At 42.9% G+C, this 72,089-nt stretch overlaps 4 protein-coding genes across 6 annotated transcripts in view; 2 read left to right on the forward strand and 2 right to left on the reverse strand.

Moving 5' to 3' along the window:
- inpp4aa (inositol polyphosphate-4-phosphatase type I Aa) overlaps positions 1 to 3,391 on the reverse strand; it is an 18,747-nt gene extending 15,356 nt beyond the window's left edge. For all 3 annotated transcript variants that reach the window (XM_080785333.1, XM_080785331.1, XM_080785332.1), the window contains exons 1-5: positions 3,253 to 3,391; positions 2,907 to 2,951; positions 2,017 to 2,135; positions 1,724 to 1,840; positions 455 to 534 (exon numbers count right to left, since the gene is read on the reverse strand). In XM_080785333.1, the coding sequence (XP_080641459.1) occupies positions 455 to 534; positions 1,724 to 1,840; positions 2,017 to 2,135; positions 2,907 to 2,951; positions 3,253 to 3,352 (461 nt within the window). In that variant the 5' untranslated portion in view covers positions 3,353 to 3,391. The remainder of the gene's footprint in view (positions 1 to 454; positions 535 to 1,723; positions 1,841 to 2,016; positions 2,136 to 2,906; positions 2,952 to 3,252) is intronic.
- Positions 3,392 to 10,184: 6,793 nt separating this feature from the next.
- On the forward strand, positions 10,185 to 30,086 carry slc9a2 (solute carrier family 9 member 2). The gene is made up of 13 exons (XM_080786693.1): positions 10,185 to 10,773; positions 11,820 to 12,034; positions 13,093 to 13,341; positions 18,215 to 18,465; positions 19,420 to 19,637; positions 20,345 to 20,544; positions 20,786 to 20,875; positions 20,981 to 21,051; positions 23,590 to 23,757; positions 23,888 to 23,990; positions 26,130 to 26,246; positions 27,829 to 27,919; positions 28,717 to 30,086. The coding sequence occupies exons 1-13, from the start codon at positions 10,416 to 10,418 to the stop codon at positions 29,157 to 29,159; spliced, it is 2,574 nt and encodes an 857-aa protein (XP_080642819.1). The 5' UTR covers positions 10,185 to 10,415; the 3' UTR covers positions 29,160 to 30,086.
- Positions 30,087 to 30,972: 886 nt separating this feature from the next.
- Positions 30,973 to 42,517, reverse strand: mfsd9 (major facilitator superfamily domain containing 9). Its single transcript, XM_080785601.1, has 6 exons — positions 42,263 to 42,517; positions 41,154 to 41,241; positions 40,543 to 40,586; positions 36,759 to 36,888; positions 34,203 to 34,412; positions 30,973 to 32,862 (listed from the first exon to the last, which is right to left on the reverse strand). The coding sequence occupies exons 1-6, from the start codon at positions 42,371 to 42,373 to the stop codon at positions 31,961 to 31,963; spliced, it is 1,485 nt and encodes a 494-aa protein (XP_080641727.1). The 5' UTR covers positions 42,374 to 42,517; the 3' UTR covers positions 30,973 to 31,960.
- A 6,605-nt stretch (positions 42,518 to 49,122) lies between these two features.
- Positions 49,123 to 53,915, forward strand: tmem182a (transmembrane protein 182a). Its single transcript, XM_080785707.1, has 5 exons — positions 49,123 to 49,690; positions 51,117 to 51,246; positions 52,432 to 52,530; positions 52,677 to 52,814; positions 53,057 to 53,915. Exons 1-5 carry the CDS (start codon positions 49,526 to 49,528, stop codon positions 53,278 to 53,280), a joined length of 756 nt encoding a protein of 251 aa, XP_080641833.1. The 5' UTR covers positions 49,123 to 49,525; the 3' UTR covers positions 53,281 to 53,915.
- The last annotated feature ends 18,174 nt before the right edge of the window (positions 53,916 to 72,089 follow it).

Consider the following 72,089-nt stretch of genomic DNA (forward strand, 5'->3'; position numbering starts at 1 on the left):
CCTTACAAACACTCACTGTCAGAACATTTGTCTTCGTCCCTGAGCTGTACCCCTACTGTATGTTCCTGGTTCTGTTTCTCCTTGAAAGGTTTGCGTTTTGCACTTTATATTTTTACTGCCTTGTTCTCTACAGTTTTGCCTTTTGGACTTCCTAGTGTATCTTTGGAATGTTTTGAAATTGAGTTTGAGTTTTCTTGAGCTTACAGCTACTTTTGTTTGTTACCCCTTACTGCCTTGGGCTTAAATACATCGTTGGATTTTGAATCTTGTTTGTGGCTCTGCATTTTTGGGTTCAGTCATCCTGATATCATAACAGCTAGGTTCTCTACTAGTTCTTCATCTTAGTTTAGGCACCACTAAAGGTTTGATATATACTGTTACTGTAGCACCATTTCTTCCTAAATAGATTCCCTTATGATTGCTACAATAATAATAATGTAAATGTGTTTGTTACCTCAGAGCCAGGTGTAGTCTGTGGTGTTTGTCTTGTAGAACTTCCTTCACAGGAAACATGGCTGAACCTAGCATGTACATCTGACACACACACACACACACACACACACACACACACACACACACACACACACACACACACACACACACACACACACACACACACACACACACACACACACACACACACACACACACACACACAAAAGCAGTGTCAGTGTCTAGCCCGAGGACGACCTGCTCTGAACATATGTACACATGTTATGAATATGAACACATGTATTTAACTCATCTAATGAGGCATGCTTCGAACATATTTTCTCTACTGACTGCTTTATTGCAAAAGGGTGTGTTTGTGTGTGCAATTTAAAAAGGCTGATGGTGCAAAATGGCGTCTGCTGACGTTTTCTAATGGGATTATAATTCAATGAAGATCTACATGCCATACAATATATCCATGTGTTGTGGGTTAGAGTACGTAGGCATGTGGCGCATGACTCATTTCCTGGGGCTTTTTTTACACGGCTTTCTGTTTCAGCCTACGGCCATACAGTATGTGCTCAAGTGTTTCACAATGGTGACCGCTCTATATTTTGTCTGCCAAGATTTGCACTTTTTGACTTTTATACCGGTATAGATTTTCTTTTTTTACGCATAAGACTTTCAAGTCTCCAGGTTTTCTTCAGAATATGTATGACACCTATTTACTTGGCATATTAATAGTTCAACGAGTACTGCATGGTTCTCAAACGTTTATTTGCAAGCACCCCCTTAACTCTGAGTGTGTACAAATTGAAACAAACGGGTACATTTGGTTCCATTCGTACACTGTTATAGTCATTCAGGGCTAGCTCTTTATGTTTCTGGTCATATTATTGATCCCACCGATATGAAAACACAAACTGTTCCTGGGTCTGTTGCTATATAATTGTCTGTGGACAAGAGTCTATGGTATGAAAACACAAACTGTTCCTGGGTCTGTTGCTAATAGTCTGTGGGCAAGAGTCTATGGTATGAAAACACAAACTGTTCCTGGGTCTGTTGCTAATAGTCTGTGGGCAAGAGTCTATGGTAGTTCACAAACTGTTCCTGGGTCTGCTGCTATATAATAGTCTGTGGGCAAGAGTCTATGGTGGTTCACAAACTGTTCCTGGGTCTGCTGCTATATAATAGTCTGTGGACAAGAGTCTATGGTGGTTATAAACACAAACTGTTCCTGGGTCTGCTGCTATATAATAGTCTGTGGACTGTAGTTGGGAGAGGTGCTCACCGTGCCCTGAGAACGGTCCTTCACATCATATACAGACAGCTTAATCTGAGTCTGCTGAGTGATCAGAGAGTCCTGGAAGAAAGCTATGCTGCTCAGGAAGATAGGGTTACTGGTACCCTAGAGGGAGACAGAGAGAGAGAGACAGAGAGAGCGACAGAGACAGAGAGGGAGACAGAGAGGGAGACAGGGAGAGGGAGAGAGAGAGAGATGTTTAAAGTACAGCAGAAATGGGATTTTGTGTTATTTGAATGATGGGAGCCGATAATGAAGGAGCACGATGATGCTTTTTGTACCTCAATGATCTCTGTTTGAGCGTGCTTGGTCCAGAAGGCCTGAGGCGGAGTCGTACAGCTGACTGCTACAAAGCTTGTAGGTCTATGGTCCAGTGCAGGGGTGACCAGCTCACTGCAGGCTGGGGAAGATCATACATGGGAGGAGATTACAAACCATTACATTTTTCAAACAGGCTATAGTCTCTAATCCTAATGTATAGCTCTTGGGACCTACTGTGTATATATACTGTATGTAAAAGCATTTATGCTTAGTGATTGATATACATGTGACAAGCTGTGATGCTGTCAAGTTGAACAAATAATGCGTCATGCCTGTCAGACATGATCAAAGCTAGTACACTCTGACTCAGTGCAGTTGCTGCTGCCACCACCCCATCTACCACCTCTTGTGTTTGGATCTTCTGTTAATGTACGGGGGATTCGGAGTCCCTATGGTTGGGACTGATGCGCTTGATCAGAGTAAAGTAAGTAAGTAGCCTTGCCGAGCCATGCGGCCCATAGGGCAGGGGCCTATCTCCTGTTTCTGTAGCGTGAGGCAGCTTGATGTACAAGTACACCCCCTGGACATGACGCTAGTATGTCGCAGGGACTTACCCCCAATCCAACCCTTGATGCTGAGTGTCAAGCAAGGAGGCACTGGGTCCCATTTTTGTCTTTGGTATGATTGAACCCCGGATTGAACCCCGACCTCCCAGTCTCAGGGCGGACACTCTATATAACCACAAGTACCGTACATAAAAAGCAGATACAATTAATTGCCAAACCATAATAAATATGTTGCTCATTTTACATTAAAATAAAAATATTTATATGCATGAGTTGTCCTGACTGAACGGCAACTTCGGCAAGTAAATCTCATTTTGGAGGACTTTCTCATCCTCATGACTTACCCAAACTAAACTCCAGCACTGGTTCATCAGGGTCCTGGCTATTGCCTGACGAACAGAAAAGAGAAGACAGAGATAGCGAAAGATAGAGACATAAAGTAGTTTGTTTTACAGCTCTGCCACTTTTTTAACATAAAATCACACTCATGTGAAGTGAATCTTATCATCATACATCGTCAATGTTTGTGTTTACACAAACACTCAAAGATGGCCGCATTCATTGTCATGTTTGTGTTGGGACAATGTTTGTGTTTACACAAAGCTGGACATAGGAGGGGCTTAGCGCCTATAGCACCCCTCAAAAAGCAAATAGGTTACCATGGTATAGCAGCCGGCTACTTATAGTTACCTGAGAGAGTCAGCCCCATCATCTCAGATGAGAGATCAAAGGTGTTGGCCCGGTAGACCGACCAGGGCCGATGGCGGGGGCTGCGTTCTTTCCCGGACATGGTGGCTAGAAGTCAGGGCTCAGGGTGGGGTTCAGGTTCAGGTTCAGGACGGACAGGTTCCAGGTAAACGGTTCCCGGTGGAATTGGGACACACAGCCCAGGCCACGCGGCGCACACTGGTCTTTGTGTGGGTTCCTTGTCTTTACGTGTTTAGCTTTGTTGTACGTTTGTTATCAGTAGTCACAGGTGAATCTGTGGACACAGACAGGATAACAACAACACAATCAATAAGTTATTCATGCCTGTGCAGAAACAGGTGTTGACATTTTCATCTTGCTGATAATATTGCTATGTCGGTGGCATTTCAATGGATAGATGCTTTGACTCATCTAATGCATAAAATCTTGATGATGGATTACCGTAATATCTACCCAAACATATATTTCTCATGGTGGTGATATGTCATTTTGACTGTGAATAGGTGATTGTTTTTGTTTTTTTACTACTATGATTTTAGTACATAATCATGCATAGATGCTTATTCGACACTGTGCTAACAGGCGGTGGGAACAGGGTCTGTATTTGACACGTGTGACTTTTCTCAGACAGATGGGAGTGTGAAGACACATATGAACCTGTGCTCACATCTCATTGTCTACTGAAGATTATACTGTGCATAATTAACCGTGCAAATAATGAACTTAATGAATAGCAGTCTGCCTAGAGACAGCCAAAGAGTGTACACAACTGCCAAATGTTACACAAACAACAATATATATATCATATGACATGCGCGCACTCACGCACGCACGCACTGTCTCTTTCTCTTGTTACATACAGTCTTCCTCACTCTCTGACTCTCTGTATCATCATTGAACAGTACACTACAACAGTGTCATTTGGATGCTGACACTACAACAGTGTCAATTGGATGCTGACACTACAACGGTGTCAGCATCCAGTCACGCACACAATCACCACCAGATAGCTTGAACTAAATGCACAGTAAGTCTAACCTATATACCTGTGGCAACCTGTGAGCACAAATACAAACTCAGAATGAATGAATGGCACAGTACCAAAAAGTAGAGAGAAATGTGAAAGATTAAGCCGGAAACGTGAAGCATGTTCTCATGAAGACTAGTAACCTGACCTGAGACTGCCTTCCCAAGGCAACCTTTGCATATCCTGTGGTGGCATGTCGCCAATGCTTAGCTTGACATATCATTTGTGCATTGCAGGCCATGTGTGCCACATGCACAGGAACGCACGCACGCACGCACGCACACAAACACACACACACACACACACACACACACAGTTTGTGTGCACATGTTTGTGTATGCCATCATGTGTGCTGTACAGTGTGTGTGCATGGCTATGTGCCGGTATTTGACATTGTGCGATCGAGGCACACTGATAAAGAGCCAACTGTGCGTATATGGCTGAGCATTCATGTGTAAGGAAGGACTTCAGCGATGGAGGTCTATTTTTACGCGTGACGTGAGGAGGCTGTTTTGACATCACACCATGGACACGTGGAAATATTGTAACGTCCATTTAAACGCAGCCGCGTGCGTGGACACAACACAACTCCACAGACATAGTAGTATGAATGCTTCCAGGCAGGTACACACTACACATGACAGTTATTATGTGCACACTTCCAGGAAGAGGTTTCAACCACAGCACTTGCTGCCAGTTTGATCTCTATCTTGGCAGCTTCAAATGAGACCAAACACAAGACAATACTGAGTGCCTCATTAGGCTGTGCTGTGCTGTGGTGTGTTATTGTCAGTGGGACACCGAAAATAACATGCTGTGTAATCTCTGCTGCCTAGTATAGGGCAGCATACATGGGAGACTCTCTAGGAAGTCCTGCAGTGGCTCTAATGTGAAAGTTGCAGGGAGCCACTCAACATTTGCCGTTATACATTTATCGAACATCTGTCACCACCTATATGATATATCCCTGCTGGGAAGGCAGGGAAGGCGCTGAGGCAAGACACCCCAGTGAGAGAGCGCTGTGCATGATGGTGCAGTAGTGGATGGAGGTGCTGACTGAGTGAGGCAAGGAAATGATAGAGCTCTGAGGTGGCCCTCCTCAGGCATCCGCAAGGAAAGAATGGTATAGCCAGCCGTCCAGCCCCATGGGGCTGGAGGCCGGGGAGAGGAATGTATAACCCAGTTTGGGTGGGATGACTTGGCTTGTGTTGTAAACCAGGGCCTGCCCTGCATACATTGTCCTCAACGACTACACTGCAGTAGTGTGTCTGTCTCTGCTCTCCTCATTGCCTGCTCTCTCCCTTTTCCGCACTCTGTAAATCATAATGCCCCCCATAACTCACTTCTCTCTCTCTCTCATTCACCCTCTCTCAGACTTCGCCACTCTTTCTCTTCCGCTCTTCTGCTTTGTCATCCACTGACGTCATTATTTCTCGACATTTCTTTCCTCTGTCTTTGCAACTGTCTTTCTTTCTTTAGTTCTTTCTTTTGTTTTGAGTGGTGCAACCACAACAAGGAACAGCAATGTCCGTCCCTCCCTATGTCCATCCCTATGTCTAGGGTACCAACAGGGGGCGCTGTTTAAAAAAAAAACATTTTCGGGGCTACCTGTATTGATGACATTACATACTAGTGGAGATAGACAGTAAATGGGGAGAGAGAGAGAGAGAGAGAGAGAGAGAGAGAGAGAGAGAGAGAGAGACAGACACGGAGAGTGACACACAGCAAAGGACGTTCGGGATCGGGATTCGAACTGTCAGGCTGCTGCATTAGGGCCTATATGTGGCATGGCTGCACCTGCATGGGTGTGCCTTGCAGCTGTCCCCCTATGACCCCTCTGCTCCACTCCATTTCCCTGTCTAATGTCTATTGATCCTGTATCGGTGATGCAGAGCTGCTGTCCCTCGAGTCTGATCTGTCAAGACTGCTGGAGCGGGAGACTGTTTGTTGTTGTAACCATGGATACCGAGTCTGTGATTAATGGGTTGATTGGTTTCCCAGGAATGATCAGTCGATGACTATAATTATTGATCTGTCCTGTGGAGAATATTCAACGCTGTTTATTCTAAAAGCATGCATACATTGCATGTGCACACACTCATACGCACGCACACGCGCACGCACACACACACACACACACACACACACACACACACACACACACACACACACACACACACACACACACACACACACACACACACACACACACACTTATTGTTGTGTGTCATCTTCACACAATAATCAGACAGAAGTCACGACAAAGGTAAAATCTCCTGTTACCCTGACAACTGGGAGTCAGACTCAGCACCAGAAGGTATAGTTAGCATTTTGATGATCTGGGAGGGTAATACTGGGGGATATATAGGAGGAGACAGGGGGGAATGTTTAATATTGTACTATAAAAGATAGAAGTTCTTCCCTCCTCTCTCTCTCTCTCTCTCTCTGTCTCTCTCTCTTCACACATTACCAGATCTTTCACTATATACCTGGAGACAATCTGTGCTTATGTTATTTGTGTTATATGCTGAGGACAGTTCACATGTAAATCTTAAGACATGTATTAATTCAAACACACACTTCCACACAAAAAAGAGGGACAGATTAATCATATTCATATGGAAAACTTAATTTTGCATATCCTGTCAGGACCTGGAGTAATTAAAAAAATAAAACAACAACAACAACAACAACAGATCAAGTCTAATCCTCTACACTTCAACAGAGCCGGAGCAGCTGGTAAGCTTATATGTAGTGGAATGGTCCATGATACATCACTGAGCAACACAGCCAAACCATAAGGTATATCCTATATGAAATAAATGTATGGTGGTAGGCCTAGGTGGTCCAAGATGAGGTTAATTGTCATACAGCACATGGACAATGGACATGATGACAATACAATTGCATAAAGGTTGGACTTGGACAGGCGGAGGAGGAGACTGCATGGGGCAATCTATTTCTGGTCGCAAGGCAATAAAATCATTCTGCTCATTTCTGCATCACTTCAGTAGGCCTATATACGTGCTTATGCGATGACACACTCGGACAATAACAAATAAATTGCGTCATGATCTGCTCATGCTGGGCTACATCGCTATGGAGCAGTCCTATTAAATTCACGAACCATGACAAATGTAACGTAGAGGCTGGCTAAGCTATTAAAGAATAGCCTATAGGCTATAAATTGGTGTTTTAAATATTGCAACAGAAATGTCATCGCAACGTACGTAAACCTGCTGCGAAATATTGAACATCTATATCTTAGCAAACACAAGACCAAGAGATGACATGATGAATGAATACGTACAAAGAAAAACACTCACAGTTTGAGTCTTGACATTATTCCATCGCAACAACAGAGCTGTACTGGTTCAGGTTTGTCGTCATGTTGATGCGCATCTTCTCTGCTGCCTCTTCGACGGCAGTGGGAAAGACTCGCCCTGTAGCCCACAGTGACACATCCATACACAATGATTCACTGGCAAGCAGCAAGCACCGCCTTCTCTCTCCAGTGTGCGGCGCGCTTCATCTGGTTTGCAGCCAGCAGCCTGTGTGTGTGATTACAAATCAGGTGCATGGCTGCACATGCTCTAGAGTCCAGATGCTCTTCGACAGAATGGATAACCTAAAATGCCCTGGAGTTTAAGCATGTTATACGGAATCAAATAAAATAGCATTTTTTTTGTTACATGTGGAAAAAGATATGCAGTTAATCAAAGGAAAAGACACAATTTGTAGACAAGCAAATAAATAAATAAATGAATGAATGAATGAATGAATAAATAATAGCCTACATTAAAATAGTCTAATCCATATAAGTTCACTTGAATCCATACTCCCTTGTATAGTTTGACATCACTCGTCGAATCTGATAGGCTTAAAATGCAAATCAAACCTCAAACTCTTAGATCTCCATATGGACCTGACATGTTCTGACATTCCATATGTTGATCCTTCCCCATCCATCCTTAATTCCTCTTCGATGTCTCCCTTTTGACTGATACCCATGTCTATTCAAACTCTAGACGGGCCTGCACCAAAGTTATTAGTGCAGCCGCCGCACCCGACAGCCGGTGAAAATGATAGAGTTCTCAACAGGCCCGAAATTTAAGGGCCCTATCTGGGCCCTAATCAAACCCTGTACACTCAAGACACTGCCCCCGCTGCCACCCTTAGATCTCCATATATGGAGCTGACCTGTTCTGACATTCCATATGTTGATCTGACCTCATCAAACCCTGTACACTCAAGACACGCTCCATATATGGCCATTATGGAATTCATTCCATTCGGACTCCCCCATGCCAAAGCACCAGAGCTCACCCAGCAGTCTGCCATCACCCAGGCAGATGCGTGCAAATGACCTCGCCCTACTTTTAGGGCGAGGTCGCTTCTCGCCCTCAGGGTGTCTTACTGGTTTATTTGTCTGTTACTTTTTATTTTACTATTCTTTTCATTCATTGTTTATTTACTCGATTTTGCTGTCTTGTATTGTTTTTGTCTTTGTTTGTCTATATGTTTATATATGCTTATACACAAGGAAAATAAAATCTCTCAATCTCTCTCAATAGAAAAGTGTTAAAACAGTGTCTAATCTGAGGTTGTATAGCCTAATAAAGATGTGTCATTGTGTGACATAGAAGACAACCTATTAGACAGCATGTGTTAATGTTTAACAGGGAGGATGTTGCCTGCAGGCCCAAATTTGAAAAATTGGCGTCCATGTGCCACGCACGCTGGCTATGGGATGGAGAGAGGGTGGGAATTTAAAGTGGGAACAAATAGGCCTGTTTATTACAAAATGAATAGCCTATAGTCCGTCCTCCCTCCCTTAAAAGTTAAGTTAACTTCTGAGGTTGAGTTAACCATCAACACTCCACACACAAAGCCTTTTGTTTTAAAATGTCAGTTGTAACTTGTGACTTGTTTGCGTTTGTTTGGTGCCAGGCTGCCAGCCAGCACAGCAGGTTGTTCCTAGACAGCCAAAGAAGCCTACAAATTAGCTTAAAGCATGTTTTTCTATAGCAGGGCGTATATATATTGTAACTTTAATAGACATAATCATATAGGCTGTACATACTGTACATTTTTGCTCAAATGGAGGAAGGCATCACCATATTTGCATCTTTGTCAAAAACATCAATGAGGCCTAATAATTACCTAGAGTATAAAACTAAAAGTATAATGAAAAAACTACTACAATAATGAGTCTCAAGAATGAAATAAACACAACATGCATTTAATAAAAATGAAAATAAATTGCTACAAGTAAAATCAGAATGTGAAGTTTGATGTATCCTTTATTTTTTCACACATTTGGCTCACATGTAAAGGAGTAAAAGTATTATTTTTTTTAATAAAGGCTATAGCCAGTGTATAGTATAGTAGGCCTCGCCTATGTTGAACTCCACTCTTACAAATAGAATGTATTCAAAGTTATTTATGTAGGATGTCACTGTTTGACACAGAGTGGGCCTAGGCCTATTAAAGTGTAGTCTACCTCTACCCACCCAATAGCTCTAGTTATGTGCGTTGAAAGAGCTCGTGGCTCATGTCTGCCTTTATTGAAACTACAGCCTGCCCTACGGCCTACAACCGTCTGGCACCGCCTGGCTGCCGGGCCGGCGACGAAACCATAGCAGGACGAAACGAAACTGCTAAGTGTCAGCCTCCCAAACTCCAAAGCACTCGTCGTCCCACCCTTTTTTTGTATCCAAATGACGGCCAATAGGAACAGCGTCCTGGCCGCGCCCAGCCCCTATCGGAATGCGTGGACGCGCATCGCGCAACAGCCTAGGCAGGCACAGCCGCACAACAGAGGTAAATAGTTAGTCACAGGTGCGCTCTCCTTTCTGTCACCTCTCTGTGCAGTGCTGAAGGAGACTCGCTAGCCAAGACTAGAAGATTGTTTGACAAAGAAAGAGAGCTCTTCAAAAACCTTCTCGACTCACTCAGACTTGCGTTATTTCAACATGATCGAGAATAAGCGACTTGGATTTGTTGACTTGTGAAAGTTATAACCTGCTCAGGGAATGTTCTGTGTTTTTAAATTGTTTTTTAAGTTGGATGGGGTGAGCTGAATCTCAGCCACGCTGATAGTCATTTTGGATATTTAATGACATCACTTCGTGGCCACAGATTGCAGCATAATATGGGCCGTGGGATTTTCTCCACCATGGAATGTTTTACCGGTGTGAAACGGGCGGCGTTTTTAGTGACGATTTGCACGATTCTTCTATGCGTGCCACACGGTTCCAACGGAGAGATCCAAGTCATCCCACCGAAACCAACCGACGATGGCGGCATTGGTGGCGGCAGCGTTACCATTCTGCCCCCAGTCAAGCCCGAGGGCCCCCAGGCCTTTCCTGATGCAGACAAGGCAAATTTACCGGTGTTTACAATGGACTACAACAGAATACAGATACCCTTTGAGATCACTCTCTGGGTGCTACTGGCTTCATTCGCTAAGATTGGTAAGCATTGATTGATTTAAGTATTTATTGACCGTTTGCAGAATTACAGTAGGCTACATCTCAAGTACAACTCAATACAAAAACTGTTAACTGTCAGTGGACGACACCATAAAAAAAGCATTACACTTGTTTACAATAGGGCCCACCATTTTCAAATCCGCAAACATAACATTCTTGATGATTGTATATTGATTGAATAGCCTATACTTTATTAATTTGCAGGAAAAAACCCACAAGAATGTACAGCTCAATACAAGATCTGCTAAAAGGAGGATTTAAAATCAGAGAAAGCCATAGCTTGTTTACATTGGATCCGATATATCATTATGCAATTAATCTGAGCATTTAATGACGCATTTAATGGTCTCATGTTCAAGTAGGCCTAGCCTATATAGGCTATCCAGGTTGTTGTTACCAATATCAATGGAGCGATCAGGTAACTATGGTTAGAAGTCATTGCAATGTTTTGGTGTCAGTCAGAGGACATGCAGAAAATGGCCCAGGCCATCTGCACATCAGTTCCAATCTACTGTAAGTATCTGATTAAAACCCATTCTGGGCAGGAACCCCTTTTGGTGTTGGCATTACGTTATGCTTTAGCTATTGAAAAATAGCAGATCTACAAGCTCGTAGCGCGCCACCGAGTGGCGCGCTACGAGCTTGTTGGTCTGCTATTTTTGAAAAAATCGAAGAACGACTGACATTATAGAAACATAGCTTTTTCAGAAAACTGTCAGGATGTATAGAGAAGACCTTTTTAGAATCTGATCTCTGAGGTCAGTATGGGACTGTACCTATGTTCCCTCAGCCCTATGTTCCCTCGGGTCCGCGTCAATATGCCGACGGTCCGATCGACAACCTACCTCAAACCCTCACCCTAACCCTAACCTCCCCCGGGGCAGACACCTAAACCTAACCACCCACCCTCTCCCGACCCCCAGCGCACCTCGGACCAATGCTCCTTCTGAGGGAACATAGGGCTGAGGGAACATAGGTATGACCCCGTCAGAATGGTTTAACTCAGGCTTCCTGTCCTCTCCTCTCAGGCTTCCACGTGTACCACAAGATCACCGTGTGGGTGCCGGAGTCCTGCCTGCTGATCGGCATCGGTCTGATCGTGGGCGCCATCATGCACTCCGTCCACGAGGAGCCCCCCGCCGTGATCAGCTCCAACGTGTTCTTCCTGTACATGCTGCCGCCCATCGTCCTCGAGTCGGGCTACTTCATGCCCACCCGGCCCTTCTTCGAGAACATCGGCACGGTATGCTATAATGTCACCAAACCAAGCCTCGTGTTATGTCCTCAACAGCAGCAACTGCAGAGCATGTCGCTACACTACACTGAATAATCCCCTCGGCGGTCCCCAAACTTTGCACACGAGGCAGCGGTGGCCGAACGGTTTGCGGAGCGGTCTTGATATCGGAAGGTCGCTAGTTCGTATCCCCGGACCGGCACGTTAAAATTACCACCGCTGAAGTGCCCTTGAGCAAGGCATTGAACCTCTACCATGAAATGTTCTATGAGCAGGGCCTGGCTGTAAACAAGTTCTTGAGATTAGTCCAGTTACCCTGCAGGGTAAACATAGTACCTTTCCTTTCCTTTACCTCCTGACCTAGCGGATGCACCCCCCCAGCGCTAAGTCTCGTTGTATTTGGCCGAAAATTATATATTTTTTTAATATGATTTATGGCAAATAATCACAGACAGAATGTCACTTCACTGAGAGACATGCAGCTGCTGTATACTATACTCCCACAGCTGCTCTATACATCTCCAACAGTGGTTTACTGGATTGTACAGTTTGTGCTAAATAACAACCACAAAACCGCCATTACCCATTTCACGTCACGCACCCCCTAGAAGGCGTTCGCGGCGCACCACAAGGGGTGCAATTAACGCACCACAGTTTGGGATCCATTTGCCCATTTAGTAGAGTGCAATGAACACTCGTATTTACAGCGTAAGATTAAATGTTCATCATTCGAATGTTCATACCGGTGTGATATTTGGAGTGACTCTTGTCTTGATTGCGAACGCAGTGAGCACTTACTATGAGACCTAGCAGATCATGTCTGTCTGTGTCTGTCTGTGTGTGTGTCTGTCCCGCTATACGTCCAAATATGGAGTGTGTTGCATCAGCAATCACTCAGCTCCATATATGGGCACAAAAGGGGCCAGGTCCACATATACAGTAACAGCGGGACAGACACACAGACAGACAGACAGACAGACAGACAGACAGACAGACATGATCTGCAGGGTCTCAGCTGCGTTCGCTTCCCGCGTTTGCGCGTCTTACTGGTGGTTAATCTGTTGCAGGTGATGTGGTTCGCCGTGGTGGGGACTCTGTGGAACAGCATTGGCATTGGCATGTCTCTGTACGCCATATGTCAAATCGAGGCCTTCGGCGTGCAGGACATCAACCTCCAGGAGAACCTGCTGTTCGCCGCCATCATCTCGGCGGTGGACCCCGTGGCCGTGCTGAGCGTGTTCGAGGACGTGAGCATCAACGAGCAGCTCTACATTGTGGTGTACGGAGAATGCCTCTTCAACGATGCCGTCACTGTGGTGAGTGTGGAGGGCCACGTGTGTGTGTGTGTGTACAGTTCCAAGGTTAGCGTTTTGGACTAACGGGAGATTAAGGTGGAATGAGAAGGGGGATTTGTGAAGCTACTGTATGTTTTCACGTGCCTTAAATTCAGTGTCTGTTCCATGTGACATGATTGTGGGAGACTGCATGGTGCGTCACTCGACTTCCTCGCATTGTAAACGGCCATGAGCTAAACCTAGCAAAAGACGTGCTGCTACATGTTGGTCTCTCTAACTTTAGATTTCCTTTGACTGCACGTTGGGCATGACGTGCTGAGTGGCAGTGAGTAAGTGGCTGTCACCTTAGCTCCTCTAATGGCTGACACAAGAGGATTTTACTTCCTTGAAAGGGATGTCGGTATCGGTGGAAAGTATAGTACAGTGAGCAACAAATGCATCCATGCCGGTAACGGGTTGCGCTTGAAATGAAATGCTTGTGCCGCTATTATTTGCAGCCCAGTGGGGCGGCGGGCCCCCTCCGTTTTTGCCTTCAGGGTATACGTTCACACTTTAGAGGTTGAGCTCAGGTTTCACCAGGTGAAACACGCCTGTTCAGTTTTCTCCTCTGTGTTTCCAGGGTTCTGTCCGAGGATGAGATCTGTGTAATTCAAATGTGTGTGTGTGTGTGTTTGTGAGGGATTCTATTTGTATTCTACCGATTGGCTATAATCACTTATTTAAGGCAGTTATGGAATGTCAATATTCGAGTAGTGTATATATTGGAAGTGTGTCCAGGCAGGGACAGCTCAGGGTGAAAGCGTTTGTTTAGATGTCACTAAACCGGTTTCTGAGGTCACTATTGCATTTGGATGCATGGGAGGAGTTAACACACACCAAGTGAACCCCCCCTCCCCCTCCTCTCCATCTATTATAACTCTCTGTCTCTCTCGTGGTCTCTCTCTCTCACACACACACACGCACGTGCACATGTGCGTGCACGCACACACTTATTTCCCTGTCTGCTCTGGGCTTTGCGTTGGGAGTGGTGGGGTCCCTTTGTTTAGTACACACGGTAGCCGAGCCAGAGCTCGAGTTGATGCTGAGAGTGAAGGCAAACATTTACCCATGGAGACGGAAAAGAAACTAGGCGTGGTCTGTACTGACAGTTTCATGTTGCGGAACCATACAGTCTCAGATCAAAAAAGATATAGTGCTTTCATTCAAATGTTAGGCCATTGTTGTCACCAAAAACAAGAGGGAACAATTAAAAGTACAACCATGTTCACCAAATTGCTATTTAGAAAGATTCTAGATATGCTGTTGTCAGACCAAGTCTAATATTAAACCACTTATCCTGCTGTTATTTGACCAGGGTTCATGCTGCTTACTTACTCTAATCTTGAACTTTATACGTTTTCAGGAGTGTCTGTTTGATGTAGAATTGTAGAAAAGGTTGCCAGTTGTATTGCGTGTATCGGTCTGGACTGGCCGATATATCGGCCATTATTTGACATTTTCTTTTATGACCTCGACATGTGCAATTGTGCAGCCAATGTGTCCCAATCACAACACATTGTGAGATTGTAGATCAGCAATTTTTTAATGTTTGAATATGGCTTAAGACAAGTGGTCTTTTTTGTTTGTTTGCTCATAAGTAAATTCTTCTCAAATAGGAGGTTTTTCAAATTCATTAAAGATATTTGCAAATATTGACCCAAAAGCCGTCAAAACATCGGGTAATCTGTGATCTAGGACTCCACAAAATCAGGATTGGCATTGGATCCAAACATCCGGCATCAGTCGAACTGTCTAGTGTTATAACTTCTAATTGGCTTCCCAGAGACGCAGTTAAAACTTCAGTTCATTTCCAGGCTCTCCAAGGCAAACTTTGAATGCAATAATACGATCCCCTTGTTGAAGACTCGGCTGAACAACGAGGCTGTTAGACGGTACTAATTAGGTTTGTTAAGGCTGTGTGAACACAGTGAAATGTGCTTGACCTGTAACAGTGGTTTGATGGCAAACTTGATCTATCTTTAGACTTGATTTGTTGCCAGGATGTTCTCTGCCTAAATTGAAAGTACATGACCCATTTTTTTTCCTGAGAACTTCAATGAAGGAATGAATAAAGGGCAATTTTATGTTCGTTCTGTTTGGCTTTTATATGTATGAATTCCTTATCGATTAAAAAAGAAAAAAGATTTTGTCACTTGGCTGAGGCTCTTATCTGGAACAATTTATAAATTGCTGCTAGATTGGAGTAAATGGTGTGAACTCGAGGCAACGGCCAACAACCCTATACACACACACGAAACCAGATCTATTGGCAACACGACCACATATGCCGGAAGTTCTGCATTCAAATGCTATCAGTGCTGTCGGTAGAACAACAAAGGAAGTTATCCCTACAAAAGTCCCTTCTTCAGTGAGTCATGATCCGGTGTGCTTTTGTGAAATGATATTATCTCATTGCAAACAGTGCTGAGCAAATAATTCAATAAATCACCTTCTATCAGGAGCACTGTGATTAGGCCCTGGCCTCTGACACCACCCATGACCTCTGGAAAGGATGTGTGCACAGTTTATAGGGGTGGACCATGAATTTTCCCTTCAGAGCTTAAGGGCCGATTCATACTGCTGTTTCGGCGCTGTAGTGCCGAAATGATTTCGGCTCGTCAGAAATTTTCAGTAGCACCGAAGAGCCGACTTTAGGACGGTACCCGCCCCCCCGAACCTCAAATGACGTCAAATTGTAGGCTCTACAGCGCCGAACCGACTTTTATTCGGCTCTAAAATAGGAGTATGAATCGACCCTAAGAGTTAAGAAAATACAATTCTGTGAACAAATGATACATTCTAAACATTTAATAGTATGTTTATACAGAGTAAGTAAAGAATAAATAATCTCTCAATCACCTGGTAATGACTGTGACACAGTCCTGTAGCTGAAAGGTCAGAAGTGCAGTCCTTGCAACCACAATGTTTCCAGCCAGACAGGTCTAGTCCAGAATGCCACTTAAGCACTATATACTTTGTTGTACAACAAATAGCGAAAATAGTTGACCTACAAGCTTGAAGATGTTTTTTGGAAAATGTGAAAGATTTAGAAAGCTTTTGCCTATAATGCCATGTTCAAAGTGGTTATCACTTAACATACCTACACCCGCACAGTATAATTGGTATGAAGTGTAACTAACTGAATATCGCTGTTTTAGTATCCCCACTTATAACCCATTAAGACCGGAGTTTGACAAATGTCAGACAACCCAGACAAATGTTATGTTATGGTTATGGCTAAACTTGACTTAAATAATAATCACTATGGATCCATAAAACATTTATTCAGCTCTTTTGAATGCATTAATTGCATACACTATTCGGTGATATATTTTCTGCCTATTTGGGCCGAAACCGAATAGGCCGAAAATGTATTTTTAGCCATTTTCTGCCCAATATTTTCTGCGGCCGAATATTCGGTGCATCACTAATTAGTGCACCGCCACCTACTATTATGTGAGTGTGCATGTAATGGGGATTTTATATAATGCCTTTTATTAAAAGGATAAACGCTTTGAGATCATAGACTGTAAAAAATATGGACAAAGCGTTCCGCGGGTCTAACAAGAAAATAAAATGAAGCCTGTCAGTCCTTGCACTGGAAGTCGCCATCTTTCTAGATCCGTTTGGGCCCAGCTGGCCCATTGGCTGGCCCAGACAACGAGGCGGGACTTCCCCCCTTCTTCTTTGTTGGTTTATATTTTGACTCGAGTGGGTGGGGGATCCCGTTCATAGACTGTAACGGTAGCCACGCCCCTCAGAACATGCGCGACTTTATGGTCATTTCTTTTATAAATGGGACCATAATTTTCCAAAAAGAATATTATGACATTAGAAATTAGACAAACTAGTGACTGGAAGCAAAAAGTATTCATGACCATGTTTATTAAGGTAATACAGTCTAGGTGAAGTTGGGCCCAAATACATGGACTTCTATGGGGCTATGGGTTTTTTTGAGCCCAATGACAGGGCCACAACAGGCCATTATATGAACTTTCATTTCCTTAGTGGCTTCACAAAATATCTGTCTGACTGCCCCCCTGCTTGAGATGCATCATCTCATTTTAGAGGGGGTCCTCAACACAGATAAACGGTACATAACAAATTAACAATACATACAGTACGCAAACGATACAGCAATTCGTCCATACAGACAAACAAAACAAAAGCTCTCCCAAAGATAGCCGCTGAATTCACCACCCCACTGAATTGAACCCCTAATGGCAACGTTCATTATGGAAAACATACCCATAGCACAATAAAGTTCAATGTTTGTGAACAAAGTACAAAAACATGCGGTACCAACATCGAGCAAGCAAGGTACAAACATGCATATTGGAGTGTGAGAAGAATGCTTTGTAACCTGCATTTGTATGGCCTGACTCACACGTGCACAACATCCTGATGTATAGCTGATGCATGAGACTCATTTACTGATGCAAGCTCAAACCCTTTCATATACATCTAGCATGCATCAATGTTGTATGCTAGACGCAAAGGTGTGAGTCAGGCCTTCACAACAGATTGATGTATAGCTGATGTATGAAACTTCATTTCTAATGGGAGTCACATGGTTTGACACTATTAACTACTAACATTTTTGTTGTATGAGGGGGAGCGGGGCAGTCGAAACACAGCCGAAAGCCGTACAACAAAAATGTTGTGTCAAACCATGTGACTTCCATTGGAAATGCATTGGGAGCTTGCATCAGTAAACCAGTCTCATACATCTAGCATGCATCAATGTTGTATGCTAGATCGAATTCGAAAAGGTGTGAGTCAGGCCTTAGTCTGCCTCTGGGTGTGAGATGCAAGTTGTTGGATGAAAACACTTTGTGTGTGTTTTGTTTTCCAGTCGCTCTACAACATGTTCAACTTTGTGGCCGAGATGCCAGTGGTGGAGCCGGTGGACGTGTTCCTGGGCGTGGCGCGGTTCTGCGTGGTGGGCTTCGGAGGCATCGGCTTCGGCATCCTGTTTGGCTTCGTGGCCGCCTTCACCACGCGCTTCACTGGCAAGGTCCGAGAAATCGAGCCCCTCTTCATCTTCATGTACAGCTACCTGGCCTACTTGGTGGCTGAGCTCTTCGGCATCTCGTCCATCTTCACGTGAGTAGTTGAACATGTTTCGTTCTGGACACAGTCACCATAAAACTGGTGACTGAGGAGACGGTGTAAAATCAACGTACTTTAATCCTGTCTACAACATTTTAACCCATTCTGACCTGAGATCAGATTCATACGAAGGTTTCCACTGGACACACACTGGTCTGATTTACCCATTCTGACCCGAGATCAGATTCTAAAAATGTCAGTCGTTCTTCGATTTTTCAAAAATAGCAGACCTACAAGCTCGTAGCGCGCCACTCGGTGGCGCGCTATGAGCTTGTAGATCTGCTATTTTTCAATAGCTAAAGCATAACATGATGCTAACACCAAAAGGGGTTCCCGGCCTAAATGGGTTAATCCTGTCTACAACATTTTAAAAGCCACAAACATGAGGGCACGGTGGCATAGTTGGTAGTGCTGTCGCCTCACAGCTAGAAGGTCCTGGGTTCGATTCCTGCTGGCGACGCTGTGGGCACTGGCGGCGTGTTCCCTCCTCCGCGTCATCAGTGCCCGCATACCCGAGGCGGGGGTTGGCGATAGGGCCTTTCTGTGTGGAGTTTGCAGGTTCTCCCCGTGTCCCCTAGGGTAGATACCCTCACAAAAACTTGCCGTAATCCTGGTCTCTAAAACTACCTCCCCCTGGCCAGCCGGGGCGCCTGATGGAGGGGAAAGGAACTGGTCGGAATAACGTGTCCCTTCCACGCGCTACGTCCGGCCGGGGAAATTCCCCTCTGTCAGGTGAAAAGAAGCAGCTTGGACTCCTCATGCATAGAAGGAGGCATGAGGTCAGTCTGCTGCCCCCCCCAGGTTGGCAGAGGAAGTGTAGCGCCCAGGATTACATTAGATAATTGGCACTGGGTGAAAAGAAAAACTGGGTTACAAAATCGTGGGATAAAAAATGTAATAAAAAAAAAAAGAAAAAGCCACAAACATATCTATATTTTGTTTCTGCAGCATCGTGACCTGTGCCCTGACCATGAAGTACTATGTTGAGGAGAATGTGTCCCAGCGTTCCTGCACCACCATCCGCCACGTGGTCAAGATGCTGGGCAGCATCTCCGAGACCCTCATCTTCTTTTTCTTGGGCGTGGTCACCATAACAACGGAGCACGAGTGGAACTGGGGCTACATCATGTTTACGCTGCTGTTTGCCATGGTGTGGAGAGGCCTGGGTAAGCAGAGCAAGGGAGTGATGAGTACACACTCACAGTAAAATCTTTAAGTGTTCATTTAACTGCGTGCGTGCGTGTGTGCGTCCCCACAGGTATAGTAGAATTTGAGGAGGATCATTATTATCCTGGTTTTCACAGAACAAATGTTTGTGTTATGTTAAAGTTAAAGATTTGTATACATTAGATTTAGAGTGTGGATGTATGCCTGATTTTCTTTTGTAGTGGCGCTCGCTGTGGTGTCATGCCCTGATAATAGCAGATACAAGCTGTTACGTGAGCTAGTATATCACCTATTTTTCAGTGTTAGTTTAAAAATCACACCTGTGAGTGGTGCAACTCCGTGTGGGGGTCCCCGGGGGTTCCAGACCCACAGGAACGCAGCCCGGTTCCGACCCTATGGTTGCACCACTCAAAAGTAGTTAAAATTCCTAAAACCGGCATCCTAAAATTGTTATGTCCTCACAAGTATAATGTGTGTGTGTGTGTGTGTGTGTGTGTGTGTGTGTGTGTGTGTGTGTGTGTGTGTGTGTGTGTGTGTGTGTGTGTGTGTGTGTGGCTTGTTGAGGGATGTTGGTACTGATTTGGTGCCCGTTACGCTATCATTATTATTGGCATGTGTTTGTGTGTAGAGTGAGAAGAATCCTAGTATTGAATTAAGCAGTCGTACAAGTGGTGATGATGATATTATTTGTACTCTTCCCTTGCAGGGGTCTTGGTGCTGACTCAAATCATTAACCCTTTCAGGACCATCCCGTTTAACCTCAAAGACCAATTTGGTCTGGGCTATGGTGGCCTGCGAGGTGCAATTTCCTTTGCACTGGTCTTCACCCTTCCTGATACCATTGGCCGCAAACAGCTCTTCGTTACCGCAACAATCGTCATGATCATCTTCACTGTCTTTATTCAGGTAAGAAAGGCTTACATATCATTTTTGGGGTCCTTGACATGAAATGGTTTGAAAAACATATATAGAAACATGGTTTTTCAGAAAACTGTCAGGCTTTAGAAGACATCGTCCTTAGGTCAAAATGGGTGTTAATGTTTGCACCTCCATATCATTTTAGATTAGACGCTAGAGATGCTCTGCTCAATGTCTCCTTCACGAAGTGCTGATGTTGTCCCGTTGAGTCACTGACATCTCTCCACAGGGCATCACCATCCGACCCCTGATCGAGTGGATTAATGTCCGCCGCACCAACCGCAATCTGGACACCATCAACGTGGAGATTCACTGCAGGGTACGCCACAGCATGCTATATTTGCTCTGCATACATTCACAGCCTAATTCCTGTGTGCATACAGTAGTGTTAACACAATTAACACTCCATACATCTCTTCTGCAGCTGATGGACCATACCTTGGTCGGAATAGAGGATCTCTGTGGACAGTGGAGCCACTACTTCTGGAAGGACAAGTAAGAGAACCTCCCCCTCCTACTTTGGTGCTACTTTTCATGCGGGGCCTGCTGCGCTATCCGCGTGTCTGGTGTAGCCGCTATCATTGACATACATTGGATCTTTGCAAACGCGTGCAGTACATTTCATGCACAGCATTTGATTGATTGATTGAATAGTTTATTTAGACAGAAATGTATAAACAATAGTACAGTCAAACACTCGGGCAAACAATTCATAGACATGACATGAACAATAACTAAATTGAATATCATCACAGATAAAAAAAAAATAGGCCTGTTTTTAAAAGATGCAAGTGATCTGCATTTTTTTAGGAGGGTCAGGGCATTTCACGCTAGAGTGGCAGCGCTGTAGAAGGATAATTTACCCATATTTGTTTTGAAAGTGAGTGGTACCAGATCGTTGTTCTCACTTTTTTTAGGTAGTTAGTCAGGTACGCGGGCTCTGAAGTCAAGGTTGCATTTACAATTTTGAATGTCAAGTCTATCTTCTACCCGGAGGTGGCTCACGGGCCCCAGGCTGAGAAGTAGTTGAAGTAGGCCTGGGCCGTGGCTCAGCGGTCCAGGCACCTTGGCCGGTAGTCCGAGTCTGGCAGTGTGCCGCGGGTTCGACTCCCGATCCCGACGGCCTTTACTGCATGTCACTCCTCCCATCTCTCTCCCCCATTTCCTGTCAGCCTACTTACTGTCTGTCCCTCTATAAAAAAATCTAAAATAAAGGCGAAAGCCGCAAAAAAAAAAGAAAACATTAAAAAAGAGAATTAGTTGAAGTAAAACCTGTTTGAATTAGACTGGAGGTGGGATGGCAGTTATAAACTGACCAGCTTATGCGTTTGTTGTGCTCCAACTTTTCCCCCTTTGTGGTTTTATGTGACAATGCCATTGTTTGGTGCATGGAATGCGAGGGGAGATGGTGGCAAGAACTAAAACTAGGTGTCATGTTCAGCTTCCTCTCTACATTCTGACAAAAGGACGCTTTTCTTCCCATTGCTTTGAAACTTTTCCCGCACAGCTGCCTTTGTCCCTCTTGATTTACCATCCCGTTTTCAGGTTTATATCAGCTTCACTCTTTGCTATATGCTGCTTACTTACTGTCTGTTACAGTCGGGCGGAAAACCTATCCCCATACCGTATTTTTAGTATTTGCCGTAAATTAATGCCCTTTACAAGCTTATAGAGCGTTTTTTTTTCTTCTATTTTTTGTTATTTAAAGTGATGGTATTTAGTCTGTCTGTTGTTGACTACATTGATTCTTTGGAACACAGGTTATTTTTCTTCCCTTTTCCTGAAAAGTCACAGTTTTGGGCATACAAGCTAGGTTTCCACCTGACGGCAGCGTTTACACATCTTCCTGCATCCAACGCCCTCTGCTGAGCAACCACGGCTTTGTTCCTCTGGGTGTTCTTGCTACTTGATACTGCTGCTCCAACAGGTTCCTCTGGTCTCTGCGTTTGCATGTCAGTCAAGTCACTTTTTCAGTTGAGATACTCACCGTCATTTGACCTGAGGCATCACAAAACCCTCCCCCTCTGTCCCCCTCAACCCCCATAAGCAAGGAACGCAAAGACCTGGTTAGCACACTGCTCCGGGCAGCGCAACCCCCCCCCCGCGCCTCCGCCTCCTCCCAGTTCTTCTGCCCCTTTTTCCATGCGGTTGTCACGTTTTCCTTTTTACTTTATACCTGATGTAAAGAAGCCTTTTCTGGTTTTATCCTCGTAGTAGTTTTTGTATTGACCTATTTGCAAATGTCACTCAAGCGTGTTTGTTAAATGTAGGCTATATAATTGTACATATGCACCGTCCGCGGTAGACTATATTAATGTCTGTAGTTAAGGCCTGTAGTTATATGTACAATAGCCTACTTTATCCGCGGGATTCAGCGTTTTAGCCAAAGCGATAATTTAAACATAATAATATAATTTGAAAATGTATAGATGTCTCTTCAACAAATGGGAGCCAGCGGCAGGCTTTTTCCATAATTCAGTTTTTTAGGCAAAGCGATAAAAAAGCCTAATTATTATGGTGTCGTGTGTGTGTGTGTGTGTCATCTCTGCGTGTGTTGACACTATACACACACACACACACACACACACACACACACACACAGAAGAACTGGGAGGCGGCGGCGCGCTGCCCGGAGCAGTGTGTTAACCAGGTCTTCGCAGAAAGGACTGCAGACTTTGCTCTCACACTACACTAGTGGCGAGTCAGTGGAAACGAGCAACATGAGTCAACTCTCGCTGTGTGACTAGGCTAAAATAGTGCAAAACTTTTTTCAGCGCTCCAGCGAATCGCTATCCCTTTTGGGAGTGTTTGACTGTACTCTGTTGCTATTATTACATTTATGTTCAATAAACTATTCAATCAATCAATCAAAAATCTTCTGAATCGGCTTCGTACATTTTACTCCACAATGTTGTAGATGAGCTCTGGATAAGATCTGCTGAATGCCTACACACGTTAAATTGTCTACCCACGTTTTGTCTGTACTGTTCTGACCAAACCATCCGTCCTCTTTTTCTCTCTCACGACGTCAAGGTTCATGAAGTTTAACGACCTGATCCTGCGTAAGATCCTGATCAGGGACAGCAGGGCCGAGTCCAGCATCGTGGCCCTGTACAAGAAGCTGGAGCTGCAGAACGCCATTCAGATCCTGGACACGGTGTCCGGGGACATCAGCAAAGCTCCGTCTATCGTCTCTCTGCAGTATGGCGCCCTTTGTCTCTCGTCTTTTACCATCACACAGTACCATCTCCTGACCTCCACCCATACAACGCTGTGGTCGGTAAGGAAGGCGTACTAATGAGCCTTACTGTTACTGTCTTCTGTCTACTAGTGACGACAAGAAGAGCCCTAAACCCAGGAAGAGGTTCCTGGCAGCTGACGTGAGGAGCATGCATGATATCCTCTCCAAGAACATGTACAAAATCAGACAACAGGTGAGACTTGGTAATCCATTCACCATATTTTTCTGTTTTATTTTTTATTTGTACCGGGTTTTTTTTAAGCCAACACAAGCATGCTCCTTATATGGATTGCTATTTGCATAACCCTTTGGCGAGTAGTATCTTTTGCATGAGTGACATCACACGTTTTCAGCTTTAGTTTCTATTAATCTTTTGGGGGTAAAGATGAAAGAAAATGTCTGTTTATTTAACAGCCTGTTCCGACCGTTTCATTTCGGCGTTGGCATGTGTGTTGCTGATGAGGAGGACTTCGGTTAGACCAGTGGAAGAACTATGAATGTCTGTACCCGTCTGTCCACATCAACATATTCATTGATGTGTTCACGGTCGGCTACTTTACTCTGAGTAGGGGAGCACAAAGAGAGACTTGCACATTGTACATTTTTATATTATTATAATTTTTGCTTTCAAAATATAAAGTTGGGTGTGGCCCCCGGTGACCACCTCCAGCTATAGTCTGCTCTGTTCATAAATATATATATTTTTTAATTTATTTTGACCAGAAATACTGATTGATTGGATGATTAATTGAACATTGTATTAACAGTTTGCAGAATGGGTAGTGTAACAGTTCATGGAAAGTACAGGTCAATACAAAATCTGCTAAGAGGATAAAACCAGAAAAAGACTTGTTTGCATAAGGGTCCTCCATTTTTAATGAATCAAAAACGTTGCTATACACATTTTACAATGATAGTATTTCTGCATTAACCACTGAGCCACAAATAAATATAAGTTATTATGTTAAAAAAAAAGTGAATTTAGGTACAGAGGTGAGTGTGTGCGTGTGATATTCTTATTATAGAGATTGCTGGCTTTTCAGAGGACGGTGTTAGTTGAGGTCAGGAGGAGATCAAGTTCTATCTTGGTATCTTGGTAGCTTCGATAGTTGGTGACATCTTGATGAGAAATATTTTATATAGTCTTAGACTTGTTGTGATATAAGATATGCTAATAGAAAGATGAGGGTGAGAATCAGGTATCCTGTACCTGTACGTACACGATGAGTGATTACATAACGAGGACAGGATTTAAAGGAATGCCGTGTCACAAACTCACAACTAGTTTCATGCAAGGGCTCCAAACTTTGATCAGGGGTGAGCAAAGCTGGAGTTCTGATGGTGTTTGTGGACCCCCAGGCTGTGGATCAAGGGTCCACGGATTATGAGTGTTGTTATAGTTGTTATCTCAACAGTGAAAATCTTTTTCAGCCAGCTTTACTTGTCCAGTTTTGCCCTCCGTTGCTTTTGTAGCAGATGGATCTTGAAAAGATCTTTTTCACTTGACTCTTGTAGTGTCTCATACGCAACGGAGCAGACGGGTGTGGTCATCTATGGTCGCGCTATCTAGGTTGTAAAAAAGCTTGACGAAAAACAGTGAAACTCTGTTGAGTGGTAACTAGTTAAAGTGTATTAACTGCGGCTTTTGCTCAGCGTTTGCTTTCTTGAAGCGGACTCATCTCAACAGTCGGTAGAGTCTAAAACCAGTGACTGTGGTGTGTAAGGTCTGTTTGGAGGTAGTCTCTCGAGACAGACTTTGACTAACGGTGTGCTGTTTTTCCCTTTTTGTTTTGCCAATGGCTACCCAGATTGGTTTGGAGATATAATTTATGCATGCAGCTTACCTGCCATTGCCAAGGTTATCGTGTTGATAATTGTGTTGTTGTGCTGTTACAATTTAGGCATTTAGCAGGCGCTCTTAATCCAGAGCGACGGTTAGTGGGTTGTACTCTGCTAAGTGCTGGTAACTGTGTATAACCTGTGGAGGAAACCACATTAACGGTGATGTCCTGTTTTTATCGCACAAAATACATCATACGTCGGTGTCGCACACGGCGAAGATATGATTCTACAAGCTCACAACAAATCACATTGTGAGCTTGTAGATCGGCTATTTTTGTACGTCACTGTAGTGGACCCACATGTCTAATTACATTCGAATTAATTTTCTTTTTTTCCAAAAAATATACAAGACAATATACGGTGAAGTGGTCTGCTGGCATCGTATCACATCCAGTCGTCTTGCCGGCAAAACATGGTTTTTATTGTACATTCATTGTTCATAATGTCGTTTCATAATTCATATACATGTTGTTTTTGTTTTTGTATGCAGACGGCGGCGTACACCAGAAAGCATGCGATGCCCAATGACACGGCGAGCAAAGAAATCCTGATCAGACGCCACGCCAGCATCCGCCGCAGCCTCCGGCCCGGCAGCGTTGAGTCAGCGGTATGAACAACATGGGTTGGGTTGGGGGGCTATTCTCACACTGGTACTCTCTGGCTCTGTTGTTGTTTTAAGCCATTCTGACCTGAGATCAGATTCATACGAGGTTTCCACTGGACACACACTGGTCTGATGAACCCATTCTGACCTGAGATCAGATTCTAAAAAATGTCAGTCGTTCTTCGATTTTTCAAAAAATAGCAGACCTACAAGCTCGTAGCGCGCCACTCGGTGGCGCGCTATGAGCTTGTAGATCTGTTATTTTTAAATAGCTAAAGCACGACATGATGCTAAACACCTAAATGGGTTCCCGGTCAGAATGGGTTAAGCATTATGTTATACTTTTAGCTATTGAAAAATAGCAGATCTACAAGTTCATAGCTACGAGCTTGTAGGTCTATTTTTTTTTAAATCATGATAATCTTTGAATATATATTCTTTCAGAGCGAACGTTTTAACTCAAATCTTTGCTTCTGAGAGGTTCCTGGAACAACATATTTTCAGATGGGGGGGTCGGTGGCCAATTACATATAATCTTTTGGGTCCTTGACATATTGAGCACCACTGAAACATGGGTATTTCAGAAAACTGTCAGGATTTAGTTTAAGACGTTTTTTTTTTATTTCGACGTCGGGCCTAAATGGGTTAAGAAGGGATGAATCTGACTAAATTAGTTGGACTCTTACTTGGCGTCTGCTCGAGGCTACGTAGATGAACACAGATTTTTAAATTGCAGCTACATTTTCTCTAAAAGGATTATAAAGATTGGCAGCCTACTGAGTCAAACGGCTTCAATTGCGATCCTCAATTTAGGCATTTAACAGAAGTGCTTACCCAGAGAAACTTAAAAAGTGCAAGATCAGAGTAAGCGGCATGCCATGAACCCCACTCAACAAACAACAGGGTTAATGATCAAGTAAATAGTGCAAAGAAAACAGTTGGTGGTTAACCTGGTAAATATCAAAACTAGCATCTGGTTACTCTAAATAAATGACATTCTATCTGAATAACATTCTTAGCATTGTTGGAGAAGCAAACGGTATACGTTTTGTCCTATATAGCAGGGCTCCAGACTAACTTTTTTCACCAACGTCCCGGAACCGTCCCAAAATACAATTTGAACCGTCCCGAAGTAAATCTATATAGTCCCGGGAAAAAAGTACAAAAAATATATAATAAAGAAATGGCACCACTCAGATTGTGAAATTAATAACTGTATTCTATTATAATACAATACATGCACGACATAATTTGTTTGGCTTGTTTGACTCGATTAAAAATGTTAATTTTGTTAATCAAATTAATTATAGGCTTTGTACTGAATTAATCTCAATGAATCAATTTTAATTGCATATCAATATTCGACCTGAGAGCAGTGATACTTATTTTCAAATAGATTTTGGTATACCAGTGAATCAATGAATAGTGACTATAGCATAAGTAATCAACATCATAACATCTGCATAGCATTACTAGCATCTATCAAACATTGCCAAGAAATGATTGCAATTGTGCACTTTAGTTTTTTTTGCCATTTTCCATGTCAATCTCTCAGTTTTGTTCCTTCTATGGTTTCTTCTTTCAGGGGTCGGTGCCCAAGTCTCAGAAGTACTTCTCTCTGCCTGCTGGGCAGAGTCTGGACTCAAAGTTCCCTCCTACGAGGCTGAGCCATGCAGGTACATCTTTCAGTCGATATCCATTTTGCTCTTCTCTTCCTCGGGTGGGAAACCCAATTCTCCACGTATGATGTAAAATATAAATGGCCACTGTGTGTGTGTGTGTGTGGGAAAATTTGACAGGAAAAGACTCGCTCACCGTTTAAAAAAAGAAGTAAAACTCCTTACTTCACTGTGTGTGTGAAAATAGTCAATAAAGACCCCACTGGATGGTACGCGCTACATTTATTAAAGGGATATTTCACATAAACAACAAACTTTTGGTCATTTTACATTGTCTACCCTGGAGTTGCTCGAGTACGTATCCAAGTACTGAATCAAGCAACTTCAAAACTGTCTGGGGTGTTCACATAAGCCCGAGTAGATTATAAAAAAGACTGGGGTCCACCTACGCTTTCTATGGCATATATGCAGCTCCCGGCAGGATCCACCGGAAGAATCTAGAGTAGACGCAGCTGCGTGACATGAGACTAATTAATTAGAGCGAGAGAGAGGTGTACGTGTGTGCATCAATTTAACAAAGGTGCAGACGATCAGAAATCGACGTTTTGCTACTGTATGCCGTATTGAAGTGCACTCGGCCCCAGACTTTTTTTTTTTTCTCCCTGGAAATAAAAACGTCTGGGTTTCCGAGGCGAACTATAAAATGAGTATGACCAAATGTTTTTTCTAAAGTGAAATATCCCTTTTAATATGCTTCATTCTATCCTATTCACCTATTGTTATATAACGTAATTTATTGATGGTGTTTTTACTCTTGTACCTTACTACTTTAATGTCTCTCGTGCTGTCTCCAGATGACGAGGAAACCATGTCAGAAATGGCCTACCCCTCCAGTCGCTCAAGGTTTGCCAAGCCAAGCCGTTCCTCCTCCAGCGCCATGATTCCTCTACGCCGGCTGGACACACTGACGGAGGTACCCACTGTTGCCGTGGTGGACGAGAGAGGGAGAGGGAGAAGGGGGGGCGATGGCGCATCCAGACTGAACTCCTCCTCCAGCGATTCCCGTGTTCCCCTGCCTCGCCCTCGTCTGCACTTTCAGTCGTCCGCAGACGCCGCCAACGGTTCCTCGGATAACGTTAGAAATGGGAGCCGCGATGCAGAGGAGGAGGAGGAGCAGGAGCCCTCTTCTTCACCACCACCTGCAGCGTGGTCCGCCGAACCCAGAGACCCGGCCAACAACAGTGGAGTGGCAAACCCCCTACTCAGGAGGCCTCAGTGGAACCCCAAGAAGCTGTGAAAGTCCCGAGAACCCTAACCCCCCCCCTCTCTTTTCTTATCTTTTTGAAAGAGCGCTGTTTTTTTAGCGCCGTTTTGTTTTGTTTTTAAGCAGCGGGACTGCTATCGAATGAATATTTGTTGCCGGTTCTGAAGTAGCAGCAGGATCTCATACCACTGGCAACTTGATTCACAGCCGTTTCACATGACCACCGAACCCAACCTCCTGTTGTGATAAACCTTGGCACTGGAGCCAGCAGTCTCCTAGCTCACATCATTAATGTCGCTGCTAGCACTCTGAATGTACAGTAAGGTTAACACCTTGGACTTGACAGGTGTAAAATACTTCCAATTGCGTCCTGTACTAGTGGGGGAATCGTATACTAACCTTGAGCAATGACTCACTCCAAAGACTGACATTTTTGTCCTCCCGGGGAGTTCTTAGCATTTCATATGATTTTCTTTTAATGTATTTGACCTGCCTATGGATTGTGTCTAAAAAACGAAATGTTTTCAAGTGATAATTTAAACATTTTATTTTTAATTTAACTGAACGCAAGTTCAATTCAACTAAGAAGCATTGCTTCTCTCTCCATGTATGTAGTGTAAATACTATTTTTATTATAATTTGTTGGCTATTTTGTTGGCCATTGTAAACTATCCCTATTAAAAACTATGAATGTAATGTTTAGTTTAATGTCGGGACTTCTCTGAAGAAGTCTTGTTGGCTAAAGGGCAGTCCACACCAAGAATATTAACTATAGGGAATGAGACAACAGTGATGATGTGAACATGAATGTTAAAGTACTGTAAACATGCCCTTTGATTGAATGTCGATGTCTATGATGTCATTCAAAGTGGTGTGGAATCCACTTTCTACTTTACAGTTATCATTCTTGGTGTGGACAGCCTCTAAGTGTTAGCTTTCTCTACGTCTGTTACACTGAAAATAGGCCAACTTTTATTATTACATGTAATAAAATTTCTACTTTATACAAGGTTTTATACAGTACTCTTCTATCTTGAATTAGTCTTTATTTGGTTTAATTCAAACTATTCTTTTAGATCCCCTCCCCCCACCACCTACTTTCACAAGCTTTCTTTTATGGAGAAGTAGCTGTTCTCTTTCAACTAGATTTTCGGGCCTTCAAATATAGTCCTATATTGTGCTGATCAGACTAGAGCAATGTTCCCGGATGTGTGTATTCATGCCAAACGCATGAACGGTGTTTGTGCCAGGTTTGGTGCGGATCCGAGCCTGGGTCCCCTGGTGTGCCAAATTGACTGTGCATTGTAGACATTGTGTGGCCCTGGGAACACCGCTCGAGTGGCTGCTATTATGTCGGATTCCTGAGCCGTGTTTGTGCCAAATTCTAGGCAATTTTACGTAGGTCAGGATAGCGTTCCCATTTTGACTTGGGCCATTCAAACATACTTTAAACGATATGTCGTCATACTTGTTTTTCTGGAGGCATGTCAGAAAGAAACCATATAGAAAGAACTGAGACCTGAGGAAGATCCTTTGACAATTGCAATATTATTTTGGACAAAGTTATAGTTGCAAGCCCAAGAAAGTCAATATAGTCTCTTGATAAAATAAAAACCTGCTAAAATATTTCTCGATAGTTTTAAAATCTTTTCCCCCCCTCAATTTCTGCCTTTTGTAAATGGTAAATCTCAAATAGCCTTCCACAAACCTGTTTGTTTTTCTTTTGTTTCATGGTCGATTCAATTTAATATTCTTTATTAAATAAGGCTATTTTTCAATGCAGATTGCAGAATCACAATCAATTTCTTTTGGCACATCTGCAATAGATTACAGGCCATGAAAACTTTACTCCAGCAAAGTCCAAAGTTGACAATCCAGTGACTAATGTACACACGTTAAGGTTTCATATAAAACTTTATTCACTGTGACTTCCTTCCATTAATTCTGGGTCTTTGAACTTAACGAATTCAAGCACTTCTTGTACATTAATCTGCACATTTTAGTTTGAACTATTAAGGTCGTGTGTAATTGTATGAACAGTAATTCAGGACGCAAATAGATTTCTCCTAAAACCCCCATGTATAGTATACCTCCCGGATAAATTAACAATCAAATTTGAAAATCATCTAAATCTGTTAAAATATAGAAGTAAAAAAAAAAAAAAAGACTAGTATAAAAGTTTATAAGGCTCTAATACCACTATGGGAACACTGCCGGAAACAGTGCACTGGCAGGAATTAGTGGTGTAAAAAGTAGAACTGAGTTAGATTACCAATGTGGCAACTCCAAAACTACCATCTGACATCCTGAGGTGAATTCATGTAGTCTAAATATTGCTCTTTGTGACATCAAAGAGGGTCCCTTTCCTCTTCCTGTGACAATGATGAAACAGAACTAGTGTATTCTGGGACATGTAGTGCATCAGTAACAATAAAGAAAGTCCAAAAGTCAGGGACATTTTTGGACTGCATAGTGGTTATATAAGGTGATATGGTAAATAAGATCATTTCGGCATTGTTCTTATATATATTTAAAAAGAAAAACGTATACAGTGTCGTACCCACAATTAACGGGCGATACAGTCTAGACCGAGCCTGTTTGGGGCCCAATGCCTGGCAGGTCTCGTCTTTTATCAGTGCTGTACTTTGTGTTTCTAAATCCTCTCTTTCCGGACAGGAGGGCTTGCAATTCCAGTGATGACCAGCTCTTTTGGCTTCAGGTGAGGCTGGCCTGACGTAAACCCAGAATCGCATCAATGAAGCGACAACACACGATCGTAGTCCCCGTCCGCTGGACTCCTTTCAAAACATTAGAATTCTCTATCTTATCCTTGTTCACTCTACGTTTCTCAGTTTGGCTACTTTTGACTTCCCCCTCCCGTCCCACTTGGGGATCCTAATGAGTAGTAAGCCTACGGCGGCGAGCGCCAGGAGCACGCCCAGACTCGGAGGGCCGCAGGGGCTGAACTCCTGGGCCAGGCCCGAGAGGAGAGGGGCCAGCACGCGGCCCACCGCCGTCACCGACTGGCCGGCTCCGATCAGCGTCCCGCTGGCCTGGACCCCCCCCCTCTGCAGCTCCAGGTCCGTGATGCAGGTGCGTCCGATGGTGGTGGAGATGGCGAAGAAGGTGGAGCTGAGCAGCACCTGCCAGAAGCTGGGCGCGCCGGCGTACAGGAGGATGAGCAGGCACGTGAGCACCGTGGAGTGCAGGAGCAGGCCCGACATGTTGTCGGCGTACAGCTGCGTCACGGGGCCCACCAGGAAGCCGGCCAGCGCGCCCAGGGTGCTGCTGTAGCTGATCAGGTAGCCCGTCACCTTGGGCTTCAGGGAGAAGCGCTCCTCCATGGCCAGGGAGAAGTTGCTGTAGTAGAGCATGATGGCGATGGCCATGAGCAGCCGCACCAGGAACAGGTCCCACATGTCGGAGGAGGCCACCATGTGGATCTTGGAGACCACCGAGGACAGCTGCCTCCAGGCGGGCTGGAGTAAGGACACCTCCCCCCAGCTGATGCCCCCTGGAGCCGGAGCTCTCTTTTTCCGCGGCGGCGCCGTGGTCTCCGTGGTCACCAGCGGGTGGTGGTGGTTGTTTTCGTGGGAACAGTGTTCCGTGTGGCGGCACGCCGAGTTGTTGATGCTGTTGTTGTCGTCGGCGTTGCAGGCCTTGGCGGTGCTTCTGTTGGAGTTGGCGTCGGTGCGGTAAACGAGTGTCTCGCTCCAGGGCAGCATCCACACCAGGCCTGGAAACAAAAATAAACACCAGTGATTAAAACCCATTTTGGTGTTATACAAGCATTGTATACACGCATTATGTTATACTTTAGCTATTGAAACATAGTAGATCTACAAGCTCATAGCGCAGCACCGAGTGCTATGAACTTTAGATCTGCTATTTATTTTTTTTATCGTGAAAATGTGCCTTAACACATTCTGGACGGGAACCCGTTTTGGTGTTTTAACTAAGCATTATGTTATACTTAAGCTATTTTTGAAAAATCGTGAAAATGCGGCACAAATCTTTGAATATATATATTCTTTTAGAAGACTTTTTTTTATTTCGACGTCAGGCCTAAATGGGTTAAATCTTTGAATATATATTCTTTCAGAGTTTCAGTTTTTAACTCAAATCTTTGCTTCTGGGGGGGGTCCCTGGAACAACATATTTTCAGATGGGGGTCGGCGGCCAATTACATATAATTGTTGGGGTCCTTGGCAACCACTGACCACTTTCAGAAAAAAATACATTTCAATGAGACGGCCCCTGTATGTATTGTACTATATTAGGGTGTATAGTATATTGTGGTATCTTGTATTAGGTGGTCTGGTGTAGCTTTAGATATATTCTAGTTGTAATTCACTTTGGTTAGTTTGCTTTGCTATTCCTAATTCCCTTTCTCCTTGTGTTGCAGTGGATTTGGGGAGCAGAGCTGTGATGATCAATCAGCCAAGGGTCGGCACCTGGGCCCAGGTGCCGACGCCCTATATAAGCCTGCCACCCCAGTCCCTTCCTCAGCTCTGTTGTATTCAGTTCTCCTTGCACCTTTTTCAGCATTTCACTCATGCATACACGCTACACTACCGATTACTGATTTCCACACCTCATCTGTTCGATCTTGATTTGGGTATGATTTGGTTTAATTCTTATTTTGATTACTAAATAAATGTATATTTCATTTGTATTTTTGTTGCATACTTGGCTCCCCTAGGCCAGGTATCTAACAGTTAAAAATACTTCTTTTTTTTTTACGTCAGGCCTAAATGGTTTAACCCATTCTGACCTGAGATCAGATTCATACGAGGTTTCCACGGGACACACACTGGTCTGATTAACCCATTCTGACCTGAGATCAGATTCTAAAAATGTCAGTCGTTCTTCGAATTTTTCAAAAATAGCAGACCTACAAGCTCGTATCGCGCCACTCGGTGGCGCGATATGAGCTTGTAGATCTGCTATTTTTCAATAGCTAAAGCATAACATGATGCCAACACCAAAATGGGTGCCCGGTCAGAATGGGTTAAAACATTTCAAGCACAAGGTTTTATTTCTCTCTCTCTCTCTGACCTTTTGTCTTTGTCTCACCTGCATTAAGGAGGAAGATGGCTGCGCAGGTGAAGGAGGACGTGTAGAAGCCTCCCTCGTGCTCCGTGAGGTAGCCGCCGACCACAGGACCCAGGATGAAGCCCACGCTGGACGCTGCGTTGAAGTGTCCCATCACCAGAGGGCGCTCTTTTTCAGACACCAGGTCAGACAGCAGAGCTCTGCATATGGACAAGGAATGCTTGAACAGCCCTGGGGGAGAGAAAAAGAGTCGACATGAGCGGATGAGCAGATTATTGATACCGAGCTCTGGCTCTGTATGCACACTCATGTCTTTTCTTGTTTGATGGGTAGCATTGTACTGTAATTACTGCTGTACAGTCATACACATTGCAGTATTTCTAATTGTAAAGGAATGAAAAGGTAATACCTCAAGTAAAATTCCGCCATGTCAATACTTGACTCAATACAGTCAGCTGATGTCCTTAACCTTTTATATCCTATACACAGTGTACGTAGATAAATGGGGTCCCCCAGGGGTACTCTGTACTTGTTCAGAGTCCGGTCCCTTGTGCAAATGGCAGATCTGTTCACCATAGGGCTGGTTAAACTGCTCCCCATTTAGCTGGAGACCGGCCTAGAACCTCCCAAGGGCCCCTGGGGGTCCCCAGACACCACTTTGAGAACCACAAGCTACCTGCGCTTAAGTCTATATAATATTCCGTTTCACTTGCTCCTCACCATGTGGTATGACAGTTATACCGTAACCTATAGCACTCTTTAGCTTCACACTGATGTGAATAGGTTTTCAATGACCCAGGGGTGGTCTTTTAGATGGATCCCATGGACATTTCACAAGTCCTGCTTCAACGACGTTAGGAGTCATATTTAGTCATTTTTTACAAATTGCAACATTTAACTCCTATTTCATCTTATATGGTTATAATAGGGTTACATTCGCGTAGAAAATGTATCTGAAAGAAAGAAACACAATTCTAAATCCGACAATTGCAAAGAGTTATGCAAACAACAGTGCAAAGCATATGAAAACATAAAGTAAATTAAATAGCACCAAATTACAGTACAGTGTTGAGTACAGTAGTGCATCCATGGGTCCCCCAGAAAGGTCCATTATCAATAATCTGCGTTTTGGGATGCAAAGCATCACTGGCTTCACTGTACAGATATTCTACTGTTAGATACTAGGTTCTTGGCTTGCTTATGATTCTCAAGGACTATTCCTATGTATTTTTATTTTCTTTCACCTTTATTTATTCAAGGAAGTCAATTGAGAACCAGCTCTCTTTTACAATGACGCCCTGATTACACTGTACATAACAAACATTTGAACACGGATACATTACAAGAACAGATATAATAAAATAAACTATTCCGATTGAACAAGTACAGCTATAATATGTCAAATTATCCCATACAAGACATTTAAATCGATCCAAGTGAAATCAAGTTCCTCAGTTTTAAGACTGATTGTAGACAGTTCTATGTGTGGGGGGGCATAGTATTGAAAGGCAGTCTTACCCAGTTCAGAATTAATATCAGGAATTTCTAAAAGAAAGTAGTCTTGAGAACAGGTGTAACGATGGCCTATTGCTTCATTGATTGATTGATTGAAATATTTATTAACTGTTTTCAGAATTACAGTACATTTCCAGCACAACTCAATACAAAGACTGTTAACTGTGAGTGGACGACCCAATAAAGCATTGCACTTGTTTACAAGAGGGTCCACCTTGTTGAATTCATCAAAACATTTAGAGACGTACAAATAGACACTTCTATATAGCCAGAGAACAGAACAGGAATTCATCATAAAGGAGGTAAAAAGGGAAAAGAAACGTATACAGTGAGGGGAACTTTGGGGGATTCCGAATTTACGGGGGCCAGTTTCGAATTGCAGCCGTCCGTAGGTGCCCTTTGAGAGCGGTTTTGAAGGAGTCAAGGGATTAATGTTGGTAGGGAATTTCCACATTTTGGTGGCATAGGAGCGAAAAGAATTTAGGCTGTAATAGACTGCATAATTAGGTAATTTCTTAAGTAAGGCTTTATAGATAAAAACAGTGCAACGCTGTTCTCGTCTCATAGCCAATGATGGCCAAACCAACCACCTCATAAAGTCTAGAGTGATGAGTGAGAAACCCATCTCCGGTTATAAACCCATCTCCGGTTATTTGATGCATTACCACTGTAAAAAGAGCCATTATGACCTAATGTTTGCTGTCACTGCAGCTTGGTCAGTGTCTGGGCCAGCCCGGGTATTTAACCAGGCTCCTGATCAGGCACAGGTGTTGCCAGTGGCAGACGGCAGAGGCTAACAGTTTTCTACTGTGTTCAGGAGGGCTGGTCCCCTGTGTTTGTTACCGTTTCTTTATTATTAAGTTAAACTCAACGGACATGTTTTGGAGATCAGTTTGTACTGGCACACGTAAGAGCTTCCACCTGGCCGTCGGCAACCAGTAGTACCATTAAGTATAGGACTTTAGGCACTACAACCACCGACATGTGTTGTTCTTGCCTACTGTAAATCGCTCTGGATTAAGAGCGTCTGCTAAACGCCTAAATTGTAAACTGTGAACTTACCAACGGGAATGCGAGCGAGGACAAAGAAAGCGATGCTGGTGGACATCCCCAGCAGACCGTAGCCCAGAGTGCTCAGCAGCAGGCAGGTCAACAGAGAGTACCGCCTTCCGACTACATCACTCCAGCTGCCCTGCCAATCACACGCATGCAGGAGATCACTCTAAGACCAAGTAATACAGCTCAGTGGAACAAAGCGTTGACATTCTCCGCTATGTTTTTGATATTTGGAGAGGTGTTTAGCCTCCCTCAGGAATCTCAGCTGAAATACCTGTGCAGAAGAAAAGTTAGCAAACTACAGGGTCGCCACACATTTTTTACCAATGAATTTACAATACTTTTCTATAACTTTTCCAAAGTATTTTACTATATTTGACCCCATTTCCAGGCCTATAGCAAACATACGGTGCAATAATGCCCTTACGCCAGCTATCAATGCCCCGAGAAGACTGACTCGAACAAAAGAACAGATCTTCAAACTAACGATGTATGACGGTGTTTCCATTGTTTTGTCAGGCAGTGCTACTTTTTACAATGTTACATATAATGATACACGTTTTGACCAATTCCAAGCCTTTTCAGTTCCAAGCCTTTTGCCCTGCAGTTTCAGGGCAAGGGTTAGAGGAGCACCCTTGTTGCCGAAAGGTTGCCTGTTCGATTCCCCGGACGGGCAGGAACAATCTGGGTTGGGAAGTGATTGGTCATCACTCACCCAACACTGCTGAAGTGCCCTTGAGCAAGGCACTGAACCCCCAACTGCTCCAGTGGAGCTGCTTAGTGGCCAGACTCCCAGGTTTTAATTTGTGTGTCTGTGTGTTTCTATGTGCATGGCGTTGCTGAAAATGAGCACACATGCCTTCATTAGTGAAGTATAGCGGCCACAATTCCCAGAGTAAGGGAAATAGAATCACACTTGTGTGAAGTGAGGGGCGCTCTTACATCACATTCTGTGCTCAGCCAATCAAATCATCACAAACGTCATTCCGGCCAATCACTTTGGGCGCCTTCACTTATCTGCCCTCACTTTTTTGCCTTTAATATGTACTTCCCTCAGCCAATCAAATCATTGCTATGGGGTGATCAGCCAATCAAATCATCCTGTTTGTGTTCACACAAACAGACAAGGCTGGGCACAAATAGAATCACGTAGATCTCAGGATCCACATGTGGTACTGATGAGATAAAGTAGACCTTTAAAGCAGTTACCATTACTTATAAGAGTGTGCGCCCTAGCTTTGCTTAGCAAGGTCACAGAGAGACAGTAATATTTCTATATAGGTGTCTGAAAAAGTAAAGACATGTCAGAGCTCTCCAGGACAGACGACACCTGGCTTGTGCTTCCAACGGACTGATATGATCTAATCCGAATTCGTGATATAACAGGTCGTATCTGCTTTTATCCATGTCATCTGCATAGGAGGCCTTAGCTATGTTTCATCCGTTTCAATTGAAAGTAAACTATTTCCTGTTAAAATGTGTGGCATTGGGAGGTAAAGGGGAGACACTTTATTGTGAAGGGACGACCGGATGAGGAGAGTAGTTGTTGTTGCTGCATAATTGTCGAGAGTAATGGCTGCGCACGATATTGAACAGTCAAAACTATTTGTATCAATATGAGTTAAAACACTTTCAAATGAGAGGACGATGCAACAAGCACAACGTGCATGAGGGGCCTCACATTTGGTCTTGAAACGGGCCTCCAAATCCATAAGGCCGCCCCTGGTCATCTGCTGTTCATATTCATATCACGCGGACTCATTCATTTTGGCATATGTATCCCGGTGTTAATCACTCAAATATGCCAATTCTTAAGGTCCCATGACTTATGTTTACAGCCTGTTTATTGGACTTTAGATAACCTTAGAACTCGGTACGACGCAACAGTACAGTGTGGCTCTGAAGCAGATCTCGGACTTCATGTGGTCAGACTGTGATGTATTGTATGGGACAAAACAAAATCCATGAATTCATGTATCCATGGGGCGAGTAGTAATCGATAGGAAAAGAAAGTCATTTTGGGGGTGAACTACTGTATCCCTTCAATCGCACACAGAAAATAGCCTAACGCATCGCATACATTTCCACTTGAACCCAAGATATCTCAAAATGGCCTGAATTAATGGCCAGTCGGCAACCGTCATCGGCAAACCGACCGGACGTGTTCGGTTCTTCATTCATCAACGGGTTCCGACAATAAGGCGATATGGACGGCAAGCGACGGGAGCTTGTCGTCGGGAGTCTCCTGCCGACAAGCTCGCAACGCTTCCAAACTGGCCAACTAGTCTGTGCTCAGTGTGCTGTCTGGAGGCAACTTTATGAAGTCTACTACCTGGGGTGTTTTACTACCTTCTAGAGGTTACTAGTTTCTCTTACCAATAGGGTATAGGCAATTATAAGCTTCTAGCTTCAGCCTACACCTTTTCGGGCCACTCAAGTGTCTGTATTGTTATACATGTGAAAGGTTTGAAATAAACTAAAATAAACTAAACTACTAGTTTCTCTTGGAAAAGCTATTCCTAATTCCTTCATTATGGTAGGCATGACTGAGTAATAATAATAATGTCATAATGCCATAATGTCATGTCTTTTGAGTTAGGTCAATTATTCCATTGATTGGAAAACTGACCAGGCAGGCAAGAACTATTTTCTAAGCAATTTGTGTTGTATTCACAATAAAACATTTAAGGTATTAAGTGGTATTAAACCCAAACCTCTGTTCAGTTCGCTATAAACGATTGAGAGAACAAAGCAAGGTTTATCCATAGCCCTGTGTTTGATACTGTTTTTCAGTATAAAGGTGGTGGTATTAGGGCTTGTTTGTTTGTGTGTGCCTCGACAGAGCGGGCGGTAGAGTATCCGCTATCTGCTGGCCGGTTGTGGTGGGCAGTCTGGGCCAAATTTTGACCCAATCCCGCCCTGCAATGAGACAAGTGGACAATTAGTTTGTGTTCTGTTCTCAGTCCCTGAGGCTAAACCATGTGAATATGATCAGGTGACCAGAAACCTGTGGAATCCTAAACTTTCACTCTCTCAACCAAGCTGCCGAGGCGCCTCCAATGGTCTATTATGTACAGATATCACACACGCGCGAGTGTGCGTACAGACACACACACACACACACACACACACACACATACTGATGATATAATGAAATTAGGACCAATTGAATTAGCTATGTTTTGGATGTAGCCTGCGGGGATTACCATAGAGACCTGGCTGTTCACGCCGTCCTTCCCTTCCAGTCTGTGCACAACTGACTCCTTCTCTCTTTAATTTGTCGCATGACCCCTAAGATTTAAACCAATTTCTGTAGTCACAGGCAGAGGGGAAGTAAGTTGGGGAGCTCTGAGAATCTGTCTCTTTAGAAGCCATGTTTACTGTAGAGCTAAAGAACATCTTGGTTTCAGAGGAATCTGATGATGTTAATTGCCTAGTTAATGGTTTGGACATGGCTGTGCATCACCAAAACCGTTGACCTTTCAGATAAATGGAAATTGTGAATCTGTGGAGGCAAAATAACAATAATATAAAATTGGAATATCATAAAAGAGTATATTCTGTTTCCACGGTCAAACTTTGTCATTTGATCAATATGGGGAGGCTGGGATTATTTTGTGACACCAAAATTAAACTTAAATAAGGCCGCCAGTGTTACTGACACTGTGTATTGTTTCCTTCACATACCAGACATGGAATTCTGGCGAGCCAACCACCAGCTCACCAGGGCATTTGCTTAGACATCTGGGTTATTTCAGGCAGGGGAGAAAAAAAAAAAGTCAATACTTACAACTATTGTGCTAGAGAACAACTGTAAGACGCCATACGTAGATCCTGCAATAAAAAGTGTACTGTTAGTTGGTATTCAAATACACAGAACTAACATTACCCATTATACACAGTAAAAACATTTGTTATATTAACTCAAGTGGACCCATTCTTTTTTTTTTTACACTCTTTAGACGTAAATTAACACTGAGGATTTTACTATGTTGTCATGACTAATACATTAGTGGCTTTATACCTATTGACAAAGGGCAGTGGGCAGTGAGCACCTAAGAACTCTGAGCACAATTTATACGGTATATACTGCGTCTACACACACACACACACACACACACACACACGTATCTATTTATAAAATAACTAAGCAATGAGACTATTTCATTGCAATTCCAAGTACAAAAAAAACATGAAGCCTGGAAGCTTATAAATGGGTTTTGGAGCACATGACAAGAGGTGGTGAAATAAGGAGCATTGTCTTCGCTCAGTGTTCTAAAATGTATTCAAAACGCAACTGATCATTTAGATAGACGTTCTATCACATCAGCATTAACTGTATTAATCATAGACTACAGTTTATTTATACGGATGCAATGGGATGAGCACACGCACACCCACCTACAATCCCAGCCACTGTGGGACTGGCTCCGAGGGCCTTCACGTGATGGCTCAACAGAGGGATGATCATGCTCACCCCAAATAAGTCCTGTAGAGAAACAGGGCAGATCAAAGAATTAATAATGCATGCCGGGGGCGGTTGGCTAAATTGAGCTAGTAGTAGTCAACCGATACAAATTCTACCATATACTGTCCCTGGTATAAATTTACAGAGCGTACTAGACATTATTGGGCAAAAACAAAAAACAAATATTATGGCAACTTGCACAATGTGTCCCGAAACTCCAGATCCAACCAAAACAATAACACAACACTAAACCGGTTATCTGTATCTCTGACAGCCAGGGGGTGCCTTGCAAGTCATTCCAAAGATTTGATTTAAGTCACACAGTTGCTCAACCACTTGCACTCTAGCATCCATATTCTGAATCTTCACAGAATGTCTGTGGCAAACATTCTGCAAAAATAGCAGACCTACAAGCCTATCATGTCGATCAGTGGACTGGCTATTTGTGGCAAAGTACAGTATTTAGACTCAGCAATACTGTACTGTAGTGTATATTCACCAAAAATGCACTGTAGGGGGGGAAAGGAGATAGGAGCTAGTACACTTGAATGTTGGTAAAAATTGTACCCCTGCGTTCAAGCTAGACACAATCTTCGTGTCCAGGTTAGACTCCCTCTTTTATGTGAAAATATGATGCGTTTGGGCCCTTTTTTACTACAGTATCATAATGCATGCTGTTTGCATTACAGATTACATTACAGGTTGCACCACCCTGTACTGTGGTGCAACTTGGAGGACACATGTGACATGAGTCATCGACCTCGAAGAATACTATTTAAACAAATGCATGCTCACGTTTGTAATAAAGTTCTACTTAATGATATGGAGACAGTCCATTAGTCCAATGTGTCATTCACCTCTGCTCTGAGTCCTCATGAAAACCTGCCTCCTCTTTGTTGCAAAATAACAGTATACTACAAATAAACAAACTTCGAATAATGTCTAATGAGTTATGATAGCAGAGATTGCAAAACTTAGTCTTATTCTATCTAGTCAATCAGCATGAAAGCAACGTGTAAACACACATCATGTTGTCACTTACCATAAAGCCCACCACATAGATGCATTGTATAATCCGCGTGCGTCTCCTTGGCTGCTGAAAGAATGAGCTACATTTCGCGTTATTCATTCTCCCGCAATGACAGCTCGACATCAGCCAATGCGGAAGCACTCATCGGATATACTGTAATTTTTAGACAGTATCCTGATCAGCCATAACAGTGGGTCGGTGTCACGTGCAATATTGTAGGGGTGTTTAATAAAAGGCTCGAATTTCTCCTTTTGCAAAAATCTGCATGGCGGTGAGGACGCAATCGCAAAAATCCAGAAACTAAAGTGAACAGAGCTGCTGTGCCGAGGCATTGACCATTCCCAAGCCGGCGCCTGTATTCCTGCAGTGTTGTGTTCGCTGAGCTCGCAGGACTGGAGCCTGGCCATTTGGTATCGACCGCTGACGTCAAACAACCAATTTAAGCGCTCTGTTCGAATTCAATTATCGCAGCCAAGTCCAAGTCTATTATTTGCATGCTTGGTGTGAGAGAGAAGGTGTGTTTTTCTAAACAATATTAATACAATCATGTTGTTTTCCTTTTCTTGTTGATTCTCGCGACTAATGTTGGGGCACAGTTTTGACAGTTATGTCGAGAAAGATATAGAAGGAAAACAATGATATTGTGGTTACTTTCAGTCTTTCACCCCATCTTGTGGTGAAACCATGGATGTATTTTTTTTAAGGGGACAACCCCTGTGGAGTGTGGACAACCCCGAGGAACATCAAAGGCATTACTGTACTCTCTGTACTCAATGTACATTTGTGGCAATGAATCATGATGGCTTAATTGTTGGATATGTTCCAGAATAAAGAACATAGCCTACGTTTGTGAGTCTTGTGACAGTATAGCAAGCCGTTTTAAGTTAACATTTAAATAGCTAGACTCATGTTTCTTTTCCCTTTTTACCTCCTTTATGATGAATTCCTGTTATGTTCTTTGACTAAGATAAGAAGTGTCTATTTGTACGCCTCTAAATGTTTTGATGAATTGAACAAGGTGAGTCGACCCTCTTGTAAACAAGTGTAATGATTTATTGGGTCGTCCACTCAGAGTTAACAGTCTTTGTATTGAGTTGTGCTTGAAATGTACTTGTTGGAGCCAAAATGCTTTTTGTTTATTTTGTTTTGTTTATTTAAACTAATTAATGATGTCCTTCTTGACGATGACGTCATGAGAATTGGTTGTCCTGGAAACGCTCATTTACCTGTCACTGTGATGGCATTCAGGTGCGACAGGGGAAGACGAGACAGTTTTCGACCGTGCGTGGTCATTATAGGTTCAGTTGTTTTGTTTGTTTAATAGTTACAGTTTATTTACGTTTGTTACTACTGCTGAGTATCAATAAATGGATTGACATATCGAAAGTAAGACATCTCTGGACATTGAATTAATCACACTGCACGCGTCAAACACGTACAACCCAGTTGCCCTGCTGTAAAGCCTAGTTGTAGGCTGTACAGTACTGTAATTCTGCAAACTGTTAATACATATTTCAATCAATCAATCGGGATATAGATATCCATGCATATTCCCTTATGTTATGTCACAATGTATCGAGCAAATTCAAATTATTATCTAGGCAGACGTGCTTCTAAATTCTATCTATGCAGTGTAGATTTCTTTGTTCGAATCTGACATTTTCCACTCTGTCTCGGAATCTTTCCGCCATCTTGGATCTTTTGCAGCCAGTTGCACTCATTTGGGGAGACGAGGAAAGATCCAAGATGGCGGAAAGATTCCGAGACAGGATGGGGCAGCAGGGTAAGCACCTTTAGATTTTGCATTTGTACATGTTTAGAGCTATTCTGAGGCAGGGGGTTTCGCTTTCACTACCATGGGTTGGGTAAGGTACGATCGGCCTAACACTTTTTAATTGAAAACTATGGACCTGTGTGTGTGTGTGTGTGTGTGTGTGTGTGTGTGTGTGTGTGCGTGTGTGTGTGTGTGTGTGTGTGTGTGACGCAACTTGTTTTGTTGTTTTGTTTTTGTTGTTTTGTTGTTTTTGTCTTTATTGTCATTGTACGAGACAACGAAATTGAATTGCAAACCAGCTCAGTGCATTTAAAACAAAATACATAATACTCTATATAAAACACAAAATGTTGTTGGCCTGTTGTAGCGCCACCATGAGGCTGATTTGAAAACTGTCAAGTGGCATTTCTTCCTCAGCCTATAGTGGGAATATGTATGCACGGCTTGGGATAGCCTTGTTTATACTTCACTGTGCAACGGTCCTATGCTGGAAAATAGCAGATATGCAAACTCACAGCACATCTCATTCAAGACACTGTGTGTGTGACGCAACTAGGCCTGTTGTAACGCCCCCATGAGGCTGATTTGAAAACTGTCAAGTGGCATTTCTTCCTCAGCCTATAGTGGGAATGGCACCAGCCATCCAAATACACTTTCCAGTGCAACTAGTCCTCCTAATTCCACTGCATCCATCCCTATGATGGGTACATCTGCTATGGCATTCCTTTTGCTTCCAAGTCCCTCCTTATCTTTCTGTTTGGCGCTTTAATCATAGAAGAGCTCAACTTGGGTGTTTCCAATAAATGGACATCAATGCTTGATTGTTCTTAATATTTCTCAAACGAGCCTTCACTTTCCCGCAGGTAATTCTCTGGGGTGTTTTGGAACCAAACACATATTCGACGTTTCTTTACCTATAACTGCAGGTTAAGTGCTCTGGAAATATCCTCTTTAATGAAACTGCGGGTGCTACCCCCATCTAATAGGCACCTGGCTACTTGGCTTTGCGTTGGTGCATCTATCCAAATGGTAGCTGTCTGCAGTAGCCTAATACTGTAGAACTGTACTATGGTCAGAGTTGCTTGCTACACTATACTAACTGCATCTGCAACACTGTGGTCAGCCTGTCTGTCGTTGCCGTGGTCGGCGCGTCTATCATGCGATGTATATTGACTGGCTGTTTGATTGCAAACAAACTGTTTTTTGGTGTCTGTGCCCGCACTCTTCACAGTGAAGACCATACGTGTCGGATACAACTCCCATAGGCTTCTTTGTACAGTAAAAAAAAAGTGGAGGGGGGGGGGGGGACTTTGACTCTTTTACAGAGGCCTATAGTTTCAAATTGTAGCCTCCCGTAGGTGATCTTTGAGAATGGTTTGGAGTCTAGGGATTCACATTTTTAATGGCTGTTGGTCTGTTGAACTCCCTCTGGTGATGTGATTGTGGACTTCATTGACATTAAGGAAGTATTTAGACATGGTACATGGGTATCTTGGTGGTGTATAGTGACTCTTGTACCAGGCCCACTGCAAGTTGCTGTACTCCATTCCAGCCTATCAAAATGGGCAGGGGTGAGGTGGGTTCTGGGAGTAAGGCCAAGTTTTGGGAAATCCGGCGCTTTGTTTTACGGGCCTTTGAGTATAATTCCGCATGAGGTGCATGCATGGTCAAATAAGCCTTGGTGAGGGCTCCTGTTGAGGGCTCAAGGCCAGGGTACGTATATATAGCATTGATATTAAAATGGCCATCTTGTGTAGGCCTAATAGCAGCCCCTGGCTGCATTTCAGCTGTCATCACAGGTAATGTGGACATGATACTGATCATAATACTGACATACTGACATGCTACTGACATGCTACTGACATGCTACTGACATGACAGGCCTACTGACATGATACCCACCATGCAATCTGGGAACCCAACGGCAAAAAAAGGAAAAGAACAGTGCCCTCTGCTGTTTGTTTCCTTGAATTTGCCTCTTGGGGCGGGCCCCAATAGAATGTGGATAACAGGATGATGGCCCGGTTGGCCCGGCCTCAGCCTCCTAACTTCCTGTGGGGTGCCTATATGTTTTCATTCCCACTATCAACAATGTATACACATGTTCTAAATGGCCCTGCTGACAGATTCAGTAGCATAGCTCGGAATCTGTTCTTTAGAGAGATTACCGACCAGCTATAAGAGTTGCTTCACTGCTTTTTGCAGATTATGTGTTCCTGATGGCACCATCGGTCCAAGACCTTCAGCTCTCACTGGACCGGTTCGCAGTCGAGTGTACGGCGGCTGGGATGAGGATCAGCATCTCCAAATCTGAGGCCATTGTTCTCAGCAGGAAACCTATGGATCGTACGTGCAGTCCAAGTACGGAATGCGACGTCACCCAGGATTGCCAGGACGTTGTGCGCAGCTGGGACATCTCGGACCGCTGTTGCAACTTGCAAGGTCCTCATACAACTTCTCCACCTCCTCAGATGGTGCCACGTTGGTGGGTGAGTACACGACTGTTGTTACTCAGTTGCCTGAGAACTTTTTTTTTTTTTAAGTTTAAAGTTTTTATTAAGCATTTTTTCATTTTCATTACAAATCCCCCATCGCCCCACCCTCCCCAAGGTTCCAATTATCATTTCAACAAGAAAATACATTCCATCAGTTAGTTTGACATTTTCCAATATATAGGCATCTTGGCTGGTAGACTGAAAAGTAGACATACATACATACATACATGTAAAAATGGCATTATAGTTGTGCTATGACTGAGAGAAAACGCTATTGTTACTGCTACTGAATTAGTTACATTTTCACTAGAAACAGACTGCATCATATACAAGTAAGAGGCGCGAACACGGGAAGCGAACGCAGCTCGTAAATTGCAATAACAACAATTAGAATAAATTACGTACTTTTTAAAGGTATTTATTTATAAGGTTTTTTTTTTAAAGTTGTGTGTGTGTGTGTGTGTGTGTGTGTGTGTGTGTGTGTGTGTGTGTGTGTGTGTGTGTGTGTGTGTGTGTGTGTGTGTGTGTGTGTGTGTGTGTGTGTGTGTGTGTGTGTGTGTGTGATAGATACAGCTGCGCCCTCTGGTGCCGGTGGTGTTACAGCGTGACACACACAGACAGATTAGGCCAGCTTTTATAGTTAGTGCTCATTGCATTCGCAATGAGTGACTGACTGTCGCAAACGATACAGAGACACCTCCCTGACAATAACGCTTATTTTTGGACCACAATGCTTGTATGAAAGCGATTTTAAGATGAGCCCATGTTATTCTCCATAGAGAAATTCCTTCCGTGAACCAGGGGAAGGGTGAGTGACGTCAGGACTTCGGCACTCTATAGCCACTGACTATTGCTCAGTGGGTGGGTATCTGGTTCTTGTCTGGAATCTTATAGACCAGGCCCATTGCAAGTTGCTGTACTATGTCGTCAACCCTAAGCCATTCCAACCTATCAAAATGAGCAGGAGGTTGGGTTCTGGGAGTAAGGCCAAGGAGTAGCCTGACTACTGTGACCATGGTTGTTTTGGGACGTCTGGAGCCTTGTTTTTAGAGCCTTTGAGGTGCTCCTGTTAGGGTCTTCAAAGTATTTTTTGCTGACCAGTGAGGAGATCCTGTACAGGAGTCTTGTTTTGAAATATTGAACAGGCAGTTGTTAGGGGTGGAAGGGAGGCGTGGAATTTTGTGTGTCCTGATTAAATACAATGCAACCGTGAAAAGGTTGAGAATCACTGGTTTAGAGTAGACCAGTGGATTCCACAGCGTCTGGCTCCCCTGTTGGCTTAACAGAAAGAAAGAAAGTAAATAGCCACGCTCACAATGCGTTTGTGTGTAACATTTCTTACTGTAATGAGATGCCCAAAATAGGGACACCAGGTTGAAAGGGGTTAAACATGTATAATATCTTTAAAGACTCACATTACGCCATTAAGGAACGTTATCAGTGGTTTCATGATTTTCAGTGAAAGTGGGAAAGGGGCTTAATTTATGATTCTATGCCACAACCGGGAGGTAAAGTTTGAAAGACATTTCCCTGTAACCAAAGTGTAATAACAAATGAAAGAGTCTGGGCCTAATTAAGTAAATCATTCAGTATCCCTGTGGGTCAGTCAAGTCCAGGGATTATGATTGTATGAGCAGCTCCTGTGTAACACACACACACACACACACACACACACACACTCACATTGAAAACACAGTAACACCATATAGAATGGCGAATATATTTTGCATTGGTTAAGTTTCTTTGTTTTGTTTTTGGTTATTTTGAAGCTTAGAGAGTGGTGTTTATCAAATTTTCCCCTGTGGGATCATCTGAGTAGTATCGTGCCATGGTTTGTACACACTAGCAGATAAACACAAACACAAGCACATGCACACACTCACAAAGGTCATTTCACAAAAGTGGAAATGAAACTTGAATAGGGAAGTGGAGGGGGCATTTTGACTGAGTCACACCAGTGTGTTAATTAAGCAGTGTTTCCATATGGGTGGAGTGCTAAATATCCCATCTAGATGCTAAGGACCCAGCTTACCTTAACTCACACCGGCCAGGAAGAACCTGCTATAAAACTTTGCTTATGTTTTATATGAAACGACAATATAGAACAACTCATTCTGGGCTTTTGGTGTTTTACCCCTTCAGTCCGGGAACCCATTTTGGGGTTCTGTTTTTCAGAAAACTTAGGTCAGGATTTAGAAGGCCTTTTTAAAAGATTTATTACAGTATATTACATGTATTATTATTATTGTTATTGTTGTTGTAGGTGTTGTTGCTGTTATTGGAGCAGTAGGAGCTGTTTGGCATACTGTACTTTAAAAGACCAATTGGTTGTCATGGTGTCAAGAGAAATTAATGGTGCGTGAGTACGTCTATGCACAGGTATGTGTGTAGTCCACAAACAGCCCTACCAAAGTATATTCTTGGGGTGGGTGTTGGGATAGGAATACCTTGATCCTGCATTCTCTTTCAGGCACTCCCAGACTTCCGAGCACAAGTGGGGGTGTTCAGTTGCGAGTGGTTATTTTTGCATTGGTCTCCTGACTCTCCTCCCTCCATGTTCCCCCAACCTCCCCTCACACCCTTCTCCCATTGGGCCACTCAGTTTGACAGTTGAGCACAGAAGGTGCAGCAGGCACCTTTCAATCAGACCCCAAAAATAGCTTGGGGGAGAAGCTTCTCCGAACACCAGTGACAACCACGTGGTACAGCCACTGTCCTGCTCAACAAACACACAGCCCGCCCGAGAGAAAGGAGTGGAGGCCATGAGTCTGGTGCCAGGATAAAATACTTTTTCATTGGCATTTCATTGGCACGGACCGGACACAAGGAGCTGGATATTTCTCACTCTGGATATCGACACAGTGCAGAAGAGGGATAAGGAGTGGAACCGTGTCTCCGAGTCGTGTCTCAAGGCTGTAATCATCACATGCACAAATTTTAGTCGGGGACCGTGAGTGACAGAACGTGCCCTTTAGTTCCACTTACTGACTGGGTCAGTCCCGAAGCATGAGCATGAAGCTGAGCGTGGCTCAGTTCTTCGCGGGGCTCTTCGGGGCCCTGGCCGCCACTCTGATCCTCCTCTCGTTTGGAACGGATTACTGGCTTCTGGCTTCAGAGACGTGTGACCCTAAACCCGTGGGATCTCTTGGCCCAGGGGGCATCGCTGTAGAGGTGAGCAAGTACAAAGTTAAATGTTTTTCTCATGTTTTTATATTCATCCTTGGGGGGGAGGGATGGGGGGGGGGGGTGGGGTTCAAGGAAATGTCACAGGAAACGTTGTTGTATTGTTGTTGTTACAGTCCTTGATTTTATTTAATTTATTGATATTTGCCAGACATTAACCGGAACAAAGAAAGAAAGAAAGAAAAAAGTGAAAAAATTGTAACAATGTCAACAATGCAGATTTAATTGCAAGATAATCCATGTACTATTTTGGCAGCTGTTTGTCATTAGATGGTTCTTCCAGGAAGATGCATCCTCAGGGAGTCACTTGTGAAATCAAACACTTGTTTAATGTACGTAGTTGGTGTGCAGCTATGCAGGACGGAGACATGCCACAGGCCCACAGTGATAGCTCTATAAACCTCACAGTCTGTGTGCGCTATAACTAAGCGGTATCAAATATCACTTACACGTCTGACTTTTCATCGTAAGCATCTAGAACTAGACATGATATCAACACTAGGACCACCACCACTACTACGACTAGTGTCTAATGTCATTGGCTTTATTTCCGTTACCAACTATTCGGCATGCGTTGGAATGGCTGTGCCATTTAAAAATAGATAGGAGGGGGGAGGGAAGAAGAAGAAGAAAACAACAAAAAACATGAATTGGAACTGGCCTGACACCTTGCCAAAGCCACATGGTGATGGCTGCTTGTCCACCATGTTTTAGGTTGTGGAATACAGAAGTACAGGTTCTATATAATGTACATTTGTGACAATAAAGGCACAAAAGCAAAAAAAACAAAAAAATATATTTATACAGTGAAGACGGAGAGAGAGAAAGGGAGAGACACACAACAAAGGTCGTCATGAACGGGACTCGAACACACGACACGCTGTCAGGCTAGCTAGAGCCTAGTATATGTGGCATGCGCCTGGACCACTAGGCCAGCGGGCGCCCCAACAAAGAACTTTCTTAAATTGTAATGTAATCTTTTTTTTTTTTCACTTAATTTTTATTGAAAGGAGAACAGACACAAACAACTAACAAGACAATACGGGAAAGAAAAAGAAAAGAAAAAGGACAAAAAGTAAAAGAAAAAAGGCTGCATTTTTCATATTACAATAAACATTCAATGAAATTCTATTGCAATATCGCTAGGCTGAGAGAAGAGATTCCACTTTTCCCATTTTTTATAGAATTTATCCTCTTGTAGTCTCAGTATGACTATGAATGTTAGTTTTTCCATAGAATACAGTTCCTCAATAATGTCCATCCATTGATCTTTTGTTGGTGGGTCCTGTTGGTACCAGCGTCGTGTGATTGCTTTTTTACTTGATGCTAAGAGGATCTTGATTAAATATTTATAATTGTAATGTAATCTTAAAACATGGAGAGTCATTTTAATGTGTTCCTTCCTTTGTCCTAGCCTGGAGATGTCGTGATGGCAGACTCGTTGGAGAATGCCTCCTATACGTACTACCATGAAGGATTCTTCTGGAGGTGTTCTTTCGGGTCAAATGTCGATGACAACAACCTCCTGTGGAAACTCTGGTTCAGTAAGAAATAAATACAGTCACACAATGTCATGAAAATTGCCAGATCAACGTAGCAAGCAATATAGTATGCAAAACCTAGCCCATTTAGACCTGACGTTGTCTGTCTTCAAAATCCTGACAGTTTTCTGAAAAACCTTATGTTATCAGTGGTGCTCAATAATTATATGTAATATGCCTTCACCCCCCCCCCCCATCTGGAAATATGTTGTTCCAGGGACCTCCCCAGAAGCAAAGATTTGAGTTAAAATGTTCACTCTGTAATATATATTCAAAGATTTTAGGCACATTTTTTTCAAAAATAGCAGACCTACAAGCTTGTAGATCTGCTATTGTTCAATAGCTAAAGTATAACATAATGCTATAAACACCAAAAGGGGTTCCATATAAGAGGCAGCAATGTTTTATTTTAGCTTCCTCCTTGGTTCTATTCACTTTGTTGAGAAGTGGGTGACTGAGGAGTTCAGTAAAGGTCAGACACAAATAACTATTATTTATGGGTCTATGAGTCACATGTCAGCAATTCACTCCATGGCACAGCATCCCTTAATGTTTGCTTCGATGTGCTGTATATAAAACACGTATCACATAGCGCTAGACCCCCATCAGGTGACCATTCAGAGGTCATTATGCCATGTGATGTCATTCTATTCCTTTGCTTTGTTAGATGTGTTCTTTCTTTCTTGTCTATTTTCTGACAGGCAGTGGGTGGGTCATTGTCACAAACATCCTCAAAGCTGGCAAGGGTCCGCAGAATTCCACAGGAGTGAAAGAGATTAGATTGATTGGAGAAAATGTCATGAGTCGATATGAAAGGATAGAAAGTGATGCGTTTGCCATCGTGTTGATCTCACTTAAGTCTTGTGTTGTATGACGACATTTGATCCGTCAGTGAGTGAGAGGGACCCAAAGGCAATGTGGGATGGGATTCCACCTCTGAGTTATCAACCAAAGTTAATTTGGATAAAATGATGCTTAACAAAACCGCAGTGTTGAATTTTATTAGGTCGTAACTATAAGGTCTTAACTGCTGTCTTGTTCGATGCAATCCCATTCTGCAATATTGTGAAAACGATTGATGACAAAAAGCATGATTTGTATGCCATGCTGTGATTCCTGCATCTATTTCATTGATTGAATACTTTTATTTGTCAGGAATCTAAATTATTTACTTTTTTGTCTCTCCAGCAAACCAGCCACATGCCAAAGTGTGCATGCATGCCTACCTCTTCCCATTCCCTGTATCATATCAGACCCACAATGCAACAGACTATGATTCTGCTATAAGTAAGTGTGTCACTACTGTGTGTGCGCGCGCCTTCATTCAATTAAGCTTGCCTCTGCATTGATTGATACATTACTGTACAGTTATATTATTCACAAATTTAAAAAGCAATATCCATAACAATAATTGTCCATTCTATATGGTCCAGTCTACAGGGGATTCTGGAGTATCTTCATGCTGATCGGTGTGGCTGCGGTAGTGCTTGCTGGGTTTGTCATCATCTGTGCTGCTCCTTTTGCGAGCCATCGCTTGTACAAGGCTGGAGGCAGCCTCTTCCTGGCATCTGGTGGGTAACTGTTCAAATCAGATATAATATAATTATTTAGTATTTTAGTCATTTAACTATGACATTCGGATACAGAACGACAATAATCAACGCAAGGGTCAACGTCAAAAGTGTATGTATGTTTTACATTTGATGGAATCGAAAATACTAAATTAACACAATAAAATGTGAATTATATGTCTAGGCGTTAACAGGTGTACTATATATGTATTAATTGTCTAATCCGTGTCATTCTCTGCCAGGTCTGTTCCTGCTGGGTGTGGTGGTGATGTACGTGCTGTGGGTGCAGGTGTTGAGCGTCGTGGACCTCTACGTGGACCACCAGCGCTCCGTGGTGTGTGACAACTTCACGCTGAACCTCCACTACGGCCTGTCCTTCATGGTCGCACCCGTCGGCATCTTCTTCAGCCTCCTGGCCGGCCTCCTCTTCCTTCTCATTGGCCACTCCATCAAGGTTCACTCCTGAGTCGAGTGTTTGGGGATGACGACCGACCGACCGACGGCAGGCTGATTGGAACATGGGGATTTATTAGAGAGGCTTCTGAAATGGTCCATTTCTTTCTTTTAAAAAAAAACTTGCAGCAGGCCATTTTTACACTTTTCATATTCTGTCCAGCATCTATTTGAAGGGACTTTCTAGACACTGGCAGATGTTGTACATGTATGGACTGCTAGAGCAGGATGTTAAGGGTTTTTTCATTCACGAATCACCAGGGGGCACAGGCAGCTTAACCCTGGTGTCCATAGCATGGGAATGTCAATATAAGCGGACGTTTAGAGGGTATAAAGTATACTTTGAATTTATGAAACCATTACCATTGAAATATAACACATACTTCCTGAAACTATGGTAGGCCTATACTGCGTTAGATTAGATCAAATCACTTTGTCCATTACACTGGTGAGCAAGCGGTAGTTTCTTCTTGTAGGAATCGTGACATTTTATTTTTGTATTTTGCCTTATATTGTTGATTGTGTTTTTGTTATTCTATTTGTCTTTTATGAATTATGTGCAGGATTGTTACTAAGAATCTGTTATATCATATTTGTCAGAATGAAATAGTGTGACCGGTTTATCAATAAAATGATGATTAAGAGAAATTATGGTCAAAAAATGTGTGTTGGGCGTAGAAGCCACTAGAGGGCAATGTTGTTTCACTTGACGTCACACACTTTTCCCAAAAAGAAACAGAAATCATTATTTTCCTTGTGTGGAATCAGCCTATGTGGCATTATGCATTTAATCACAACTTCAGAGGTAGGATCTGTAGATAGATGAAGGTATTCACACCTTGGCTGACAGACGGGTGGTAATTTCACTCATGAATGGAGCATTTGATCAGGATTTGAATGGACTCCTGTGTTGATTCTCACGAGTCTGTATCATAGTCGGTACCTTTCAAGCGTCATAATATACTTACACATAGAGAAATTCATCTGAGATTTGCCATAGAATTGCAGGGGGAAAGGACACAATATAGCACATTGCTTTGCAGTGTGATCCAGTCTTTACAGATGACTCTCGTGATGAATGTGTTATATCTTTCCAACATAGCTATGTACAGTAATATGTCACACTCCAGGAATGGAAAGAGCACCAAAATATGATGCAAGCGTGTGATCTGAGAGCCCCTTTCTGAAGTATATGCCCACTGACTGCACTGTGTAGGTCACACAGCGGGTTTAACAACATGCACAGGAGAGGTGATGATGCTATATGGAAAACCTAAAGATAAAGTCACAGAGTTTGTCCTGGTTCAGACTGGAGCTGTCCTCGTGGCTATATAAGTCTCCTTTGGGAAAGAGATTGCTTATCTCTATGACTTCCTGGTTTAAATGAAATTCTAATAAGATAAAAAAAAAAAAAAAAAAAAGTTTAATCATCCCTCCATCCATATCCGCGTGGTACAGCCGTGTGTGTGTGTGTGTGTGTGTGTGTGTGTGTGTGTGTGTGTGTGTGTGTGTGTGTGTGTGTGTGTGTGTGTGTGTGTGTGCGCTCGCGTGCATGCGTGTGTGAGAGAGAGAGAGAGAGAGAGAGAGAGAACAAGAAGGGGAGGAGGGAGAGAGAGAGAGCTCTAATGTAGGTGTGAAGCAGGGTACCACCACACAGCCAGGCCTTGCCGACAGTAATGTCATCAGAGTGGGAGTCCCAGCTGAATTCACCACTGTTCTGCATGATTGCCCATGATAATTGTGTGTTGATAGCGAGCGCCGGAGATGGAGTATAATTTCCACCGAGAGATTCCTAAACAAATACCTGTGCTCAGCAATGGGATGGAGTGGAAGCCGGGGTGAGGAGGAGAATAGGGGATGAGGGAGATAGGGGGATGCGAGGTCTAGAGAATGTGGGATAGGCATGCAGGAAAGGAAAGTCTTGGTGGACGGCTGTTTACATTTCATCATGTGTCATACGGCTATACTGTGACGCTATAGACTCAGCATTATAGCTGACACAAAAATAAAAAATAAACACAATTTGAATATGAACAAGATTGAACTCAATATCCCGGAATCCATGGCTAAATCAACTGAATTCAATGTAAATCTGAATGAGTCTTGATCAGTGTTGTAGTATAAGAGCAAGAAACAAGCATGTGAACCATCAAGCATCGGACATAATATGTCCAATATGACATATTTCCAATATTATTGGATAAAAGTACATAAAAGAGGAAATTACACTAAACTACAATGTCCACTTACTATACAAAGTTTCTTTAGACTGAACCTGTAGTTAAAACTGAAAATGATATAAACGATGGCTAATGAAAAACACATTTGCTATACAGTTAAGAGATCCGTCTGTTGGTTTGCATGCACTCTCATTGCTCTTACAAAACAAGGTGAAAGAACGCCAGAGAGGAGAGATGTGAAGAGTCAAAAGAGCAGATAGGTTAGACACACAGAAAAGACTTATATGGACCCATGTATATTTAACCTTGAGGGAGGTTTAAGTTAATTGGAAAGCACTCTGTGCCTGAGTGCTCTCACCTCATGGCACATATAGTGTCGTTATCATAGTTTATCTTCCAAATGTATCATAATCCTGCATGACATTCAAGTCGGATTTCATTTAAATCTGATTAATTTCAACTCTCAGAAAAAGGGGGAAGTATTTGAATTGCATGAACAATATGGCAAGTCATATTACACGCTGCTTTCCTCTTTAGAGATAGTTTTACATAATTTTTGATTCGTTTTGAAATAATGAATAGACAATGGGCTGTATAATTGTGAGAATTTACAATTCAGAGCACTACATTGTATAATCAACATGCATTATTCAGATAGTGGAGCACATAGGTCACTGGTGGTAATGGCACAAAAAAGTTACTTAACCCATTCTGACCTGAGATCAGATTCATACGAGGTTTCCACTGGACACACACTGGTCTGATGAACCCATTTTGACCTGAGATCAGATTCTAAAAAATGTCAGTCGTTCATTGGATTTTTCTAAAATAGCAGACCTACAAGCTCATAGCGAGCCACTCGGTGGCGCGCTATGAGCTTGTAGATCTGCTATTTTTCAATAGCTAAAGCATAACATGATGCTATAACACCAAAATGGGTTCCCGTTCAGAATGGGTTAAATCCTCAACAAACAACACAATGCTTTTTTTTTAAAAGTACTTTGTCTTTTGTGTAAACTAATATATTACACCATCACAAAAGTAATACAAAAAAACCCGACATTTAGTAAGGTATAGGCCTATTTTTAAAAAACAGTGTAACTCATACATTTTTCTCCAGACTCTTGTAAGTTCAGAGAGTCTTAATGATGATTATAAACAGGTGGTGCTATACACTGTTACACCTGTATGGAGTGGCTACAGAGGCTCCTGTAACATCCACTGCAGTCCTCAAGCTTCAGTTTGTGCATATGAATTGAATTCCATCATGCGTATGGATAACTCTTGAAAAATACTCAAGGTCTCTTGTTTCAAAGGAATGCTAATATTTTATATTGTCCAACATCACTCAGTCCTCTTTTAAATGGCCAGAGTAACACTCTTCTCTGTATAGGAAATTATTGGCTCTCTTGAACTACCTTTTTCTTTCCGCATGTTCATACATTATTAATAGTATGTTTACCCACAAGCCCTAAACAAAGAGTGATTCAGTTCAACATTTAATTACTTATTTTATCACATGGTTTCATTGTAAACACAAAAGAGTTTGGTTTTGACTTCTTTGCCTTGTTCTTGTGTGGTTCGTATCAGTGGTTAAATGAATCAGTGCATAATCTTTCATTTGTGTTAAGTAAACAAATACACAGAATGTTGTGTAAGTAATCCATGCATTCAGATAATCTATTAATGCTCGATAGTCCATTTTTCCCTGTCATTTTAATTTCCTTTCAGGGTTACATTTCAGAACCAGGCAGCTTCATATTTGGGTTTGTCTTACCCTCGAGCAATTAATTAATGCTACAGTACAAACAGCCGATGGATTTTGTCATGAATATTCAAACAGGCCCCATGCATATAATTTCTTATTCAGTGTTGCAGCAAGGGGCTCTGGTGAAGCAGGCATCGTATAGCTTCAAAGCCTGTGGGGTGGTATAGTCTCATATCTGTACTTATCTATCTTCATCTATAGTAGGCTACAGTAAGTAACCAATTTATCCGACTTGGTGTGCATTAAAATGTTGTCTGATTAAAATGTGATGCCATCGATCATTTTCCACTACAATTTTGGTTCACTCCTACTATAGTGCATTATGTTGCATTTTCATCCCCTAGCTATAGCAGTACTGTACATCACATTAATGTAAATCGTTGCCTTTTGACCGAAATTACAGGAAACAATTCCAGAAACGATAGTGAATTAATTTAGGAAAACAATCTGGGGTGTTCCGAAAGTGTAAAAATGGAGAGTAAATTTAAGCAAAGAGTCACATTTTTTCCACACAGATTTTAGTTAACACGTGTCTGACAATCTCAGTCGTGCAATAAAAAGTATTTGTTTTGTTGTTCTCGTCCACTGTCTGAACCATAAGCCCTCGGACTGGCTTAATGTTATACATGTTTATGAATGGCATTTTACAAGAGGGCACTGTCATATCCCTTTGTCTTAAGCATGTCAGTATGTGTAAATTAATTCAAAAATATACGCATACAAGCCCTATTTAACATATTTAATAACAAAAAAATATACAATTCTAATGTTACTATTCAAATGTATTTTTTTTCTTTCTGCGTGTTGTTCTTCATGTGTATTCATAAGAGTTGCTTCATATGCAACCTCAGCTCATTAGAGTAACATTTATGAAAATCATTATGTATTACATATTGAAATGACACGAAAGGAAACAGGCCTATTACTAACAGTTGAACTACATCTGCACAGACATAAGAGTCACATAGCATGGCTAATCTAGGTGACATCTCTCTGAAGTTATAGAACAGGCCAACGGGTCCACAAAGAACAAGATTCCTATACAGGATCTCCTCACTGGTCAACAAAAACACCGTAAACAGGAGCCCTTGTACAAGGTTTCTTCGACTATGCATGCACCACAGCACCTCTAAGGCCCTTAAAACATGGCACCAGACTTCCCAAAACAAACTGGTCAGGCTACTACTTGGCCTCACTCCCCGAACCCACCTCACCCCTGCCCACTTTGACAGGCTGGAATGGCTTAGGGTTGACGACAGAGTACAGCATCTTGCAATGGGTCTGGTCCACAAGATTCGCTACACCACCAAGACACCCATGTACCTGTCTAAATACTTCCTTAATGTCGACGAAGTCCACACCCACAACACCAGAGGGAGTTCAACAAACCATGTGCAACCCAGATTCGGCACAAACAAGGGACTAAATTAATTTCGCTCCTATGCCACCAAAATGTGGAACACCCTACCAACAGTCATAAAGACATGGGAATCCCTTGACTCCTTCAAAACTGCTCTCAAAGGGCACTTACAGACGGCTGCAATTAGAAACTGGCCCCCATAAAATCGGAATCCCCCACCCACCACTTTTCCCCCTCACTGTATATGTTTTTTTACCCTTTTACCTCCTATGAGGATTTCCTGTTTTTGGCTATATAGAAGTGTATATTCGTACGTCTCTAAATGTTTTGATGAATTGAAAATGGTGGGCCCTATTGTAAACAAGTGTAATGCTTTATGGTGTCGTCCACTCACAGTTAACAGTTTTCGTATTGAGTTGTACTTGAAATGTACTGTAATTCTGCAAACTGTCAATAAATACTTCAATCTATTGATCTATCAATCAATCAAACCGGGCGACTTGTGTGATGGGATGTCAATAATACATACCTGCAACAGCACTGCAGGCCACAGCACAGAATCTCACCATAGCTTAAAGAAATACATGCACGCTACCTGATCTTTAAATTATTAAAAGTAAGTGTGTGTGTATATATATACACACACATACAGAACATTGTGTTACATTAGTCTACAATAGTCTACAAACAGAGAGACAACCACCGGTGAAAGTGACATTTTAAATACACAAACGATGTATTGCAGTAAAGAGGCAGCTGGCCAAAGCAACAGAGACACAGTCACAGACACACATGTATGTACTTTACCTGTTGATTTCCAGACGAGCTCGAGAGACATTTAGCTTGAAGTTCCAAATAACTCACGTTTAGCAGGACCCGTGCTGTTGTACAGCATATTGCTCTTTTGTCTCAACACGGCAGCATTGCAGCACACTGCCTGGATATGCTCTCTCAGCTGTCGGCAGATTCGTTTTTATACCGGATCCTTACTTGCAAAGTTAGACCTTTGACCCCTAGTGGAATCAGCTTTTCTTTAATGTAAATCTTGAAAGGAAATGTCTTTTACAGATTTTTGCAATGGTAATGGAGACTTTGTATTATAATCGAAAGATAATGTTATCCTGGAAGTTGGGGGAAGCATGCAGAGCCCCGGTGAATAATGTATCTACATGCAGATGTTATTTTAATATGTTCATGTATTCATGTATTTATACTTTTGGACTATACTTGAGTTACTTACTTATATATTCTCAATGCTGGGAAGATCTGTAATTTTATCTTAACTATGCTGTTTGCTTCTATGTAACAATTACAATATGTTGTGTGCCTCTGCAAATTTTAGTAGTAGTCTACTCTACACAGTATATTTAGCCTTTTTTTTTATCTGTATCAGTTTTGCCTGTCTGATTATTTGTTTGAACTGTTATTCTACTCATTTATTTGTCTTGCCTGTATTCAATACAATACCGTTACTGTCCATCGGATTCTGTCGATCCTTTATTGTCTCTTCCTCTCATGACGTTCATCAGAGTTTTCACACATTTTTGCGTTATTCGTGCTTTCCGCTCACTTCAAACTTTTCCTAAGACATGGAAATGCCACTTGAAGGGGCAGGTCATGTGCCTACAGGACCACATGAGGGCTGGTAAATGTTACGTTGATAAATAAACATTATTTAAAAGATCTGTCAGCCTCTGTTAAAATGTCCCCATAGCCGTGGTTCATTTGATTCACTGCTCTCGGGGTAAAGAATATTTAATTACCACTCTGAATGACATGAATAATCACAAGTTGGATTTTCTGGTAGCCACTAGCACACTTGTGCATTGTGCATCGATGCTGAATATTTGCTCACTAAAGTCTACAGTATAGTTAGCATAATTCAGAAGTTCTGACTAAATTGTTTCCCATGTTTTCGGTCTTTTGGTTCTGCTAATAAACACTTAACGGCGACAAATATTATCACAAGATATTTTATAACCACAGATTCACAGTAGCCTGTAATAGTGCAGGCTCTACCAGTCACTATAATAGTCAATAATAGTCTTGCAGACAGCCTATCCCCTCCCCCCAGTCATGAAAATGTATCATTCCAACATAGTTAGACGTTGATGAAAACAATGTAAACACTTGTCCACGAGTGCACGATCTCTGTGTGTGTGTGCGTGCGTCCGTGCGTACGTACGTGTGGCACACGTGCACACACACACACTCATGAGCAGAACTATGTGTGTATCAACCTGAACCTCTTACCGTCCTCCAGTCATTTCGCTTTTTGCTCACACTCAGCAGACAATGTCAGGGTAAGCACCACCTGACACCTGCTTGTTGGCACCTGCTTGTTGGCATGGCGACATCTGTGCTTCCGGGATGGGCAAGGGGCACCTGCTCAACGGATAAGGGAGTTGATTGGGTTGCCCATGGTAACAGGTAACGGGGTTCTGAGCATGCTTTGGCAACAAGATACAAGGGACAGTGGAGGTATGGCCATATTAATTAATTATTATTGACCACCCTGATGGGGTTGAGTCAGGACTCAGGACAGTCCCCCCCAGTATGACATAACGGCACACAATGGCCACCATGACACATGTGAATGTTGCATTTATTTAGCGCCTTTATCCTTGGTAGTACCTTACATCAGATTGTGCATTAAATTCACCCATTCATACACTGATGGCGGAAGAAACCATGCAAAGCACCAAGCAGCACATCAGGAGCAATTAGGGTTTCAGTGTCTTGCTCAAGGACACCTCGACACTAACTCTGGGGGAGCCCAGGTTAGAACTTGCAACCTTGCGGTTACCATCCAGCCACTCTACCCCTGAGCCACCGCCACCCCTATGTGATTGAGGAAGCCTTGTGACATGCCTTAATAGTTGGTGAAAAGATTTGTCCATAACAAAACACAAATATACTGTACAGTAGATAATATCAGGTCTAAGTGACCTTTTAAACTGTTTATATTGCATACCTGCTACCGTATGTCTGTTGTATCGTATGTTACATTTTGTGTGAGCAAAGACTACTGTAGGCTACACATAAACTACTAATGACATGTAGGTCTTATATCTCTTATAAACATAAAACCTTGTCATATTTCTGATACATGGTGAAGAGATGCAGAATCTATATCTGACCTTTCTTTGGTTTCTCCCAATCTGGGGAACCCATCGGCAAAAAAAAGAGAAAAAACAGCACCCTCTGCTGTTTGTTTCCTTTGAACTTGCCTGCCATGTTTCCGTCAGAGTTTGGAAGCACTCGTTTTCAGTAAAGCAATGTCCTGCTGCCTCTTGCATTATGTGCTAATTCAAAACAGGTGGTACACAGCTGGGAAGTTGAGTGATATCTAACGAGCACTTCCTTTTCTAATTCCAGCACTTGAAGAATCACCTGCAAGGACACAAAGTAGCTCATAACATCTACAGTGGATTTTTATGAAAGAGAATAATCCAATGAAGTGTTTGAGAAAGAGAATAATTCAAGCTTTCCATAGCCTACAGCTGCAATGTTGGTGAGTTTGACGTTGTTTAATACAATCAGATAAGACTTCTGTTTGGATGAATGGCATTGGAAGTTGCACCTAGGTAGCACCTTGCCATTAACTTATATGGTGAGCTGACCGCGGTCTGCATATGGAGAATAGGCACACGCTTTGCGGCGAGATCAAAGCGTGTCGCCACTCTCTTACTAGATTACTCCATAGAGTATGGATTACTCTGAGGTTTGGCCTCAGCCCTCCACTTCCTGTGGTGTGCCTGTGTTTTCATTCCCCCTATCAACAGTCACATTCTGAATGGCCTTGCTGACAGATTCAGTAGTTAGGTTTCTCCGTCCTAACTGTCTTCATTCCTTTTCATTTGAATTATTTCTAACACCTGGCTCCTTCAACTTGTTCCTGTAGCCTACTGGTAATATTTTAATTATTGTCCTTGAACTTGCAGTAAACATTGTTCCATACCCAGAAAGTTTTATTTTTCATTAATATTATTACTAGATGTGGCTCCATTTAATTTTAATTTCAAGTTACTGACCAGGTTTTTAATATACGATTGTTGCAATATAGAGTCACTGCTTTCGACGTGTTATTGACATGTCTGCATGTTTTATTGATCTGTTCCACAGTTTTCAAACATGTGCACAGTAAAGATAAACATTCAGAAATCAATATGCACATTTTTTGCGTTGTAACGTGATTAGATTCCTCATTTGTTATTGATTTAGACACAATTTTCCTATTGCAATGGTTGTATAAGAATAGTCTGGGTTTGATTACTTTCTCTGTAATTAAGGATTGCACTTTGCTCACAATAACTTCCCTATACAGTACATGTAGTGAATATGACAACATTTTAGTTTTCAAATGTTCCACAGAATAAGAATTAACCATGAAACCTTGAGTCATGATTACCATAGACTATATAAAAATCACACCCGTGTGAACTGAGTGGTGCAACTTTGTGTGGGGGTCCCCGGTGGGTCCGAACGGTCGAGAAATGACAGAGTTACTGTGTGAGGAAATTAGCATTTGGCAGACACCTCTCCCTCCCTCTCTCTCTCTCCCACCCCCCCCCCCCCCCTCTCTGTAATTAGCAGGCAACAGTGCAACACTACTGTATCTCTCTCTCTCTCTCTCTCTCTCTCTCTCTCTCTCTCTCTCTCTCTCTCTGTTTCTAGCACAACAGCGCCACTTTTGCCCCTAGTGGTACTCTAAACATAGGGACATAGGTTGGGACACAGGGACATTGCTGTTCCTTGGAGTGGTTGCACCACTCAAAAATGGTACCCAATGCCTCACTGCTTGGTACTCACAATCAGGCGTTGGATTGGGTGTAAGTCCATGCAACATACAAGTGTTGGCCGTGGGGTGTACTTGTACATCAAGTCATGTCACACTACAACAGAAACAGGATAGGCACCTCACCACATGGCTTGGTTGGTTCCCAAGGCTTTCTTACTGACATCATGAAACCTAGCATTCCTATTATGGGGGCGAAACATTTGGTCCAAAATACTATGTGGCGTTTAAGTGGTTAATATTAAATTTCAAAGTTTGAAGGGTGTGTCACGTTGCCGTCTTCTCCTTCTTTAACCTTCGGCTAAATGCTTAAACAGCATTTTATTCTCATTCCAGTCCCTGGGAATACATTTTCTCAGAGTGAGTTTAATATCTTTTTTGCTTTATATGCCACAATGATGGATTATCTTGATTGTAGATCGTAGCGTTGACAAGAGATGGGGGGGGAAAGCAGGATAAGCCCCCTTTTTGGTGGCGTTTGTCCAACTTCAAAGACCTATCAACGCAGGACAATAAATCTTCTGAATGCATATTTAACACTGAATCAATGCACACTGTAGCTTGAAGGTTAACCTGCTTTTTGATTGAATTTGTTATTCAAATACAGCCAGCTTGGTGCAGCAGTCTTTGACCATCCACTTACTCATGGTTCAGTGGATTTCTGCAGGTATAAGGGGGGAAAAGAATAAGTACAATGCCATATGATCATGTGTAAAATGGTATATATACTCCTCTATGATGCCTCTACATATTATGATGTTTCTTTATCCCATTCTGACCTGAGATCAGATTCATACGAGGTTTCCACCGGACACACACTGGTCTGAATAACCCATTCTGACCTGAGATCAGATTCTAAAAATTTCAGTCGTTCTTCGATTTTTCAAAAATAGCAGACCTACAAGCTCGTAGCGCGCCACTCGGTGGCGCGCTATGAGCTTGTAGATCTGCTATTTTTCAATAGCTAAAGCATAACATGATGCTAACACCAAAATGGGTTTCCGTTCAGAATGGGTTAATAGTGTATAGGATTTTCTGAAGGGGTTGATAATTGCACTTTCAGAATGTTAATCACTGCTAAGGATTGTCACAAAAAAAGGATATATCACTCGATATTAGGGAGAGATGTAATTGTTTTTTTTTTAGTACATGTTTCTAGTACATGTTTCCACATGTACTAGCTGGGCCAGCTACTGTGTAGTCACAGTGTGTAAACAGTGTGTACAATAGACATGTCTTTTGTCAGATTTTTGGTTGCATACTGTTACATCTCTGGACATGTGGACAGTGGTGGCTATTCAAACAATCCAAAACAAAAAGGCAATACAATTTATATACAGTATATCAATATATTCTTGTGTCGTGATTTGTGAGCATGTAGATCAAGATCGGGGCAGACGGCAGCATAATGTGCAGATACCAGTGTCATAATGTCTTTTTATATGAGGCATAAAAATAAATAAAAGAAGAAATCTGAGATCCTAATGTCACAATGATGTATTGCCATGTTCTTTTACAATGATAATTAATTGGGTGACTGAATTCATGGACTTGAATCGAATATCAACTCTAAACTCTATCGAGTCCAAAGTACCTACTGTATATCCCCAGAAGATATTACAGATATAGGCCTGCCTTTTTATTATTTCATATGAGTCTATCAGTAAGCGTGTGACATCACAGACTGGAGGAGGGTTAACGTTTTATTATTGGTCTTTGGCTATAGGAAAGCGTGGTCAATGCTCTTTGGCCACTCAGAATAGCCAAATGGCATTGATCACGCCTCCAGGTCTTAAGTTAAGTAATAAGACCTGGTACTTAAGACACGCAAAATACAGCCCGCAGTGTATAAGTGAGAGGTCACCTACAAAAGAGCAAACTGAATTAATTGAACATACAAATAATATCTGCTGCTGAAATGATCCTTTTGAACTCAAGTTTCTGAAAAGGACATGCAGCCAGCTATACTTTGTGTGGGGATTATGAACCCCTGTTCCCGCTAACAAGGTGCTGAATTAGAACTGGGTAATGACTTAAAGAGCATCAGCTATGGCTCGTTTGCTGTGGAGAGGAAGTGTAGGCTGTCTGGAGTATCTGGTTTAATTAGGGATTTGCTAAAACACAGCTCCCACATGGCCCTGCCACATTAGCAATACTTACGTATCTGCTTATAGCTATTAGTGCTTGAACTCCTCAGGGGCTGCATGTTATCCCATAGCCATATCCAATAAATAATACGCTAAGCAGAAATAATAATGAATCCAAAGACAGGCAAACTATATGGAACTGTTTGAAATGTTTGGACATTTCGGTGACGTATACGGTCTAAACGTAAACTTGGTGATAAGTGAATACATTTGCTAATGGAAGTATGATCCTGTAATGTGTGGACTCTTTGCATTAACGTGCTCTTGTGTGCTGCACCTGGGACTTTATCTTTTGGATGTGCGTGCTCCCTAGCCTGGACCTATACGTATCTATAGTCTGTACTAGGCTATTGTGTGTGTGTGTGTGTGTGTGTGTGTGTGTGTGTGTGTGTGTGTGTGTGTGTGTGTGTGTGTGTGTGTGTGTGCGTGCGTGGTCAAACATTAAGGACAAAAATGTACCTTGTATATTGATGAGAGAAGCCAACCTTATTCGTGGTGCTGTCTGTTTCTAGAATGTTTTCATTATTTATTATTTTATTATTTTTATTATAATTGTTTTGCACTTTAGTATCACACCAGATTATAGATATACTGTCTGGACGATGACATTCCTTATCTATAGTTAAACATGGCGGTCGTAAAATAGCCTAGATTTCATGCATCCTCATTAATCCGTCAAAGATAGATATTGTTGAGCATTGTATCGAAAGTCCTATAAGTTAAGTTTAGTTCACTTTCATTACTGAGCAGCTCGACTTTCAAAGTCAGCCTTCTTGTACTGAAAGCGAAAATCTGAATCAGAACCTTCCTCAATCATCCCCAGATCAAGCACAAAAGCAGTTCTGACTTTAATAATACATGACTCACCATTCCACATACACTCTCCCCACAGGGACGACGAACAGAGGGTGCAGGACGGGTTCAAACATCTTTCCACATCTTCCAACGTCTTCCAACATCTTCCCTTCATCGCAGCTTCTGTCTGGCTTACCGATGTGGCAGAGACTCGGAAGGAGCAGGTTAGAATGATTGCCAATGGGCATGCCATGCACCGCTGAAAGAAGCAAATATCTTCTCCAATATACCCTGGGACTTCAGTCTCTTTGTTTTACAGAGATGTCCCCCATAGATTGTCCCCATATAGATGTTCTGTTTGAAATTAATTTAGCATTCAAAAGATTAAAAAAAAAGAAAAGGTGCTAAAGTGAATACGTCCCTCGTTGGCCATCTAAAATTTAAAATTACAAACGCATTAACATAAAAGCCATATAAAAAGTAAGTTCTTTAGGCAAATTGTGTATTACAGGTGTGTGTTATCCTTTGACGTTGTTATTGGATATGGCTGTTTAACCCATTCTGACCTGAGATCAGATTCATACGAGGTTTCCACTGGACACACACTGGTCTGATGAACCCATTCTGACCTGAGATCAGATTCTAAAAAATGTCAGTCGTTCTTCGATTTTTCAAAAATAGCAGACCTACAAGCTCGTAGCGCGCCACTCGGTGGCGCGCTATGAGCTTGTAGATCTGCTATTTTTCAATAGCTAAAGCATGACATGATGCTAACACCAAAACGGGTTCCCGTTCAGAATGGGTTAAGATCCAATTTTATGAAGGATGGTTATAGACTCTTGAGGGGAAACCATAAAATGTATATTTCAAATCGCTGGTCATTTGATTATATAACAAAAATCTTTCTTTTCTTTGAATAGAAATACAGGCAACCCAGACAGCTCCGCATAGGACTCGCAATGTTCTCTTTTTGCTGCTGATAAAGATTGAGCCCGGTCCTTTAGCTCCAAGTGTAGTCATGTGTATAATTGCTCTGGGACTGGAAATGCTCCATGTGTGAATATAACGGAAAGGCCATTTAATGGGAAACACTGTCCAAACAACACAGCTCCAATTTGTCTAAATGTCCCAGGTCACATAGAAGCTATGGAGGACGAGCAGAGTTTCATGATAGCAGCCGCAAGTGACGATGTGGGGGCAGAGAGAGAGAGAGAGGGAGGGAGAGGGGCGAGCATAATAGGATAAGGAAATGAAAGCGTAAGTGATGGGTGGCAGTTTAATGCTTACCGTGCATTAAATGACAAAAGCTGCGATTTAATGTTTTACATTTTGATGGACTTGCGGTTGCTAATTCCTCGTCGGAGGCTTGTTCGGTAGCCTCCTTTGGTAATACGCTGGTCAGTATATACTGGCACAATCGGCATTCAACCCGATTCAGTCATTGAACTGTCTCCCAGGTTTCCAATGATGTTCAAAGCCGTTTCATTTCAGTATAGCAAATTGGCTGATGTCTCAGACATGAGGCATACCAACATGTTGGAAACACTGCAATACTGGGGGGGGGGGGGGGGGGAGAACATGGTCAATAAATGTGAGACCTTATACAATTTGACTTTGATTTATGTTTTAATGTACATGGCAGACATTGGGAAATGGGCTCCTGAACATCTACAGATAGAGCGTTAGAATTACTGCTGATGCTAGAGAAGGAGAATTATGGCAAAGCGAGTGTGGGTTTGCGGGGGACGTACGCATGGTCGGGAGTGAGTGGGCTTAAATGTAAATGTTCCATTGATCGTGCGGCCGAGGCACTCTTATTGATCAGCTCAAGGCCAAGGGCAGGATGAGGCTGACACCTCAGAAACTGACCTGTAATGCCTTGACCTTGGCCTCGAGCCAGAGAGCTAGCCTTTAACCCCCCATCATCTGACCTCTGACCTCCCAGGGGGGAAAAGGGGGGGGGGGGGCTCCAGATGTGACCTTTGCCTGGTGTGTTGGTGGTGCCGTGGCTGCTTTTCCTTTTCCTCCAGTTAAACTGCCTGCAGCCAATATGGAACATCTCTAGAGAACTCTGCAAGGAGGAGGGGTTAATACAAGTAAAAAATGCTTCAGAGAGAGAGAGAGAGAGAGAGAGAGATAGAGAGATAATGTAGCTCTGATATATATTCCACGTTTTGAATATCTGACAATTTGTTTACGCTTTTTGAAAATGTTTGAGTATGTTTGCCTAAAATGTCATGACCAAAAGCATACATTTTGAATGAAAGCAGACCGCGATGTGTGTTTGGCCACTGACCGTGTTCTGTCCGGGTTTGGAACCTTTCCCTTAATTGTTCAATGCAATACAGAAAAGGGCTCTTTTTCACACACTTTCACTTTCACATACTGCTGTTTGTAGGAAAGGCCCGTTGTGTCCCGTTGTGTCTCAGCAGACCCACATGCAGTGCTGGGTTGAAAACGCAGAGGTGAAGACAGTGACGTATATATCACGGCGACAAAGCACAGACGTGAATGGCACTTCTGCACACTCGCGGTGTATGACTTGGCGAACTGGCGCACAATGGTAAACGGTGCATTTATATAGCGCCTTTATCCAAGGCGCTTTGCATAGATTGTGCATTATACATTCACCCATTCACACACACATTCATACACCGATGGCAGCGGAAACCATGCAAGGCACCAACCAGCACATCAGGAGCAATTAGGGGTTCAGTGTCTCTTGCTCAAGGACACTTCGACACTAACTCTGGGGGAGCCCACAGGGTTCGGACTGGCAGCCTTGCGGTTACCATCCAGCCACTCTACCCCTGAGCCATCGCCGCCCCCCACAATGCTGTGCGCTTCATGGGCGCAAATATGTGGGCGTGGAATTCTCCCAAATGTAATAATAGATGGGACGTGGCACCAGGTCCAGACTCCAGACTCCATACATAGTCTGGATTTTCGGTGGTGAGGTGACCACCGAACTACAACATGACGTCACGAGCCGCAGTGAAGAACAAAACCACCGCCGCCTCCGCTCCAGCCCCTCTCTCTGTTTTTACTCACCACCGCTCAACGTTATTTCAGCTCCGGTGGTCAGCTCACCACCGGAGCGGTGGTCACCTCACCACCGAAAATCCAGACTATGAATAGGCCTTGAGACGTCCAGCGTAGGCGGACCACCGCAGAATATCTGAATTCAGTGTGAATCCGTTTTCCTTCCATGGCATAGGCCTATCTCTGCCCGCAAGCTACTGCAAAAGAAGCCCGGATGTTACTTCTTCCAATAATTTCAATAATTTCAACGACCTGCCTCCCCCAGAGGATTTGGGGTTTTGTTTTCCGATAACTGGATTATAACTGGGATATCATTACACTAATCACATTTCAACATGTCCATGGCCTCACTGGTTATGGTGCCACGTACGGTACCACAGGCAGAGCCAGACATGATCGATAGATCATCAGACAGGTCAAAGGTGAGAGGTCACTGCCACAGGAGTGCGTGTGCGTGCGTGCGTGGGTGGGTGGGTGGTTGTGCGCTGAATCAGATAAGGCTCGCTTGACCACCTCCAGTCACCAGATCACACATTTGTCTGTGTCTTCATGGGTGGGCGGGAAGAGCGGTATGGATTAATTTACCACCAGGCTCCATTTCAACCAATTGGAGAGAATGCCGTCCTGAGGACCTGAGCCACTCATGAATCGCTGAATGATTTGAACGGTGGATGCATGAAGTATAGAAGATGGCCACCTCGGTTCCTACACACAACAATAGAAAATTGCTACAATGAATTTAAATGATACATTAGTAGTAGTAGTAGTAGTAGTAGGTACTGTACACCTGGATTTTTACCAAATCGCTCATTGTGTGATACAAGGCAATAATCAGATTGAACTAATTAACAACACTGATCTTTTCACACTGACATTTACAGCAAGGCATCTCAATCTCTTACACGTTTCTTTCGCAGAATGAGACCTGGTACCATTCTTTACTAATTGTCTTGTTACATGGTCCCGGTGTGTTAAAGCCTCCATGTCGTATGTTCACAACCCCATCCATCTCCGGTGGTTCCACATTGTGTGCTTATTGCCTTTATCAATCTACTAGAGCACAGAACAAAGACCTCTGTGTTCAAACAGCAATTACTCTCTCATCTCCTGAGACATCGGCCCGGGCCTAATTGGATTTAAATGAACCCCCAAATTTCCCTTTGTTACGGCAAATAACATGCAAGGCTTTTTAATTAAGATCCGATTCTGGCCCATGTGGAGGAGGCCACGGTTTGCTTTCATGTTCACTCTTCAAATGTAGCCCGGAGAGTGAGCTAGCGGAGCCAGCAACATGCTTGCTGGCGCTCCGTTCGGCCCAGTGCCCACTGTCATCAGGGGGGTGCAGGTGGTGGTGGTGGGAGCTGAGGAGGGAGGGTCTATCGGGAGAGAGGTGGATCAGTTAATTAAAAGATTGTAATTGCAATGTGATTGATCTATGTTCTATGTTGGACTTTTGTTGTAGTGTGGACTGCATCGCCGTCCGGAAGCTGCGATCTGCTCGGTGAGGTGGATAGGAATCACCGTATGGCTTTTTGACTCATTGACAACTTTGCACAGCTGTGTGTTGTAATGTTTGATGATGGGTATATAACTGGACATTGAGAATATCTTTTTTGAAAAGATTTTTTTTTACTAAATGGGGTTCTCAAACTCAGTCTAAAGTCATTGAAGTTGGCTCTAGTAGTGTACAGTTCCTATTGCGACTCATAGATATCATTGGTTCCAGTTAACACATCCCATTAAGATCTATTCTGTAAGATAAGTCCTACCATGTTCGTCACCTATTGAGTGGCTACCGGTATGCTGCTGAAGATTGACAGAAAAGACTAGAACGACTATAGAAAGACTATAGAAAGACTAGAACCAAGCCGAGGCAGAATGTATAGACTACTAGTCACATCATGTGCTTAACAGATGTTCCTGCACAGGAACAATGCATTGCCTTTGGCATAATGCGGTGCCAGCATAATGCCAATGTAAAGGTGTCAGCCTTTGCACTTGGACTCTGAAATTGACAGTACTCATTTGCCCGATTCAAAAGTGGCTACATTGCAACTAAAGAGCATTCCCTCGATGGATCACTGTTGTCAGGGCAGATATGATTGATAGATTGATCTGCTGTCTACGTCCTCTAGCCCATTCTGACCGGGCACCCATTTTGGTGTTATCATCATGTTATGCTTTAGCTATTGAAAAATAGCAGATCTACAAGCTCATAGCGCGCCACCGAGTGGCGCGCTATGAGCTTGTAGGTCTGCTATTTTTGAAGAATTCGAAGAACGACTGACATTTTTAGAATCTGATCTCAGGTCAGAATGGGTTCATCAGACCAGTGTGTGTCCAGTGGAAACCTCGTATGAATCTGATCTCAGGTCAGAATGGGCTAGTATTATGCAGCCATCACAAGCCTGAGACTGAGGAAGCCATCAATCAGCCAATTGCGTTCATGAATCATTCAACCTTTTGACTTCGCCATGACTCAGCTTTGGCCAATCAGAACAGGATTCAGGAGAGAGGACAAACACAAGAGCACATGGGGGGGTATACACGCTGAGCATAGTGAAGATCGGAGCAATGAATGCATGCATTTGTCATGCATTAGTTAATTGTGATCACTATCCATAGCCTGTCCATGTATATGTATATGTATATGTCAATGTAATCTCGATCCTCCCCGTATGTTTTAGTTGCCATTTCTTTAGGCAACTGCGAGCGAGCAGGCCAGCAGTGGA

Source organism: Protomyctophum bolini (genome assembly GCF_963924005.1).
Source record: "Protomyctophum bolini genome assembly, chromosome: 16".
NCBI classification, from domain to species: domain Eukaryota; kingdom Metazoa; phylum Chordata; class Actinopteri; order Myctophiformes; family Myctophidae; genus Protomyctophum; species Protomyctophum bolini.

Excerpts from the sequence above, each read along its gene's own strand:
- slc9a2 (XM_080786693.1), top strand. The coding sequence starts at position 10,416 with ATGACATCACTTCGTGGCCACAGATTGCAGCATAATATGGGCCGTGGG. Across the intron at positions 10,774-11,819 it reads GGCTTCATTCGCTAAGATTG|GCTTCCACGTGTACCACAAG; the intron begins GTAAGCATTGAT and ends CTCTCCTCTCAG. Across the intron at positions 26,247-27,828 it reads CCGGCAGCGTTGAGTCAGCG|GGGTCGGTGCCCAAGTCTCA; the intron begins GTATGAACAACA and ends TTCTTCTTTCAG.
- tmem182a (XM_080785707.1), top strand. The coding sequence starts at position 49,526 with ATGAGCATGAAGCTGAGCGTGGCTCAGTTCTTCGCGGGGCTCTTCGGG. Across the intron at positions 51,247-52,431 it reads CCTGTGGAAACTCTGGTTCA|CAAACCAGCCACATGCCAAA; the intron begins GTAAGAAATAAA and ends TTGTCTCTCCAG. Across the intron at positions 52,815-53,056 it reads CAGCCTCTTCCTGGCATCTG|GTCTGTTCCTGCTGGGTGTG; the intron begins GTGGGTAACTGT and ends ATTCTCTGCCAG.
- mfsd9 (XM_080785601.1), bottom strand. The coding sequence starts at position 42,373 with ATGTCGAGCTGTCATTGCGGGAGAATGAATAACGCGAAATGTAGCTCA. Across the intron at positions 41,242-42,262 it reads TCTATGTGGTGGGCTTTATG|GACTTATTTGGGGTGAGCAT; the intron begins GTAAGTGACAAC and ends GTTTCTCTACAG. Across the intron at positions 32,863-34,202 it reads CATCTTCCTCCTTAATGCAG|GCCTGGTGTGGATGCTGCCC; the intron begins GTGAGACAAAGA and ends TTTTGTTTCCAG.